The 72,089-nt window shown below is 44.3% G+C and overlaps 1 protein-coding gene across 1 annotated transcript; it reads right to left on the bottom strand.

The window, feature by feature from the left end:
* Positions 1 to 32,366: 32,366 nt before the first annotated feature.
* On the bottom strand, positions 32,367 to 65,679 carry GRP (gastrin releasing peptide). The gene is made up of 3 exons (XM_086962920.1): positions 65,371 to 65,679; positions 60,896 to 61,143; positions 32,367 to 32,685 (listed from the first exon to the last, which is right to left on the bottom strand). The coding sequence occupies exons 1-3, from the start codon at positions 65,525 to 65,527 to the stop codon at positions 32,632 to 32,634; spliced, it is 459 nt and encodes a 152-aa protein (XP_086819046.1). The 5' UTR covers positions 65,528 to 65,679; the 3' UTR covers positions 32,367 to 32,631.
* Between the last annotated feature and the right edge of the window lie 6,410 nt (positions 65,680 to 72,089).

The raw sequence follows: 72,089 nt of genomic DNA, 5'->3' as shown, positions 1-72,089 counted from the left end.
TCGAAACAAATTGTGACAATTATCAGGAAGAATTGGAAATTGTTACAATTAGATCCTGTTACAAGCAAAATAGTGGGCAAGCACCCAGAAATAACATACAGGAGAGCAAGAAACCTCAAAGACAGACTGATACAAAGCCACTATATAGACAACACCAAAAAAAAGAAAGGCATTCAGTGGATGAAAACAAAAGGTTTCATTAAATGTCAACACTGCAAGGTGTGTCAAATAGCGGTGAACAAAAAGGAAGTGACAATGCCGAATAATAAAACATGGAGAATAAAAGAACTAATAAACTGTGTAAGTACCCATGTGGTATACGTGATAGAATACCCGTGTGCACTCAAATATATCGGAAGCACTAAAAAAGAATTAAAAAAAAGAATTCTGGAACATGTGAGAGCGACAGTAAATAAAGACCGCAATAACGCTGTGGCCAAACACATGGAACAATTACATAATGCAGATTGGACACTTCTCAAGTTCTATGCCTTGGAAACAGTCCTCCCACATGACAGAGGGGGGGATCGAGAAAAAACTTTAAGATGCCGCGAGTCACGACAAATTTTAAATTTCAGGACAATGGCTCTGACAGGTCTTAATCAAAGTGAAGAACTTTATGTGCATCTATGAAATTTGTGTCTTCACTAAGAACTATGATCCTTTGTTTCAAATATAGACAGAATGAACAGTGGTATTCAGCAGGTTGTGAAACATAAGTGGGATTGTGATACACGAGACTAAGAGTAAATGTGTTTACGTGAGGGTTACCATGTGCGTCACCGTATTAAATGGCACTAGGAATCATTGCACAATATGCATGTGTGCCCACTGGAGGGCATAAAAAGTCAAAACCACCATATTCGATTTGCCCACCAGAGGGCAGGAATGTTTAATCAAGGCTCACGTTTTAAGCAATATGTAAAACGCTTAAGGGTGGTTAGGAACTAATGACCATGCGCTTTTGAAATAATTGGTTACTTGATGTTAAAAAGTGTGACAACATAACCCACATCCATATGTATAATGTACAGCAATTAAACCATAATAAGTTTAAAATCACAACATGAACTGCAACTACCACATCACCTCCATCACTAACAAGGGAAGTGACGTTTTTGTAAATGGTTTCTGGCAACACCCTATTGATATAGGAGGGGCTCACTAGTGTTTGTTTGTATTGACCGTGAGAAAGCTGTGTGTACACAGCGAAACGCGTCGGTGCTTTTGCTGAAAGACTGAAATGCCATTTGGTAAATAAAATCGGAAGGAAACTACGCTGACTCCGTGAGTGCGTGTTCATTTCTCCTTCTTCGAAGGAGAGTTGGTTACAATATATATATATATATATATATATATATATATATATATATATATATATATATATATATATATATATATATATATATATATATATATATATATATATATATATATATATTACCTACTGGCGGTCGCCAGTAGGTAGTTATAGTTAGGATTTTTTTCAATGTTCAATCTCAAAATTCTATTTGGAATTACTTTGGCACCGGTTGACGAATCTGCCTGAAAATTTCCTGAAAATGGCCTCGTCGAGCTCCGGTCCTTCCTTGAAAGTTTGGGGGGGATACGTCAAGCGGGGGCCGAGATAAAAGGGGGGTCCCAAAACGCGTTTTCCCCATGTTAATTTCCATAGGGCGGTCGATTTCACTTTTAGCCCAAACGGCTGAATGGATTTCCAGCAAACTTGGCAAAATTGAAGGGACTGGTAGCCCGATGTGCCTTTGCTATGTCTCAAGATGTGTGCTGCAGTGGATTTTGAGTAATTTACGTTCAAAAAAATATATATATCTATAGGCGCTCTCCGGTGCTCGCACCGGAGTGCGCTCCTGGCGCAACACGCGACTTGTGCGCAGAAAGCTGATTGGCTCTTGGGTGTCTGTAAACATTCTAAACAGTCTGGAGCGGCCGCCATCTTGTGTCTCGGTAAAATCGAGACACAAGGGGTTTGAAAAAAAAAGGGGCAAATGACCATAAGGGGGAAGAGTAGACCCCCTCTGACCCCCTAGGTTTGATGTGGGGGCTAAAATAGGGTCCTGCGAAGCATTACATTTTTTTTTTTTTTTTCGTTTTGCGCGGGGGAAGCGCATGGTACGCGCACCGGGAAGCGAAGCACGGGGAAAATCCAGGACCATATTTATGAAGGCCTTGCGCTGCCAGTTTTGCGCCGCCTGTGCGTCAATTTTTGTGACGCACCAGCGGTGTAAAAAAATGCGCATTGTTACGCAATATTTAAAAAGTGACGCATCTATCTAGATGCGTCACTTTTTAAATATAGTGCAACGAGGCACATTTTTTTACACTGCTGGTGCGATGCGTCACTTTTCTGTGCGCACTCCTTATGACATTCCAGATGTGTCATATTTAATGTATGACGAAACATGTTGCAAGGAGTTACAGATACATCAGTATTTCTGACATATCTGTAAACATAAAAGTGACGCGAGGCAGGCGCAAGATTTTGACGCAACAGCATCCTAAAAGTGACGCAGAGAAATCTCATAGATTTCAGTACGTCGTTATTACCAAGCTTTTTGCGGGGGAATGCCCCCTCTGCATACATTATACCTGACGCAGATATAATGTGGCGCAGAGTTTTAAAAAGTGACCCATGTACCTAGATGCGTCACTTTTTAAAAATAGCGTCAGGTATAATGCATGCAGAGGGGGTGTTCTCCCGCAAAAAGCTTTGTAATAGCGACGCAGTGAAATCTTTGAGATTTCACTGCGTCACTTTTAGGATGCTGTTGCGTCAAAATCTTGCGCCTGCTTTACAGCAGGTGTTAGACTTACGCAAGACCTTTCACATGGTGCTTTTTCCATGTGAAAGGACACATTACTGGAGTTGCGTCACTTTTGTGACGCACTCCAGCAATGCGTTACTTGGAATGTCATAAGGAGTGCGCACAGAAAAGTGACGCATCGCACCAGTGGTGTAAAAAAATGCGCCTCGTTGCGTTATATTTAAAAAGTGACGTATCTAGGTAGATGGGTCACTTTTTAAAATCAAGCGCCACATTATATCTGCGTGATGTATAATGCATGCAGAGGGGGTGTTCCCCCGCAAAAAGCTTTGTAATAGCGACGCAGTGAAATCTTTGAGATTTCACTGCGTCACTTTTAGGATGCTGTTGCGTCCTTTAAATATAGTGCAACGAGGCACATTTTTTTACACTGCTGGTGCGATGCGTCACTTTTCTGTGCGCACTCCTTATGACATTCCAGATGTGTCATATTTAATGTATGACGAACCATGTTGCAAGGAGTTACAGATACGTCAGTATTTCTGACATATCTGTAAACATGAAAGTGACGCGAGGCAGGCGCAAGATTTTGACGCAACAGCATCCTAAAAGTGACGCAGAGAAATCTCATAGATTTCAGTACGTCGTTATTACCAAGCTTTTTGCGAGGGATTGCCCCCTCTGCATACATTATACCTGATGCAGATATAATGTGGCGCAGAGTTTTAAAAAGTGACCCATGTACCTAGATGCGTCACTTTTTAAAAATAGCGTCAGGTATAATGCATGCAGAGGGGGTGTTCCCCCGCAAAAAGCTTGGAATAACGACGCAGTGCGTCACTTTTAGGATGCGCCTGCTTCACAGCAGACCTTTCACATGGTGCTTTTTCCATGTGAAAGGACACATTACTGGAGTTGCGTCACTTTTGTGACGCACTCCAGCAATGCGTTACTTTTGTGTTTACAGATACGTCAGAAATACTGACATATCTGTAACTCCTTGCGAATTGATTAGTCATATATTAAATATGACATATCTGGAATGTCATAAGGAGTGCGTCCAGAAAAGTGACGCATCGCTGTTTTCACGTAGTGATGCGTCACTTTTCAGAAATGAGGCCTCCAGTTTATTCACTGTGTCATAACTTTCTTTTCTAACACTCACCTTCTTTCATTCCTCCTACTTCACTTCCTTTCACCTCTCATACCTTTCTGTTCTTTCTTACTCATTCTCCTTTAAATTATCAATGCACTATATTTCACTTACTCTTCATTTTTTTAAGAATATAGCTCTTTGATGAGAATTGGAGGTAGTTCTGAAAAGAACTTTTGGTTTTCTTCTTTTAACTGAACAGGAACAAAAACAGGGAATGGAAACTGCTCTACAGGAGCAAAAAGAAAACAAAAAAATTAGGGGTGGGAAGGGCAGCGATGGTTCTCCAATGCTCGAACCATGAGCTGGACACTTTGCTCCCCATAGGTGAGGAGTTGATTGCAGTATCTGCATCTGACGATCCCATGGTTAAATGCAGGATGTATGTTTGGCACCTGCTCCTGCGATTGCTCTCTCCCAGAAGAAGTTGCTCCTCCGGTTGATGTAGAGGCCCCATCTCTGGGAACCTCTTGTGCCAGAGCCCTGACACTTTCCCGGGCAAAATTCTGGGGGTGCCTCCTCTCCACATGTCGGATCATCGTAAAGTTCCCAAAAGAGTACTTTTTTGGGGGGTTACCCCGTGACAGGACCTGTTTGCAGATCCTGCACTCCACTTTTGGTGCATTCACCTTCTTCTGGTCTGCTGGAAACTTAAAAAATTTCCATATGAAATGTTCCTTCACCTTTGGGGTAGGAGGCTCTTCATTGATGAACTCAGGTTCATCCTCACTGCTGGATTCTCTGGCAGCCATGGTAATTCACAAAAGATCCAGGTGCAAAAAACAGGTCTTTCAGTCACAAAAGTGAAAGAAGAAGTGAAGGAAATGGGTGGGGATTTCATTCATTGTAAAAAAAACTGTTAGCAACCAATGAAAAGTGTTATTTTAGGGTCACATGACCCGACGCGTTTACGCTGCGCGCTCCGGAGCACTTCCGGGTGCGTTTACGCAGCGCGATCGTAGGCGCTTCCGGGGCGCAAACGTGGCGCGATCGTAGGCGCTTTTGCGTGCGTTTACGCGGCGCGAACGTAGGCGCTTCCGAGGGCACTTACGTTGCGCGCCGAAGTGACGTCATCAAACTTTTACAGAAATGCATAATCATTTTCCTTATTAAAAAAAACTAATTTTATTTGTATGGTACAAAATGTTTTGCATTATTATTAACTTTTCATTCATATTTTTTTCACGAACGACAGTAGCGCTCTGGGTGCGCTTTCAGGTGAGCTCACGGAAAAGCTTACCGGAGAGCTTAGCTGAAAGCTTCCCGGAGCGCGCACCCAGAGCGCAAAAGAAAAAGATTATATAAAAAAAAATGAATACTTAAAAAAAAACAAATTGTAAAAAAAAAAAAAGGTTAGAAACTCGATATACAAAGGAATTAGCATTTAAAAAACCTATGAAATTCACTGAAAAAACCATAGGTTTCACACCAGTTATAGTTAGGAACTAGCATTTAAAAAAACCTATCAAATTCACTGAAAAAACCATAGGTTTAACACCAGTTATAGTTAGCTGGAAATGTTACTGATATAAAACCATTGAAATTCCCACGTTATAGTTAGTTGGACTCACTATAACTTGCACGTGTATAATATATGGAGTGTACAGTACCTTTAAGAACATATTATAAGCGAGTGATCTCCTGCTTTGCAGAGCGCGCTCATTTGTCAAAAGTAAATGCATTCGAGTTGCTATCTTTCTTTTTAAGTTACTGCTTTATGGCCCATGCTGCTATCCCTCCTCGGTTGCTCAGTCTTCGTGGGTGTCTGATGCATGAGGACAGGCTGTGTGTGGGCTTATTTATTACCTTGTATTTCACGAAATAAACACTGTATTTATCTCCACTTGCCTTCGGAAGTCTCTATGTAAACTGCACCTGCTCGTCTCCGTCAGTGCGTTCATTTTAGGTGTCAGCAATGAGTCAAGCAGTCTGTGCTGAAGCTCTATGATGCCCTCTTCATCTTTCACGGTGCGTTCCACTGGAATTACTCTCCGATGCAAGTCAACTCCTCATGCCCAACTTGATCTTGCACTAACATTCTTGGACACTATCCTGTTATATTAATCTAAACAGCGCATTCGTAGGCTTTCCCATCTGCGCCTATTGTAAGACGTGTAACTGTTATTTGTCACATTGCCTCATTTAATCTATTTCCAAAAAATGCCTGAGTTTTGCTTTCTCTCTAGCCATTTTAGTTGTCATTTTAAAAATGCTATGATCTATCAGCCTGATTCATCAAGCTGATTTGCGCTGGCAAAGGGCCAGATTCTGAGAATCTGGCCCTTTGCGAGTGCGATTTTTGCATTTGGGATTCATTATCCCAAATCATCCATTTTGAAATAGCGAATTCGCAATTTCGGCCCGCTATTTACCGCGAGGTCAAACCTCGTGGTAAATAGCGAAAACTTAGAAAAATTCTTTTAAAAGCATTTTTCTAAGTTGCATGTTGCACACACACATGTCCTTTGGACATGTGTGTGCGTAACACCTGTTTAAATTTGCATTTAAGGGGTGCTACAGGGTGTCCTTTGGACACCCCTGGCACCCTTTAAATCGCTATCTTATTTGCGATTAGCAAATTGCTAATCGCAAATAAGGAATACTCCCCATTCATTCCTATGGGCCTTTTGGCCCGTAGGAATGAATGGGGAGTTATTCCTTATTTGCGATTAGCAATTTTCTAATCGCAAATAAGGAATATGTAGGAATCACATTTTTTTGCGATTCCTACATGAATCCCGTTTTGTGAGCCTGTAATAGCGATTCCTTATGAATAGCTATCATAGACTCGCAAAACGGGTCTTTGATGAATCAGGCTGTATATTACATATTTTACTTCAGAATGTGAAAATTAATTTCCAAGTTGATGCTTTTTTTTTTTTTTGGTCCTCAGAGAGGACGAACACCAATGAAACCAGAAAAATCAAGACATAGCAACAAGTTATAGGTGGAAAATACAGCCATTCAATTCTGGGCTTCCAGCCGGATAGGGGTGAGAGAGCGCAAATTTGAACAAAAATTAGGTATAGGGCATATTCACAAGCACATCGTGTAAATGTAGGAATGAAGTACATATTGTAACGTAAAGTTGACACTTATAGCGTAAAGTTAACCGATGTAGTCAAAAGTAATATAGGAAATGTAACTGTATTCACTTTAGAACATGCATTAGATTTAGAAGGCCGTATATATAATGGGCTAATGTAGAAATGTATGGAAATACGTATGAAATGTATAACGTGCAAAGTAGAATTCATGTACGTGTGTAACTTTTAAACGGAGAAGCAGCGAGAAATGAAACGTGAAGAAATGCATAGAGCATGTATAAAACGATATAGCGAATAAGAATATAAAGTTATACCCTATGTAGTTTGTATACAATGTATAATGTATTCATATATGTGTAACAGACTTTTGCTAAAATACGAGTATATAACTGTGTGTTAAAGGTTATACTGTGTAAAAGGCTTTTTGTAAGAATGTTAGGAAGGTTTAGGTCATTTGTGATTTTAACCTGACTGACCAAGGGTTCACGGGAGTGTAGTCCGATGTATATAATTTAGTGGGCTCACAGGAGTCGTGAATAGCTTTGCTGTGAACGTGAGAGCCAAGAAGTCTAGCACTTACTAGATTTAAGGTGACAATGCCGGACGGGGCTTATTGCCTGAACGTGATGAGAAGCGCTAAGAATTTGAAACTTGTTTTGAGAAGTCCATTCACAGGACCTAGAAGGGTCAACATCACAGTCGTAGTTTAAAGTTCTGTTGACGATGTTGACTTGTGCTCTGAAATGTCAATTATAAATTTGAATGAAGTCACCAATAAGAAGATGAAGATGACATCTAAGGAGAAAGGTCAACTTAATGGACGACGCAAAGAGATGAAGCAATGGAAGAAGCCAGAAGCTGACATCATCGGGGAAAGTCCGTGGTGGGCGTCAAGGGGCGTTCCACCCACACTGGGATTGTGTATTTTAGGGACAGCACCCCGGGGAGGAGGTAGCAATGAGCAATTAGCAATTGGAGATTAGGAACAGCGAGGGAATTGCTCAAGAGAGAAGGGCAAGGGTAGATGACTTGAGCAGATGCGTTAAGAGAGATCAGAGCGCAAGAGAGCAGTAGGCCGAGGACCCTTAAGAAGAGCGGATGGGTAGGCAGCGAGGGTACTGCTTCTTAAACTTAGGTTACCTTTAGAGGCTAAGAGAGTTTGATCTTCTTTCGAAGTCAAACTGCTGACACCTTTTTAGGTTAGGAACTTGCGAAGTAGGGATGTCACTTAGTATAGAGTAGGGACAGATTTAACCTGATGCTTTTATCTTTCTGTAGATGACGTCAAGGAACCACTTCACATCGATGCTTTAAATTGCAGATTCTGGAATTGATTTTGTATTCTTTTGTATACCTATTGAGATTTATCCTGAGAGGATTGTATTCGCATTTAAATTTGACTTTTATATAAAACTTTCAAACTTCATCAGTTGTAAGTGGTTCTTCGGAGTGGCGTCAGTTAATGGGGTTTGTCTAACCTATGCGGGGGTTGTCTTTTACTCAATGACAGATACTAGCGGTCCAAAATAGATGAATGAGATAAGTTATTAAATTGATCATAAATTGATATCAAAATCTCATTCCCCGCAGTTGGTAGCAGAGAAATGATGGTTATCTTCTTGAGGAAGACGACCTAGGCCAGGTTTAGTTTACCCCAAGGTCCCTAGTCATCGACGACCAGAAGAAGAATTGCAGCCGAAGACGGTGCTGACGGTGCGACGAGAGAAAAGCAGCAGAGTCGGTCGAGAGTGAGTATAAGGGTCATGCGTTGTAAGATTGCGGTGTTTTATGTTGTTCCTGTGTTGTAATGTCAAGCGGAGTTGAATGCCTGTAGTGTGATTGAGGGAAGGTTGTGAGCGCGCGCAACCGGATGAAATCTTAAGCTCCAGGGAAGGACTTAAGTGGTTCGGGTGTATCGAACACCTAGAGTAATTTGTCTACCATTGAAAGGGAGTCATGAGGTACCATTGATTGCCCGACAGACCGATGATAGGGGGAGCGTATGAGTGAGTGGATGAGTAACGGACGCTGGTCGTACGTTTACTGTGTGTAAGTAACCTATCAGTTGAGGCGATCATCCGACCGTAAGAGGGAAGACGTTTCGTCAGTTGAGGTGACAATTACAGTTAGACTGTGGCCGTACAGTCAGAGAAAAGTGATCGCTTGGACGGAAGTAGTCATTTTTCAGTGTATGAATGAAAACGCATGTGAAATCGTGAGACGAGTTGAGAACGGAGGAGAACTGCTGCAGAGGGAACGAGTGACGTCAGCATAGAACCACGCTGAGATTGGTTAGTTTGTCAGACGTCAGCAAAGAGTCGCACAGAGATTGGTCGGTCAGCGAAAAGTCGCGCTGAGATAGGCCGATTAGCGAGAGCCGCGTAGTGATTGGTTGGTGGTTGTCATCGGGACGTAAACAAGGAAGAATAAAGGGAAAAATTGTAGGTCATCAAAAATGAAGTGCTTTAAGGGATTAAGAAAAATCTTTAGGAGAAATAGAAGAAACTTATATGCCGGAGAAGAAGCTCCACCAGAAGGCACACCAGCTTATCATATGGCAGTAAATGTAGGCTTGCACTCGATACTATGGATCTCCGAGTGGAATAAGCTAACGGAAGGGAGTAAGGAACTGGCGTTTCCGAGATTCGGAACGTTTAAACTAGATGTGTTGAACGAACTAAAAGCGGTAATGCTTGCAACAAGACCTCTACCGAGGCCAACACAGTTCGAAGCACTTAGTGTGTGGTTTAGAACAGCACACGAAAAGAGCGTAAAGAGGCGCCAAGAAAGAGTGAGAAGATCGGTAAAAGCAGTGCAGGATGCTAAATGGGACGATGAGGCTAAGAAATGGAGGGTGCAGAAGATAGAAGCAGACAAACTGTACCCGATGCTAGAAGTTACGGGAGAAAAGAAACCTCTAGAAGAAGAAGAGGAAAGCGAGACAGAAGAGGATTTGATAGAGAGGCTATTGACAGATAGACCACCTTCGTACAGCGGAGGGGCCGCAAGTCCTATATTACCACAAGAGGACGGAGCTAGATGGGGGGAATACAAATCGATCCCAGTAACAGAGTGGGATGCTAAGAAAGAGGAGGAAGTACCTCAATCTAGTTCCGAACAGAGAGTAGTGGGAAGATTCGTGGTCCAGAAAATGCCAGAAACGCAACATGCAAGGTCTTATCAAATGCCGGATGCCCTACAAGTACCGGTTACCATAGGCCCTATTGTGTCAATCTACAACCCAGAAGGGGTCCAGCAGGAGGAACAGGCACGATGGGACAGGGAAGGGGCAGAGATGGAGAATAGGAATACCATGATGAATTCTCAGAGACAGAGACTAGCACCGATGAGTCGGAGTACCCCCATTAGATGCCGAAGTAGGTCCCTGGGTAGAACAAGGGGGTCAAAGAGGGCCAATGGACTTAAGGGGACCAAAACCGAAGTCCTTTAAGGAATTAAGGGAATACCTGAAAGATTGGGATACTGCCGAGGAGATTAGGAATAAAAGTGTAGAAACAGGAGCTGAATGGAGAGACCAAGATAACAGGATCCTCTCTAATTGTGGAGCTGGCGAAAGCAGCCCGGAGTGGGAGAGAGGGAGTCAGGAAAGCAGAGGAAATAATTGTCCTACTATTGGCGACAATAGGCAAATGTGCGAAGACAGGAGTACAGGGTGTGGCGAAGTGCCTCGCGTCACCTTTAGTGAAGGAGAACGAAGGACGCAGGAGTACCGTAATACTTTCAGATGCACTCACCATACCCCGGGTGAAACAGTGCAACATTGGAATCACGGGAACATGGAGAGTCGCGAAGCGTCTCGCCATGCATCCGGTGATCATGGGCGAAGCCATGAGAATGTAGGGAGTCGCGAAACGTCTCGCCATACTTCTGGTGATCAAGAACGAGATCACGGGAACATGGAAGACCGGCGAGGACCTTTCATTTTGTTGAGCGACACCAGACAGCAAGCGAGTTACAGTGATTTTGAACAGAACGGTGGATCCTATCTCGTATCTGGAGAAACCGAGCCGAAACGACGAAGTGTAGGGATGGGGGATGGAGTAATGTTCCACCACACCCCACGGGAAGATGGAAAGGCTTGGGATCTAGAGAGGTGGGAACAAAGGGATGGAAAGAAAACTCCTCATAACTCACCTGTGTTCAGGCGTAGGGCGCATAGTGGAGGTGAGAGGGGTATGAGCGAACCACCTAGGACTGACATACTGAGAGCTGAAATAAAAGCAAAACGGCTCGATGTAATGAGTTTGAAGTCAGACTTAGATGAAATAATTGATGGCACCGTGACAATAGAGAGATTAGAATTGTACGCACCAGATGAAATATTGTTCTTATCCAAGGACATTACTCGGAGAGCGAGGTCAGCTCATGAAAATTTATCGAATTTGGCAAATAGATATATGATAGACCTGTCACGAACCAAAGCTTTACAGGGTAATCATAGGTTAACTTGCTCGGATCAGGATCTGGATGAGCGTAGAACGATCGCGCTGAAGGTACACATAAGGGAACTGATTCAGAGTATTAGATTATGGAGGAATTTGGATAAATGGGAGGAAAGATGGTCTAAGAAGGGATCCGTAAGAAGGAGTTCACTTACAAGGTCCCCGGATACAGACCTAATGCGAATGGAAGCTTTCCCTTTGCGAGAAATCGCGAACGGAAATTATGTTCATGTACCCTGGAGTAGGGGGGATTTAGCGGCATTTACCAATTCCTTCCCAAAGCTTAGAGAAAATCCCGTTGAGTGGTACAAGCAGGTAGAGAGGTTCGTGAAGATCTCTAAGGTGCTGTGGATCGATTTGAACACATTGTTCGATATCGTAGTACCCGGAGATTTGTGGACGGCATGCAAACTTAGTATTGAATGGCCTACTTGTGAGCCTCCGAGAGATAACCGGACAAATGGTCCATCAGACAGAGTCATGGAGAAATACGAAAGAGTAATAACATGGCTGAAGGAGAAAGTGCCAGTACAAGACATAGACTGGGTTAAGATAGATCGAACAACTCAGGAGCCCAAAGAGACAGTTCACGAGTTCTATGAGAGACTGCTGAAAGCATTTAAACAGTACAGTGGGTTAGACGCAATGGATCCTAAGGACATAGGACAGTTTGTGTCGAAGTTTGTTTTAGGATTAAGACCAGACATAAGCCTGATGATACAACAGCATCTGATTTGTTGGCAGAACAAACCTTTAGACGAAATTCTGAGGTATGCAAGGTACTGTAGCGATGAGATAGATTCGAAAGCGAAGAAACTCAAGGAAAAATTAATGCTGGTACAAATGCAAGCAGCTGGAAAGGGTGGACAGCGACAGCAGGGAACAGGAACGCAAGCAAAGAAACAGAATAATCAGAGCAGAGATGAGGAAGAAAGACCGAGACCGAGAATGGATATTGCGACACTGAAAAGGACAACGAGGTGTCATCAGTGTAACGAAGTGGGACATTGGCGACGCGAGTGTCCTTACAATGTTGAAACAGGGGAATTAGAACAAGAGGAGGAAGAGGTACAGAACAACGTGGTTAAGGGAGCCGCAGCCCCGAAGGGAAAGTTTATCAAAGGGGGGACTCAGACTCCTCGAGCCCCGTTTCCTCAACCACCTCGCATCGCAAATGGAGGGAAAACCTATAGACAAATGCCATTGTTCGTAGGAGGAGAAGAATGCTATTACGTGGATCCTCTTACAGGGCTACGAGTAAACAGGGAGGAAGATTGTACTTTAGGTGCAGCCTGGAAGTAGATCAGAGAGGACCATACGTAGAGGCTGAAGTAGCTGGATGTCCTACAACCTTTTTGGTGGATACGGGGGCCACTCGATCCACGCTGAGATCAGCAGTAGTCCCAGGTTTGCCAATATCGGGAGAGACGATTCAGGTGGTAGGAGTTGCGAACAAGAGGATGACGAATCCTTTGACCGAACCAGTGTCAGTAAAAATAGGGAATTACAGTGACGAACATCAGTTTGTGATCTGTGATTCTAGCCCTGTGTGTTTGCTAGGAAGAGATCTGTTGTGTAAACTGAATTGCACAATACATTGTACACCTGAAGGAGTAGAAGTGCAGACGAATGATGAGGATGCTGATTTTAAGGTTGTAAACTCGCAAGAGTGTGTGGAACTATATCCTACCTTAACAGTGGAGGAACTTCCACAGGATTTGAGGGAGAAAGTGTCAGCTGAGGTGTGGGATTTTACTGGAGAAGAAATAGGACTGATAAAAGGAGTGGAACCAGTAAAAATCTTGGTAAGACCCAATGCTGAGTATCCAAGAACTCCACAATACAAGTTGACACCAGAGACGATTGCAGGAATAAAGCCTGTGATCGAATACATGATTAAACAGGGAATACTGAAGGAGATCGTGGGAAGTCCATGTAACTCCCCGATTATGGGTTTGCAGAAACCTAGTGGAAAATACAGAATAGTGCAGGATCTTCGAAAGATTAATAATATTGTTGTCTCATGTTGTCCAGTGGTACCGAATCCATCAGTGATATTATTTCAGATACCGTTCCAAGCTGAATGGTTTACAGTAATAGATTTGTGCCAGGCTTTCTTTTCGATACCTTTAGACGAAGAGAGTCAGTATCTTTTCGCTTTTAAGCTGGAAGATCGCGTTTTAACATGGTGTCGTATCCCCCAGGGGTATACAGAAAGCCCATCGATTTTTAATCAGCTATTGAAGAAAAATCTTGAGAGTCTAGTACTGCCCAAGAATTCGGTTCTAGTCCAGTACATAGACGACCTCCTAGTTGCGTCAGAAACAGAGGAAGCTTGCAGAGAAGACACCATAACCTTGTTAAATCACTTGGCCGAGAATGGGCACAAGGTGTCTCCAAGTAAATTGCAATATTGTAAGACTGAAGTGCAATACTTGGGCCATAGGATTGAAAAAGGAAAGCGGAAGGTGTCTCCAGACAGAATAGAGGCGATCATGAAGATGAACGCGCCTACATCACAAAGAGAAGTCAGGATGTTTTTAGGCATGGTCGGTTATTGTCGGCAGTGGATAGCCAACTTCTCACTGAAGGCAAAACCGTTATTACAACTGACGCACAAAGGAGTAAGTGATCCGGTACCATGAGACAAAGATTGTTTGATGGCATTTTTGCAGCTGAGGGAGGACTTATGTCGTGCCCCGGCTTTAGGAATGCCTGATTACACAAAACCATTTTTGCTTTACTGCTGCGAAAGAGAGGGATGCGCTTTAGCAGTTTTAGCTCAGATCCACGGAGATGCGCGTAGACCAGTAGCGTATTTCTCGGCTACATTAGATCCAGTAGCCGCAGCGTTGCCCGGATGTCTCAAATCCGTAGCCGCAACGGGTGTCAGCATTGAAAGATCGGAAAGCGTGGTGATGGGACACCAGTTAGTGGTGTATGTGCCGCATTCTGTGGAATTGTTAATGACCAGGACGAAGACTCAGCATCTGACGAATAGCAGGCTCACACGCTACGAGCAAGTCATACTGGCTGCCGAGAATGTGACCCTAAAAAGATGCTCCGTCTTGAATCCTGCAACTTTGATGCCACTTCCGAATGAGGTGGATGATGAAAATTGTACAGATCATGACTGCCTTGATGTGACTGAACTATGCACCAAACCGAGACCCGATATTGTAGATGAGCCGTTGACTGACCCCGATGAAATATTCTTTGTCGATGGTTCATGCGTAAGAGACAATATCGGTCAGCTGAGAGCAGCTTATGCAGTTTGCACAATTACGAGAGTAATAGAAGCCGCTTGCCTGGAAGGAGTACACTCCGCTCAGGTAGCTGAAATTGTTGCTTTGACTCGTGCTTGCTTAGCGGGCGACAAACTTCGAGTCACCATATACACCGATAGCCAGTATGGTTTCGGGGTAGTTCACGATTACGGGCAGTTATGGTCTCAAAGAGGTTACATGACCTCCTCGGGTTCTCCCATTAGGAATGGAGAATTCGTGAGACTTTTGTTAGAAGCATTGCAAGGCCCAACAGCTATTGCAGTGGTCAAATGTGCAGCCCATACGAAGAATGTTGACTTTGTGTCACTAGGTAACCGCTATGCGTATGAAGTAGCGCGTTATTGCGCAGAACAGGGATATTCTCACACTGATGTAAAAGTGAGGGGAGTCCAGGAAAGAACTGAATTGACAATGTTGTTAGATACTGTAGCTACGTGGGATGAATTAAGAAGTGTTCAGGAAAATGCACCAGATGATGAGAAAAAGAGTTGGGAAACAGCGGGTTGTTCCAGGAGTGAGATGAATTTCTGGGTATCGGCCGATGGGAGAGCAGTTTTACCAAATGAACTTATTAGTCCAATGGCAAGGAAATTGCATGGATCAGCACACATAGGAAGAGATGCTATGGTGAGAGTATTCAGACAAACGTGGTTTAATCCCAAATTTAGAGTAGCGGCAGAAGCAGTGTGTCAGCGATGTACGATCTGTCAGCAACTAAATGTGGGCAAGAGAACACCAGTTACATTGAGTCATATTGGGAGGTCTGGGGGGCCTTTCAATAGGATGCAGCTTGATTTCATTGAAATGCCTAAATGCAATAGACTCAGATACGTTTTAGTGATTGTCTGCATATTTTCTAGATGGGTTGAGGCTTACCCTACACGTAGGTGCGATACACTTACAGTAGCAAAATTGTTACTTAGAGAGTTAATACCGAGGTTTGGGGTGCCATCCTCTTTGGAATCGGACAGAGGAACTCATTTTAACAGCGAAATAGTGAAGATGTTATGTTCAGCCTTGAATATCGATCAGAAGTTACACTGCAGCTATCGACCAGAAGCTTCAGGGATTGTAGAGCAAATCAACAGCACGATAAAGTCCAGACTTGCCAAAGTTTGTTCAGCAACATCCCTGGGTTGGCCAGACGCACTTCCAGTGGTTCTTATGAGCATACGTAGCACACCAGATAGAAAAACGGGTCTCTCTCCACACGAAGTGCTAATGGGGAGAGCCATGAGATTGCCATCGGTTCTGACTGCAGCTCTAGTGAACATCACAGACGATTTGATCTTGGACTACTGTAAGGGACTATCTGATGCCGTTAATTCTGTGTCCCTCCAGGTCCAGGCTGCAGAGGTTCCATCAGCACAAGACTTGTGCCATGACCTGAGTCCGGGGGACTGGGTCCTGGTGAAGAAGCATGTCAGGAAGAACTGCTTAGACGTGCGTTGGAGAGGACCGTTTCAAGTTATACTTGTGACAAATACTGCAGTAAAGTGTGGAGGTCTGCCAAACTGGATACATGCCTCACACACCCGAAGAGTGCCAATACCTCCAGAAGAAACAGCTCCTCTCTCGGATGAGAATCCAGCGGAAAGCGGAGAAGCCATAGAGGGGGAAAGCCAAGCTGTGGAGGTGATCGAAGAGGCTGAGACAGGGTTGGAACAGGTTGACGAAGGTCAGGATACCAGTGGGACCGAAGTCGCCTCAGGAGAAGAGAGTAATTGGGAGATAGAATCAGATACGGAACAAGCAGAAAGTGACCAAGAGACAAGTCCAAGAACAAGAAACGGGAGGACAAGGAGTGATGAAGCTAGTTGGCCGGAGAGAAGGAAAAGGCCAAGCTTGAGAGCAGATCAAAGAAAAGCTCTTGTCCCGATTGCTGAAGAATCGGATCAGGAAGAAGAAACGACAGACTCAGGAACTGAAAGTCCAAGAAGATCGAGGAGGGTACGTGTGCCCTGCAGAAGGTACGCCACCCCAGAGTGGACTTATCTAGCAGATGTCTTGGGGACAGAAATCTGGGAGAGTGAAGAGCGTGAAAGTAATCGATCTCGATCCATTTGTGGCAGTGGAGATATGGATGTTGACGCCGGGACTCGAGACTGAGGGGTTACTGACTTTCACACTTCCCATACCCCCTTACTTGAGTCGGATTAAAGATTTGGTGTTGAACAGATTACAATTTCCAACATTTGGTTATCAAATATCAGAGGAAGAAGATAAAGTCATTCGTTTTGAATTGTTGGAACTTGTTGCAAGAGCTGCAGGTGCGAGAATAATTGTGGATGCATAAAAGACTTTTGTATATAAGCTATAAAGAAGAAGATAACCTAGTGCGGAGTGGAAAGAAGAATAAAATTAGGGATTACATTTAGAGGACGGAGAAGGGTTAGGGTTGTCTGTTGCTAAAAGAGAGAAAGACATTGTTGCGAAAAGAGACTTTTTGATAAAGAACACTTTAAAGACTGAGAAAGGAAATAAAGCAAACAAAAGACTGCCGAAGGACAAAACTTTTTCGCAAAAGAAGGAGGGAATTTGTTTTGATAACATGGAGAACGGCAACCCAAACCGAAAAGCTAGATGTATAATAGGTACACTAATAGCAGTAGTAATTTTTCTCATAATTACAGTAGTGACAATATCATACATAATAGGACATGAAAGTGATAAGGAAACAGCAAATGTACAGCCTATAACGACTTTGAGACCTGCTCTTGTTGGGAAAAAGGAGGAGAGCAATGTTATACGTGAAAAGGCGTTATTGGCAGATGAAGCTCGTAGGTTACATGTAGACGAGTCACAGGGAAATTTTAGGTCAAACGCATATGCTAAACTGTTATATGAATATATCGATGCCATGGAGGCCAAAGATTGCTATGTTTGTATGCAATTGCCGGCTTCTGTAGACGAAGGCATTAGATATCATCATCTCCCATTGACTTATGGGATAACATGTAGTTTACTGCTTAGTATATTTTATGGTAGAGAAGGATTTGAGTACTACTTTTCAAATTATGATTCGGTACTGCCTGAAGTTCCGAATTATAAGCAAATGAATAAGTGGGACTATTACAAAAAGGAGGATAGACTAGCCAAATTCTTTCTTCCTTGGGATACATTAGATACATCATATGCACGCAGAAATAATCTAACTTGCAAGGTATCAGAGGTTGAGAAAAAGTTCATAGGACAAGTAGATGATAGATATAGAAGGCAGAAGATTCTAAAAATGTCAGGACAATGGAAGACGGATTGGACAGAAGAAGAGAAGGCACATAAAAAGAAAGGTAGCAATGGTCCAATAGCATTGGATAGGACGCAGAAAGGAAAGTTATGTTTAACTCGAAGCAAGACGTATTACGAGAATGTATTTGTAGGTGAAGTAAATTGCGAACATGCTTTTAGATTGGAGTACTATACGAAAGATTTCATGAAAGGGATGCAAGTTATTCCGAATGTATATTTTGTATGTGGAAGAAATGCCTATGTAAAACTACCTGACAATTGGTATGGTTCGTGTTACTTGGCAATTGTCTTCCCCAAAATATATCATGCAAAGGATGTGGCGATAATAGAAGGAAAGGCTTCGAGGAGAGCGAAAAGGGAAGTAGGAGATGCAGAAGTAGTAGGAGATGTATTTGGAGCAATGTTTCCTATGTTAGGTTTAATACTTAATGATGTTAAGATCAGGAGACTAGCTACAGTTGTAGATAGATTATCTGCAAGTACTACAAGGTCATTAATGTTAGTAGAAGGCGAGATGCAGTCGATTAGAGCAATGGTTCTTCAGAACCGACTTGCTTTAGATGTACTGCTAGCAAAAGAAGGCGGAGTTTGTAAGGCTTTGAAGGTACAGGAATGTTGTACTTATATTCCTGATAATTCAAAACCACTTGAGAAAGTCATACAGAACATTACACAGATTCATAAAGAAATCGAAGATTTATCAAAAATAAACGTTTGGGAAAAAGTCGGTCATGGAGTAGGAAAGGTTGGGAGTTGGTTTACCAATCTTGGGAAAAGCATAGTATGGTACATAATAAAGCCTGTATTGATAGTATTAATTTGTATAATCACATTGTTAGGTTTAGTAAAATTGTATAAATGGTATAGATCGAACCGGTTACAACGAACAATGAGAGAGCAAGAAAGGAGATTAGCTGCTTTACAAGATCAACAGTACAAAAGCTTAAGAGCTCTTGAGACGATGAAAAGAGGGAATATTGTAACTAGTTCTGTGTAGAGATATTGTTCAAATTTCATTTAGTGATGACTCCTAGAAGTCATCAAAGGGGGGACTGAGAGAGCGCAAATTTGAACAAAAATTAGGTATAGGGCATATTCACAAGCACATCGTGTAAATGTAGGAATGAAGTACATATTGTAACGTAAAGTTGACACTTATAGCGTAAAGTTAACCGATGTAGTCAAAAGTAATATAGGAAATGTAACTGTATTCACTTTAGAACATGCATTAGATTTAGAAGGCCGTATATATAATGGGCTAATGTAGAAATGTATGGAAATACGTATGAAATGTATAACGTGCAAAGTAGAATTCATGTACGTGTGTAACTTTTAAACGGAGAAGCAGCGAGAAATGAAACGTGAAGAAATGCATAGAGCATGTATAAAACGATATAGCGAATAAGAATATAAAGTTATACCCTATGTAGTTTGTATACAATGTATAATGTATTCATATATGTGTAACAGACTTTTGCTAAAATACGAGTATATAACTGTGTGTTAAAGGTTATACTGTGTAAAAGGCTTTTTGTAAGAATGTTAGGAAGGTTTAGGTCATTTGTGATTTTAACCTGACTGACCAAGGGTTCACGGGAGTGTAGTCCGATGTATATAATTTAGTGGGCTCACAGGAGTCGTGAATAGCTTTGCTGTGAACGTGAGAGCCAAGAAGTCTAGCACTTACTAGATTTAAGGTGACAATGCCGGACGGGGCTTATTGCCTGAACGTGATGAGAAGCGCTAAGAATTTGAAACTTGTTTTGAGAAGTCCATTCACAGGACCTAGAAGGGTCAACATCACAGTCGTAGTTTAAAGTTCTGTTGACGATGTTGACTTGTGCTCTGAAATGTCAATTATAAATTTGAATGAAGTCACCAATAAGAAGATGAAGATGACATCTAAGGAGAAAGGTCAACTTAATGGACGACGCAAAGAGATGAAGCAATGGAAGAAGCCAGAAGCTGACATCATCGGGGAAAGTCCGTGGTGGGCGTCAAGGGGCGTTCCACCCACACTGGGATTGTGTATTTTAGGGACAGCACCCCGGGGAGGAGGTAGCAATGAGCAATTAGCAATTGGAGATTAGGAACAGCGAGGGAATTGCTCAAGAGAGAAGGGCAAGGGTAGATGACTTGAGCAGATGCGTTAAGAGAGATCAGAGCGCAAGAGAGCAGTAGGCCGAGGACCCTTAAGAAGAGCGGATGGGTAGGCAGCGAGGGTACTGCTTCTTAAACTTAGGTTACCTTTAGAGGCTAAGAGAGTTTGATCTTCTTTCGAAGTCAAACTGCTGACACCTTTTTAGGTTAGGAACTTGCGAAGTAGGGATGTCACTTAGTATAGAGTAGGGACAGATTTAACCTGATGCTTTTATCTTTCTGTAGATGACGTCAAGGAACCACTTCACATCGATGCTTTAAATTGCAGATTCTGGAATTGATTTTGTATTCTTTTGTATACCTATTGAGATTTATCCTGAGAGGATTGTATTCGCATTTAAATTTGACTTTTATATAAAACTTTCAAACTTCATCAGTTGTAAGTGGTTCTTCGGAGTGGCGTCAGTTAATGGGGTTTGTCTAACCTATGCGGGGGTTGTCTTTTACTCAATGACAGATACTAGCGGTCCAAAATAGATGAATGAGATAAGTTATTAAATTGATCATAAATTGATATCAAAATCTCATTCCCCGCAGGGGCTTTATAGATAGAATGAACCACAGCTATGTAATCATCGGACCGGGGAAAAAACAAAAAAAACAACAACAAAAAACCCCGACCAACTCAATGGCCCGCACCAAAAAGTGCCAAAATGCCCTTTTGTCCTGGTTACCAGATCTTAGTAGGTCGAGATTGGAAGCCTGTAGGATTGAGGTCTGCCAATCAGTGAAGGAAGATGGTGTAGAGTCTTTCTACTTTTTGCAAATCTCTCTTCTGGCAAGTAAGATGAAATAAAAAAAAAGTTTTTTTGCCTGATTATGAACCCCGTCCAAAATCCCAAAGATCACGAGTCTTTCCAAGTTGATGCTTATGATTTAATGTGATATTCTTTTTTTGTTTCAGAGTGAATGGGTATACCTACTCTTCTGTATCCATGTACGTTTTGCGGGTTTCGGGGTGGCATTTGTTCTCTGCACCTTTTTCACCTGATCCCGCACTGCTTCTTTGTTCGTTGTTTTGTCTTCCCCTCCCTATTGCTCCACCTCCAGCGTTGGTCTGCGCAGAGGTGTGTTAGCAGCCCTATGATGAAGCATGCCACAGATCTCTGTGGGTGAGGGCAGTTTTAACACCCTTTTGTGTTTTTTCTCCACTAGATCACAGTGAGTTTCTTTGCAAAGCCCCATTTCTACATGTGTGTGTAGGTTATTGTAATAGGCCGCAGTGGGGCATGTTCCTCCTACCCCTTAACTACCGTGTGTGTTGAGTATTGAGTGTGGCCGCTGAGCCACAGAGTTTTTTTCCTTTTAATACCCATCACCTCTGCTTTACTAATTTACTGTACACCCTCGCAACACTGTGTGGTGGGACAATGGCAGAGAAACAGGGTTTGGCGTTTGGAGAGGATGCAGTAGCACAGATCCTCACAGGGCCATTGATGCTGGGCAACACAGCCATTAATCAAGTCATGACCCAGGGAGAAGGGTGTGACACTTTTAATGAACTAAAGCGGTCACACGTAAAGGCAATTCTACATGGGGCGATATTGACAGAATATCTGAGGTGGAATGCCGCCCCTCGAGGTCTGATCATCTCCAGTGAACCCCTTATCTTCTTAGAAGATGCAACATTCCGAAAAGATTGGGCCCTGATAGCTTGGAAATGTACAAGGGACTGGCGTATTTTGATCATAAATACAGCCAAAAGAACAGCAGACACCCTCTAAAAAATCCAGGCTAGTGATCAGGGCCCGAAAGCAAACATTCTTTTGGTTACATACAAAAAGAAATTGGAAGAAGCCAATAACGAGATACGGGAATATAAAGACTATCTCTTACGATCTAAAGTAGACAAACTTCAGAAAGACCTTAAAAATTCTCTAAAGTAAAGGTCTGCCACTACACCACAGAAGAATACATTCAGAAGAAATTGAAGGATGTGATGAAAGGCCCGAACAGGGAAGGCAGGAACTCAGATAGAACGAGCGCAAACAGTGAGAACAGCGACTATGAGAGGAAACCATGCAGAAGGGGACGAGGGAGCAGGTTATTTGGAGGACCACGCCCCTCATTTAACATAATGTACCCCAATTTCTCTGGTCAGAGTTTTGGGTGGCTGTCCATGTATAAACAATTCCCACATATGCAGGGAGGCCAAGCACCACAGTTTCCACAGATGCCAAATCCTTTTTTAGAGAAAGGCAGGGGCAAGCAGAAGGGTACGACAGGAGTACAATGGGAGGACCTGGATCAGAGGGTGACCAGGAGGATGGCGAGGGATCTGTCACCGGGGATAAGCAGGGAGTGACCCTGGTGATGATCCTGACTGATACACCCCTAACAGGCCCCCAGGAAGTACTTCTTAACAAGGGACTTGGGTTTGTCCCCACTAATACCCTAGATGTCTTTAGGATCCTCTAGGAACTGGCAGGATTCGTTTGCAACATTAGACCCAGGTTCTTCTTTGAAGATAAACCAGAGAATACTGAGGGGACAGGGGACACAAATTTTCACCCGAAGTCCAAATTTACAGCTCCCCATTGTGACCCTCCCCATTGAAGTGGAAAAATTCGAACAAGCAGTTATTCACGAAGTGGAAACTGTTGCGAGACAAGAAACACTTCCTTACAAGAATCTGACTAGACAAGAAAAAGAAGCCCCAGAACAACTAAGGAACAATCTGAACATTGTGATAAAACCGGCAAACAAGGGGAGAGCCATTGTGATCCAGAAGAGGGACACCTATGAGGCAGAGTGTTTTAGGCTCCTCTCAGATGAGAGAAGCTACAGCATGCTTTGCGGAGACCCAACCTCGGACATCAAGAAGCAAATAGCCTCTGTGGTTGAGGAAGCGGTGAACAACGAATGGATTACAATGAAAGAAGGGAGATTTTTGTGTCAGGAAGATCCAGTGACACCATATTTTTATACCCTCCTGAAGGTGCATAAACCGATGAGACTATCGCCAGGGAGACCCATCATATCCGGCATAGGTTCAATCCTGGAGCCCCTTTCATTGTGATTTTTTGCTGAAGCCGTTAGTACAGAACAGCACAGCTTACCTGGAGGACACTACGGATGTCCTCAATTTATTGAAGGACCTGAATTTTTGTATCCCAAGAGGGAGTTCCTGGTGGAATTAGATATAGAGTCACTATACACAAACATACCCCAGAGAGAGAGACACTACGAGTGGTGATAGAGATACTCTTTAACCAAGACTGGGACTTCTGCACCCTGAGGCCATTTATTCTGCACCTCACGGAGATAGCACTAAGAACTTTTTTGAGTTTCAAGGCACATACTATCTCCAAACCCATGGTACTTTCATGGGGAGCGTTTTTGCGCCCAGTTTGGCGGGACTTTATGTGGCAGCCTTTGAAAATCAGTACATCTACGCCCCCACTAGTACCTGGAGATGCAACATAAAAGTTTGGAGGCACTACATTGATGACGTGCATCTGATTTGGAAGGGGGATGCCCAGTCCATTAGAGATTTCTTGGATTGGTTGAACAACAGGAACAATCTCTTTCACTTTACATCGACCATTATGATGGAGAGTCTACCCTTCTTGGATCTGGAGAGCTTCTCTAGCGAAGGACGCCTATACACTAGGCTGTTCCATAAACCCACCGATAGGAACAGCCTCCTTCTTTTTGAGAGCCTCCACCCAAAGGGGCAGATTTACAATTACTGGCACATCCCTGCAAATTAGCAGGGATGCACCAGTAATTGTGCGCTGCAGCTCCGCCACCCATGGTGCGCCACATTTACAATGCGGCGCACCATGGGGCAAAAACGGCACAGATGCGTCACGCATCTGTGCCGCAAAGGCGACGGATTGCTGGAGTTGCGTCGCAAGCACGAAGCAGCTCCAGCAATGCTCTGGGGGGTCTTATTCTGCCAATGCTGTGTCAAGCCTTACGCCTGCTTCAAGCAGGCGCAGGGTTTTGACGCAGCATGGTCCCCAAAGTGACTGAGTGAAATCTTGTAGATTTCACTCAGCCACTTTTAGGAAATGTTCCTGCGCCGGAAAGCCCCCTTCTGTGCTGGAACGCCTCATTATGGCGGAGGGTTTTACAACGTGACGCATCTCCCAGAATCGTCATGTTGTAAATACCCCGCACCTTGGCGCATCTTTTGCGCCGCCGCTGCGTCACAAAGGTGACGCAACGCCGGCATAAAAGAGGCGCAAACGGCTTGTAAATCTGCCCCAAAGTCATTAAGGATAAATTCCGGTGGGGAAGTCCTGCGCCTTCGCAGGAACTGTTCCAACACAGAAGACTTCAGAACAGAAGCCGATACCCTGACGGACAAACTACTGAAGAGAAAGTACCCATTCAAGACAGTCAAAAGAGCACGGAAGAGGGTGACCAACTGAAACCGTGAAGCACTTTTGGAAACAGTGGAGAAACAAACTACCAACAAGACAATCTGTGTGACCACTTTTAACACTGCATTGAACAGCATCAAGTGGATCATTCAACGCAACTGGAGAATTCTTAACTCCAATGGTGTACACCTAGAGAAACCCCTTTTCTTATTGAAAAGAAGCCAAAACATAAGGGACCTAGAGGTACAAACCAGACCTAGAAACACATTGACGAGATCCGTCGCCAGGATCGACCAGGAGAACACATGGGGACTCCCTCCAGTCACTGGACTTATGAGATGCGGGGCATGTGGTGTTTGTCATTTGACTGCAAACACGAAAACAGTGGACATCGGTCCGCACCACCCATGGGAACAACGCAGGCATACTAACTGCAACTCGACCAACGTCATCTATATGATCAAATGTCCATGTGGTCTGATCTACATTGGAATGACAACACGCAGAGTGAAAGTAAGGATAATGGAACACAGATCCACCATCAGATGCCAAAGGACAACCACTCACCTGACGACTCATTACAAAGAGAAAAATCACATGGGCAATGATTTATTCTGGAAAGTCCTGAATAAACCTACTATTACTATAACTGCCCGTAACCCAGAAAACACTCTTTTTATAAGGGAGAAAAATGGATATACAGGGTTCATAGCCACATCAGTGACTTGAACGATGATGTACCCTGGAACATACTGAATAACTTGTGAGACATCTTCGGGCCACAGTATGACCTGTTTGGCCACCTCCTTATTGCTAGCATACAGTATCTAAGGCACTCCTATGCAGAGACAATGTATGGACAACACTTCATAACATTGTCCATTCCCCTGCTCCTATGAAGTTGTCCCTACTGAGACCATCTCTGTGTCAGGGCAAGCCAGGTTAAAGGACTATTCACATACCATCACATGCCAAGGGTTACTGTGTATATTAAGGAATGGTCAGTAACCTCTGGCCTCGCTGTGTTACAAGGCTCTTGTCTCCGTTAGCGCCGGGAAACCCTTTTTGGGTAGCTGTCACGCTCTATAAGCTGAAAAAATAAAATAAATAAATATATTTGATTCTCTTCCCCTGGATGCATAAGCAGTGTGGTAGGGTGGCCATTACAACACTGTCACCCGGAACCTGATTTTAAACGATAAGGTGGGTTCGGATCCTAATCATAGGCAAGGGTAGAGCCCACTCCGGGACCGATGCATGCAGTAGATCCACTTATTCATTGCACATGCGCTCCTCTGTTTCCTTTTCCTCCAATATGGAGAAGGAGGTTAGCAATCTAGGCCATTCCTTGCTTAGAACCAATCATCGATCGCATTTATCACTCACGTGATGACACGTATCAGCCGAGTTAGAGGATTTACTGGCTCCAGCCGCGCAGCCCACAGCAGCTGCAGGGAGCGGTGAGAGACAATGAGTCTGCGTTATCTCATCTTGATGAAGTAAGTCCTTTTTTTCCAATCCCACCCTGGGGGTAGAGTGTGCATATTCTGGGCTAAGCACTCAACAGATGGACCAAATCCCCACTATTTCTCGTGGCTATGGTCTTGATGGAGCAGGGATTCGCAGGTAAAGCGACTTGCTCGTACTCATGAACCTCGAATTACCCTAACTATGTAATCAACATGTTTGTCTTACTAATTTGTCCCTTATTCTTTCCCATTTGGGTGTCCGAGTGAAGCTTGCTTATGTGTTTTCTAATCCTAATACACTTGCATATTAAATGGCTGCTGTTATGCGGGAATTTCTACTGCGCATGCGTCTGTCATACCCACGTGACATGACGTACTCACAGTTCTGGAGGGAACCCTTTCGCATCTGCGCACTAGTGCTAAAATGGCTGTTCTATGTTTTCACATGCGAGAAGCTTGCATTGCTGCTTTCGCTAAGCTGTTCGTTCTGCTTAATCCTAATGCTGTCGTTTATATTGAAGTAATGGGTATAGTATAGAAATTCATGGTATACCGTGTAATCATTTATTACTGTGTTCTAAATTGTTTCCTTTTACTTTTCATGTATCGTACTCTTTGGGCCTGGGAGGTGCTTATTACTCCATTTTGGAAGTTCCTTCTACGCATGACAGAAAAGGAGGGAAAATGAACTTCGCAGCATTTGAACCCAGCCAGATGGCAGCAACAGTCAAGATGGGCTTGGGAACCTGACCTGCGACCCAGCTAGAAGAAGCTGAACTGTACTAAAATTGTTACAATTGTATTCAATGTTATATTCACCATTGTTAACCAAAGGCATATGTCATGAGAACCTGGAATTTAAGGGGCGTGAACGGAATCTGAATAAAGAACCTGAGAAAGTCTAGAAAATAGGTGGTGTGATGACCTGTCCTCCTCCTTTGTCCAATCAAAATTGGGGATCCTTACACTTGCAACATTGGGGGGTGGTAAACTGACCTAAAAAACAGTATAATTAGCATAGGTTTAGCTAGAGAAATTGTCCGACTTGTCTGATTAGCTGACCTGTCACTGACCCAACGCACTCAATAGGTGACTGAAAGCAGAGAGCTGCGGAGCACTCTGTTGGGAGGTTCGAGAACCCAATCGGGGTTTTTTTGGGAAGTGAAAGTGCTGGTGATGCCCTTTGCTGATAAAATTTATAACCCAGACGGGGTTTTGGCAGATTCCTTGCAGAGAGGGAGTAGCGCAGGTGTTGTAACCGAAGCTGCGGGTGTTGGTCTTAACCTTTGGTGAACCGGTCCTGATCCAAATCCTGGGGTTATCCTGTCCTGATTGTCCATGAGCTGCACCTGTTCGCCTACTGGCACTGAAGTCCTTGGGGTTCCTCCTGTCTTTTCCAACTGACCCGTGGCCAGGGTTGGTCTTCGCTCTATCCTAGGTAAATATAAGTCTGTGTGGGTGTTTGTAGATAAATTTGCATTCCTCTTCTCTCCATCCTGAATTTGGAAAGCTTGATTGCATATGTTCCTTTTCTTTCCCATCCCTTGGAAAATGGGATATTCATGTATTACTGACTATTAGCATGTTCCACTTTTCAAACCACCTTTAGTCAATGCTAAATCATTTCTTTATAGTGTATGTTCCTTTTCTTTCCCTCCCTTTAGGAAATAAGTTGAATCTATAGAATGTTCCAACTCTCACCTTACCTATAGTTTAATTGTGCTGAAACCGAAATCTCGAATTACATAGTTGCATTTATCCTTTTTAAAACTGTTAGTGTATTGCATAAGTCTTTGGGTTTAGAATGTTCCCTTTCTTTACCCTCCTTTAATCAAGATACGAAAGATTGTTTTTTCTAAAATTAGCATGTTCCTTGTTTACCCTTGCCTTTTATTTTAAGTCTCTAAATGCTTAGCATACTCTATTTTATTCATAGCTATACACTGATTTTAGTTATTGATAGTCTTATCACCTTCAGCTTTTTACTCTTGACATATGATGATGATGATGATTAGATAAAGAGTTTGGACCTACCCTGACTCTGTGGTTATTATAATTGCAAATGTTATGATATTTGAGGGCCTTACTTTTGACTCAACTCCCTGATCCATTGTGTGAAGGTATCTAGTGTCAAAGATTTGTAGGATACTAGTATAGGAATCAGTAATAGAAATCATAATATACTGGTAGTAGAGCGTGAGTTACCCAAACAAAAGTTAAAGCATGTTATTTTGGAATTATGGGCCCTGGTGAGTATCTGTATAAATTCTAGTTGGGTGACCTGCACGCTCTATCAGTCCTATGGAGTATTCAACCTCTATGGTCTCTGCACGTGGGGGTCACGGCTCCAACAGCTACACCATGACAGTTAGTAGTCAATCAAACCCATACCAACCTTATCTGTGAGATCCGCGTTTACAACCTGTTGAACAGTAACTGCTGTATACAACCCTTATCTCTCCTTTTTTATCTCAGTATCTTCACAGCGTGTGACTATAGGGAGCTGTCCTCTCCCTGCCCGTTCAAGCATTGCTTTTACGAAACTGTAAGATTTGCCGAATGAATGCTTGTGTCTCTGGTTAAAGCAATGATGTCCTCTGGGTAAAATACATTTAACGAGCGTGTATAGAGGAGTCTCATGGGACGTTTAGCCTCACAAATTTCAGAGGAGGCTAATTTTAAATTGTTACGCCCACAGGGAATCGTTTGTCTGATTTGGAGGATTAAAACCCCTTTTTCTACCCTCCTGCTCAACCTATTTTTCTCATTGAGGGAACCTCACTGTATATGTTGATGTATGTAATTTTGTTTATTTACTTACAGGTTTCCCTCGAGGAGCAAGTTATTCTTCCCCTATTCTGATCATTCACTCAGATTTGTGTCTACTCTCTACCCCACGAGTGAAGAGGTAGGGATAGTACCTAAGGGATCTTTCTAGTTTTAGTCCTGATGAAAGCCAGGGAAATTGTGTTAGCCGGCTGAAACATGTCGACAGTTTACAGATTGGAGGAGTAGGGGGTTCATTACAGCCCATCATACCACCATCCACTGGTTCTTAAATTACCTTTTTATCTGACCAGGGGATTAATCATTAAAGTATATATTTGGAGTTCCCGTTGTCAGTTTTAATTGTTTCTCTGCACCTTTTTCACTGGATCCTGCACTGTTTCTTTATTCGTTGTTTTGTCTTCCCCTCCCTATTGCTCCACCTCCAGCGTTGGTCTGCGCAGAGGTGTGTTAGCAGCCCTATGATGAAGCATGCCACAGATCTCTGTGGGTGAGGGCAGTATTCAAACCCTTTTGTGTTTTTTCACCTCTAGAGGTGTAACCTGTAGGTTATTGTAGGAGGTCGAAGTGGGGCATTTTGCTCCTACCCCTTAGCTACCATGTGTGTTGAGTGATGGGTCACAAAGCACCCAGATTCATTTTACATTTCGGGATCATATTGCCCATGTTTTATTCATTTATTTATAGTGTTTTATAAAAGGAGAACATGACCATCATGGTATCAGAGCGCTGTACAAAGAGAGAGCTAATGAAAGTTGCATGTATTCGTTTTACTGTTAAAGTTTGTTTTTTCTTCTTGGAGTGTGCCTATTGTGTTTGCAAGAGTGAAGTGTATGACGTGCTAAGGTGTTTTTAGTGTGCCAACAGTATATAGCCTTACTTCACTATGTTCTGTTATGGTTATCATCCCTGTTGTGTTACTTTGTTTTCACAGTGTTGCTTAGGATTGATCCCTGTTTCTGGTAAGGCACATTTTTCTTCTCATTCAGCGGGGACTTTGAACCGTGGATTCGGTTGCGCCCAATAGTTCACAGTGATTTTCCTCATTAGTGAAATGCATCAAAAGCTGTGTCACTGCATTAGCTCACCTTGAAGTGGCAAGGCCAGACTGGCCTTTTATTCCACTGGGCATTTCCCCAGTGGGCGGAAGCCCTGGTAGTCCACCCCTGGTGTCTCAGTCTTCACCATCCCCACCCACTCTCCAGCTCCTGGAGGGTAACTGCAGCAGGCGCAGGGAGGCTTCAAGAGAGAGAGAGGGGGGTAGAGAGAGAGGAGAGAAGGGGAAGGAGAGATGGTGGAAAAAGAGGGAGGGAAAGAGAGGGAGGCAGGGATAGAGAGGAAGGTAGAGAACTGGGAGGAGAGAGGTAGTGAGGGATGAAGAGGGAGAAGTAGAGAGCGAGAGATGGTGAAAAGAGAGATATAGAGAGGCTGGAGGGGGGTAGAAAAAAAAGTTATCAGAAAGGGAGGAGAAAAGGGGAGAAAGAGATTTTGAAAAGAGAGGGAGGAAGAAGTAGAGGTAGTGAGGGAGAAGGGGAGGGAAACAGCAGAGAGAAAGCGATCAGAGAGAGTAGTCAGAGAGGAGAGAAGGAGACAGAGGTGGATGGATGGAATGAAAGAGGTTGCACGAGGAGGCGAAGTGCACAGGGCTGGTTTGAATATTTTTGCCAGGGCTGCTTTTGGTTCCTAGTCCGGCCCAGTTTTACTCCTTCATTGGAGGCATTCCTAGGGTTGTCACCCTATGTTTTGCAGTGATCTCTCATTTGGAGATGCACGTATACATGCATTTGATTCAGTGGGTAGAAAGGGACGGATTAGTTGCACTCTTTGTTTTACGATGGTCAACATTCGTGGCTGACATGTGCCTGATCTGTATTGTCCTCCCCCAGGGATGAGGAGATATTGTTGGGGTCATGTTGCATTGCATCCTAAATAGGAAAACATCCTTCCTCGGTGGTTAAGGAAACGTTCAGTTGCTCTCTGTGATCTCCCCTAATGGTTAGGGTGCATATAGCCTGTATCATCACCCCTCAGGGGTTGAGGAGGTGTTGTTAGTGTCATGTTGTGTTGCACCCTAAAATTGCAAAAGTCCTTCCACAGTGGATATGCTTTGCATGTTGTTGTATTCCATCCTAGATTCTTCCTTCCTTGGTTAAGTAAATGTTGTCAGGGTCATGCTGTGTTGCAAACTGATGTTTTTAGAATCATGTTGTGTTGCACCATGAACTTGTAGTAATCCTTGCTCAGTGGTTAAGGATATGGTGTTCTTGTTGTACTGTAGTCCATCCTAGATTCCTCCCTCACTGAATGAGGAAATCATGTCAGGGTCGTGCTGTGGCGCACCCTATGTTCTAGGAATCGTCCGTCAGCGGATGAGGAAACGTTCTTCCATGTTGTATATTGGCGTGATTGTTAGTCACTCCACAGCCACATTGTTCTTTGTGAACCTTGTTCTTTGTTGTGTGTGTTATGGTGTGATGTAGGCATTTTCATTTGTCTCTTTCTTGGGCTGTTGTGGTGACACTGTCACTCTTAGTGTTCCATCAAGCAAGTCTGGTCAACCTATCTTGGCGTGTGCATTGAGGGTGTTGAGTGATTTATCAATTGCAGAAGTGGGTGTTTATGGGGTTTGGATTGGTTTTCGAGCGTATGTGGTTTGAGTTGTGCATTTCAGCATATTTGCCCTCATACATCTTTAGCGTTATGTTGTTTCCTTTGGTAGCTCATCTTGGTATGGGGTTCCCATTGTTTGTTTGTATGGTTTGTGAAGAAGGGACATGTATGGAGAAGTGTGGCTCACTGGTTAGAGGAGGCAGACCTGGAAGCAGAGGTCAGCCCGGGACCAGGGTTCAATTCCTGGCTAGGCAGGGTCTTGAGTCCTAAAATGTGCTTGCTTAATCTCCACAATGGCCCCTCGCGGCGGGATGCCTGGCTTTCACCTTGCGGATACCCTGCCGGGGTTATCTCACTGGGGAATACCAGGACGGGTTCCCTAAGCAAGCGCTTAGAAACTGGTGGTGATTTGCGCTATATAAATTCATGCACATTTACATTTATGCTCGCCTTCCTAACTTGCTTCCTATGTGTGCTATCTTGCCTTTTCTGTTCCCCATGACATCGTAGAATGTGATATGGTGGAAGATCCGTGACATGAGCGGCCCATGCAGGTAAGAGCTGTGCAGCGGTGAGGCAGTGGGGCCGGGTTGGGGGGGGGGGAGGTTTGACAGACGACCACAAGGGAAAATTAAATAAATAATTAATTTTCCCTCATTGTCGTCTGTCAAAATTCCCTTCCCCCACCTCTCTTACCTGCAAGGGCTGCTGCTGTTCCTAAAAGGTATGCCCAAGGCAGTTAGACCTAGGTTAAACTACTGGTAACATCTGCTCCTGGTGGGGTTTGCTATAGGCACTTGTACCTATGGCTTGTACCTAATCCTCCTGTTACTATCACGCTGTCTGCATGTTGCTGTGCTTCCTATATGCCAATTTACTTCATTACACACTACCTCTGAAAAGAAACTGTTTGAGCCCTGGCTTGTCGCCTTTTGCAGCCTCTGTAGCTCAACAACGTTTACTTTTATTTATTGACTTTAAATCAATAACATTTCGACCTCAAAAGATGAACAGCTCAGACACTGATGTGGTAAAATAAAGCCATGTAATTGAAAGACAATTCCACATTAATTATTTACAGCAAAGCAGTACAAACAAGACTTATCTGCTTGAAACCACACATTTAGTTAATTCTGAACACACAATTGTCATGTATTTTACACAAGATAAAAGCTTGTTTACAGAAAGGAAATAGCATTTGTTATCTGCTACAATCAAATGTTTGCCAGACATGTCTCTTTCGGGTGTCTTTCCCGGCTCCCAAATTCAATGTTGTTCTCAATCAATCATTTTCAGCTCGGAGAATTTTCTTTCATGTTCATAACTTGAACTAGGTAATCCAGCATCTAGGAATGAAAAACAGAGAGGACATTCAACACACAGTATTCAACTGTCACAAACAATGTTGCACTCTTTATTAGGCTTAATTCATATTATACACATCTGCAAATAGACTGCACCTCATTAGGGATCATAAAAGGGAGATCAACAAGCAAGCTGAAAGATGCTACCCCGACAATGCCATTGTTGCTACTGGTCTCGGCTCATAAAAGCAGCAACAGAAAGTAAACAGGGCACTATGGCCATCTCCATCCAGTGGTGGCCTATCAGAGGGCGTTGGGGCTACGCCCCACCCCCTTTCCAGTGCATGATGTCTGTAAGGCTGATGTAGGGTCAGTGTGACACACTCATCATGTTAGCATCATGTAGCCAGGTACCCCCCATGAACTAATGTCTAGGGATCAGACAGACGAGGGTTGCCAGGCTTATGCCCATGGGACAGTGACATCATCAGCCTGGCAAAGCCCTGTGAGGATTCTACCCTGATGACAAAGGGGAGCTTTACTGAGGAAGTCAGCCCAGGGGGTGATTTAGGTTTCAGCCCTGAAGTGCCCAGGGCTGACTGTCAATCAGCAAAGCCTCACACCACCCTTTCCCAACTTGTCACAAAGTAGGGCGAGATCAACAGTCGCACTTATGTGACCCAACCTGGTGTTTACTTTCGGAAAGGTTCTCCATTCATTGGCTGACTCTTGACAAAATCAGCCAATGAGAGGAGGCGGCTGGATATTCCTGCTTCTGATGCCTGAGGCTGCTGAAAGCTTACATCTCCTTGACAGGCCATCATGCTTCTCCCGCCTTTGGCCCGCTGGTCCTGCCTTTGTGCTGTAACCCATCAGGTACTTGTTAAATTGAATGTTTGGATGTTTCTGTACCTATTAATGTATGTATTTTTGTGTGCATGTGCTTGTGGAAGTGTTTGAGTATTTGTCTACATTTATGTGCTTATGAGTGGGGTTGAATATGCCCATGTGTGTGGGCTGGTGAATAGATGGGTGAGAGCATGTCCACGGTGTCTTCTTATCGATGGGTGGAAATGAGTATGTGCGCATGTGCGTCGGCCCCTACAACTTCTACAGTTAAGTAGTCTCCATTGAATGCATCAAAGAACTTTGAACTTGCAAAACCTGTTGTGAGCGAATTTGCAGACTTTGCAAGCGCAAAAACCACAATAGAAATGTACAAAGGAGACGTTGCAAGTTAAATTAATTAACTCAACAGCAATATATATGTGTGTGTGTGTGTGTGTATATATATATATGTATATATATATATCTCCAACACATTCGTTAGCTTCAACGAAAGTAGACGGCACTCGTGAGCTGTGGTTAAAAAGTGATTTTAATGGCAGACCCCCTGGCCCCAAGTCAACAGACGCGTTTCACCAGTAAGGCTTTTTCAGTGTCAACCTGTGAAAACATAAAATGTGTATTCCCTTTTCTTGCAACTCAGTGGGATTTCATTAATGGAGACACAGGAATTTGATTAATGGAGGACGAATGCAGAAACGGTGGTAGACCACTGATACCAAAGCAACTCATTGAAAAGAGGTAGCATTTATTTGCCAAGTGAGAGCTCTCTGTGAACGGCAGCTTCCACTTTGTCTATGTGAAGTACAGGCATCGCACAGAGCATCTAGCAGTCTGTGGGATCACTGCAGCCTCTCCCTGATGTCACTTATTTTACATTATATTTCTTTTTATTGCATCCCCTATCCCTTATGGGGACCGGGACAGAGGCTCCAGTCATGGTATTTTGAAAATGTGAATCAATGGCTGGAGGTTTGCTGTCCCTGGCGGCCAGCCTGCAGGCCTGCATCAGCATCCATTCTCAATCACTCACAACTAGAATCCTGCCTCATTAATGTACATGAGTTAGGAGTTTTGATGGTGGCTAGATGAAAGAGAGATGATGCGATCCGTTATGTGTCCCTCCTAACTTCCAGCCTTCTGATATCTTTGCCCCTTCACTCACCACATCAACATGGCGCTGCGTTTCACATTTTCTCCCTGTTTTCCCGGTTCCAACTGAAGAGTACCTCTGTCAGACTGAGCCACCCTCTTTCGCCTGCTGCTCTTTCAGTGCCGCAAACAGCTATAGACGTAAATTCACCAAAATGCTGGTGGTAGTGGAAGTGGCGCCCTTTGACCTCCACTTTCACTCACACACACATCAACATAAATTCACATATATATACATGTACGCAAAGCAGAAGTAATAGTTCTACAGTTGCAGACAATGAAACCCGACTCATTCTAACATTCAACAATCAACATTTGATCATTAGAAATATTGTCAAACGCAACTGGACACTTATCTCTAGTGACCCAGTACTAAGTGTGCAGATCAAGGGCACACCGAGCATAGCCTATAAAAGAGCTAGAACAATGGGGAACTGTTTAGTATCTAGCAGACCTGAGATCCGGACCACTGGCTCGTGGTTGGACTCAAGCAAAGGTTTCCTCAAGTGCTCCTCCTGCAAAGCGTGCAGAAATGGAGTCAGTAAAAAAGAATATGTAACTCCATTCAGTAATAAACCCACAGTAATCAGGTGCCAACTAACATGCCGCACCGAGTACGCAGTGTATGTGCTTGAATGCCCCTGTGGTCTACGCTACGTCGGTAGTACAAGACCACAGGTGTTCAAACGCATTCTACAGCATCTTAGGGCCATTACCAACGGCGACACTGCGTACCCGGTTGCGAGACACTTTGAAGAGTCACACGGGAAGAATCCGGCAGGATTGAGATATTTTGTCATTGACATGGTACCACCGCCATAGAGGGGTGGGGACCGTGAGCTGCTATTGCGTAGGTTAGAGACCAGGCACATAATTTTATTAGACACCAAGACTCCCAATGGTCTCAACTCAGGGGAGGACTGTCATACATACCTATAAATTTGTTATAATACTGACCAAATGTTCGAATATAATCATACCTGCTGTCTCAATCAATTTTTATCATATATAAGTATTGTTTTTATATCACTTTCACACAATTTTATGTTTCACTAGATAGCACTATTTTGTATCATATATCTTGCCAATATGTATTGCTGTTTTTGCACATAATTCAATCAAGGCTCATCTTTTTGCACAGTTGCTTGCGTAACCCACTATGGTGCGATTTCCAAACTGTTAGCGTTCATTGTGCGCATACAATTGAGAATAAGCTTGTATTTTTGAGACGCTAGCCTTAAGGACGTGTATTTCATGGGACCATGGACCCGTTCTGTAGCTTAATCCACGCATGCATCAAAAAATGTAGATTGAGGTGGATGGTCGACGACCCACCATCACCAGCAACAGGCCGCCCGCAGAAGCTGGAACAAGATCACAGCAGACCAGCTCGCCACCTCCCTGAGCCAGCACCCTCCTGCCAGCTCAGCGAACCCCAGCCAGGCCGCCGACAACCTCACGAAGTGGATCAGCAACTGCGCGGACGAGCTCGCCCCGCTGAGGACCCCGCCCAGCAGACCCGGCAGCAAGAAAGCCCCGTGGTTCACCGACGAACTCAAGAGCTCCAAGAAGAACTGCCGAGCCCTCGAGAAAGTCTGGAGAAGGGAACCCACACCGGACAACAGGACCTCCCTCAAGCTTGCCACCCGGAAGCACCACCAGCTGATCCGCGCCGCCAAGAAAACAGCATTCAAGGACCGACTGGACAACAACGCACACAACTGCAAAGAGCTCTTCAACATCGTGAAAGAGCTCTCCAACCCCAGCGCAGGAAACAACGACATCACCCCATCACAAGACCTCTGCAACTCCCTCGCTTCATACTTCCACAACAAGATCGCGGACATACACAACAGCTTCAACAACCAACCAACGCACACCTTGACCGAACAACCACCCCCCACCACCACCCTCCACGCCTGGACCCCGATCAGCACCGAAGACACCATCCGCACCATGAACTCCATCCACTCCGGATCACCAACCGACCCCTGCCCCCACCACGTCTTCAACAAGGCCGACGCTGTCATCGCACCCCACCTGCGGGACATCATCAACACCTCCTTCGACACCGCCACCTTCCCTGAGAGCTGGAAACACGCCGAACTCAGCGCTCTCCTCAAGAAACCAACAGCGGACCCCACCGAACTCAAGAACTACCGCCCCATCTCGCTCCTCCCGTTTCCAGCCAAAGTCATCGAGAAGACCGTCAACAAGCAGATGGCCGCCTTCCTCGAGACGAACGGATCCCTCGACCCCTCACAGTCCGGCTTCCGAGCCAATCACAGCACCGAGACCGCCCTCATCGCCGCCACCGATGACATCCGAGCCCTGATGGACAATGGAGAAACAGCGGCCCTCATCCTCCTAGACCTCTCCGCGGCATTCAACACTGTCTGCCACCGCACCCTAGTACAGCGCCTCAGCAACGTTGGAATCCAGGACAAGGCGCTGGAATGGATCATCTCCTTCCTCGACGGAAGAACACAGAGAGTCCGCCTACCACCGTACAAGTCAGAGGCCTCCGAAGTCATCTGCGGCGTCCCTCAAGGGTCATCTCTGAGCCCCACCCTCTTCAACGTCTACATGAGCCCCCTCGCGGCCATCGTACGCAAACACAACCTCAGCATAATCTCCTACGCCGACGACACCCAGCTGATCCTCTCCCTGACCAACGACCCCGCCTCCGCCAGAGCCAACCTGCACGAAGGGATGAAAGAGGTAGCCGAGTGGATGACGACCAGCCGCCTGAAACTGAACTCTGACAAGACGGAGGTCCTCATCCTGGGCTCTTCACCCTCCGCCTGGGACGACTCCTGGTGGCCCCCCGCCCTGGGCACCGCACCCAAACCGACACACCATGCACGCAACCTGGGCTTCATCCTGGACTCCTCCCTCTCCATGACCAGGCAAGTCAACAACGTCTCCTCGGCGTGCTTCAACATCCTACGCATGCTACGGAAGATCTTCTGGTGGATCCCCACCGAGACCAGGAAGACCGTCACCCAGGCCCTCGTCACCAGCCGTCTGGACTACGGCAACGCCCTCTACGCCGGTACCACCGCCAAGCTCCAGAAGAGACTCCAGCGGATCCAGAACACCTCAGCCAGACTCATCCTCGACATCCCACGAACCAGCCACATCACCGGACATCTAAGAGACCTTCACTGGCTCCCCGTCAACAAAAGAATCACCTTCCGCCTCCTCACCCACGCACACAAAGCCCTACACGACCAGGGCCCGAGCTACCTCAACAGCCGAATCAACTTCTACGCTCCCAAACGCCACCTCCGATCAGCCAACCACGCCCTCGCCGCCGTCCCCCGCATCCGAAGAGCGACTACGGGAGGAAGGTCCTTCTCCTACCTGGCCGCCAAGACCTGGAACTCCCTCCCAACCGACCTGCGCCTGACCCAAGACCACCTCTCCTTCAGGAAGAAGCTGAAGACCTGGCTGTTCGAGCAGTAGCAGCACCCCCCCCCCCCCCCCCCCCCCCAGCGCCTTGAGACCCTACGGGTAGGTAGCGCGCTATACAAGTGTCACTGATTGATTGATTGATGGTCTCAAATCCTATAGGATGGAATATTATCAATTTTAATTCAACTATACATTAAGTTATTTTATTGTTAATATCGAGTTTTTTGCTGCTATATTTATATCTGTATTTATAACATTCTTTTATATATTTATACATTCATGTATTTATATTTCGGACAGATATACTTCCATCCTGTTGTGAAATTGTATGAGTAGTTACAATACACGATGTGTATTACATAATGTTAATTATGTGCATATCATGCAGTAATTGATTGAGGCATATGTCTTCTATTTCTATGATAGCAATACTTGGCTTTGGGCATTAGCAATGTAAAAGGAGCACATACGCCCCTGCACGTTCTCATGTGATCAAGGGCTTGTTTGGCCCGAAACGCGTAAGGGTGCTGTGGTGGAGAGCTAAATAAAAAAATCAGCACTAGTACCTGGGTTCGTCTCGTCTATGAAAGCTGCATGATTGCTGGAGACGTTTGTATGTCGAATATATATATATATATATATATATATATATATATATATATATGTATATATATATATATATATATATATATATATATATATATATATATTCTGGCAATGTGATCCTTTAAGCTCAATGAGAGCGCTCCGCAGGTGTGCTCAGCCCAGGGGTCGGATCCTGACCCAAAGTAATTACTTTGGACAAAAGAGGCGGCACAACCGTGACCAAAGCCTTGTCTGGCTGAAACGCGTTGGTGGGTGAAGCGTTGAATTAAAGGCTTCCAAAAGTATCCGGTTGTGCCGCCTCCTTTGTCCAAATATATATATATATATATATAAATATATATATATATATATATACACACTCTCTCACACACAAACACACACTCACCGCAAGCATGCACACAACATACATTTAAAAGCATATTTTACTTACCTCAGCTATCATGGAAGGGCATATACCAGCTTATTGTACTACATTTTTATTACACTATTAGTGAATAATATATTTTATTTGTACACTATTAGTGTAATAAAATATTGACAGAAAATAAGGAAAATGGAGCTCCCTGTGTTTTTGGCACTGAATTTGCCACCTCTGAGGCCAGGGGTCGCAAAGGCAGTGCTAGGGGTAGCAAAGGGCAAGCCAGGGGTCGCAGCTACAACTCCTGACGACCTCTAAATGAGGTCCAAGCACACTGATCCAGCTGGTTGATTCCAGACGAAGAGGTTCTTTAATGACGAGTAGCACGTTCCAGTGGTGATAGAATGGGCACCTGCAGTGTTGGCTGTGGGTATTCTCTTCTTCAAAAAAAAATCATTGGGGAGAGCATGAGACCTCAACAAGAACTGCAGCAGTGAGGCTGGCGAGGAACCACAATATGCTACTTAGAGGGCTATAACGGTGAGGTTTCGAGGTGGTAAGTGTAGAACTACTGATCACAGCCATGATTGAGATTGCGAAACATTAGCTGCACCCCCTAAATTAGCGATATATGAACACATTTAATTTTTTTCTCAGTTTTATATAGCAAGAACTCGACCCGTAGTTATTGGAGTGCTTTACGTGAGCACCCGTTACATTATTTATTCATTTTTTGTAGGCACATGGCGATTAGATGATTTGCCCAGAATCACAAGACTTAGGCAGTGATGGATAAATGTATTTTTGAACAATGCATACATTGAGTATCTCTTATTATCACCCAAATAATCCTCCCATTGGCGTAAAGGACATTGACAGGACTTATGATGGCCAAGAATTACATCCTGAGGCATTGGCATTTATCCCATGTGCCTTCGCATCTGAAGTATCTAACTGAGCTATACCGTTTGGCCACTATGAACTGCACATCTACACGCTCCAAGATCAACTGCATCTCTTGATGACACATGGGTCCTTTCTTATGTCTCCAGGAATCATAATTTCCACTTTTACGGTGAATCTCTTGTACCCCCGCTGGCACTGGCCAGTGAGGGGAGGAACTACTGATACTACATGTATACTAGAGGGAGGTGGGGTCACAGGAGGAGCTTGGGGTGGGGAAAAGCCGGAGGGGATATACTTTTTATCCGCGTAGTCATTATAGATGTGCTAAAGTATGCTCAGAAGGAGGACTGAGGAGTAGATACAGGTGTAGTAGGCTTATAAAGGGGTGGTGTAGTATCCTGTATGATGCTCATAGGAATTACTGAAGAAAGGGTGCCTAGTTTTACGATGTATGACTTACTACTGTGTACCTGGTTATGTACTGAGCGTGATGGCTCCCGCTAGTCATCATTATGTTTTTGTTCTCTTTTGTTTTTTTTTTACTTTCCTCCTCTTCTCTTTCATATATTTGCCTTTGTATAGTACTTTACGGGATGTTAACCGGTGATTGTTATTAAAATTCAAAGAAAAAATGTGCGAGAAGAAAAAAAAGTGCTCTTAAACCATAAGACGCCTGGAGCGACATCAATGTACAATTTAAGGCATCAAATAACATATTTCTCCTGTTTTCAGCTCTCAAAAATCAGCAAACATCCGTAGGCAGGGAAAAGAGTATGGTACCAGATACTTTTACATTCTTCCCACCCTCAGAGAAGATGGAGCTATCATCGAAGATAGGCACCTTGACTCCGAAGACCGGGGGTCGCAGTGAACAGCAGTCCACGGCTGACAAATTGGTAAAACAGATCCTAATCTACACAGATCGACCTGTGATTACCACTGAGACCATTCACCCTAAATTTGTTTTGCTACTAGAGAATATCCTGGAGGAGATGAGGTGGCTGAAACAGCTTCAAACAGACAGGCGGCTTTGCTAAGAGGAGTCTAGATAACATGGAGATAAAATGACCCAGTTACTGAGAGGATTGAGGAGACAGAACTGCACATTTCTGAGATTGAAGAACAAGTTCCCACAACGATAGATCGAAACACACAGCTAGAGAAAGAAGTAATCCACTTCTGGAACAAACATGAGGAAATTGGAAAATGCTCTAATCTGCAGGTTACAGGGGTTTATGAAAATACAGTGTGTTCTGCTGGCTCTTTTCCTCTGGTTGAGTGTTGATAAGGACACATGTTCTCCCAGAATATACGCAAGACCTTACAATATTAGGGGAACATATAGTCCCTTCGTAGATACCTTCAAATTCAATGTATCCCGGAACCAATTTACTTAACTTCTGGAATTAGAGGATTCTAGAGTTCATTCTTACAAAAGCAACCAAGTAAAAGGTTTTGGAGTCCAAAAGGAATATCATTCTGGATATTTTCTTCCTTTGTTCAGTAAACTAAATGATGCGTTCTCTATCAGGAGAGGTTTCACTTGTTTACAGGGATGAAAGAATCTCAGAACTTTGTCAAAGCTATTCACCATACTGGTTATGAAATAATCTCGATAGAAGGGAGTAACCGCACATGTCATGGGGCCAAAGCCATCACTAAGAGGTGCTGTTCACATGCTGATAGGCGGGTGACCGTAAAAAACATGCAGGGGGAGAAGCATGAAATTCAAGCATAAAACAAAACATAGATATAGGGAGGTAACTTATGTTTTTATGGCTATTTGTTGGTTATGGAGTGACTGATCAAATCCAGCTGTTTATAACATGCAGTATGTATTTCCTGACCATTTGTTAGGCAATGTGTACCAACAGAAATAGTTTGACATCGAGAGATGATGTATTATGTACATTAAATTGGTGGACTGTATGTGGCGTATTGCAAATGTCATATTTTCTCACGCTGTATTGACAGACAAGTTAAGAATCCTTTCAATGAATGTGAAAGGTCTAAATAACAAGCGAAAATTACAGATTATTTAAACTTGGAGTTTACATTGGGAATAGAAACATATTTTTAAAACTGCTGTTTGATTAAAAAAAAGAACTGAAGTATCTTGTAGCATACTTCTTTGGGAGATTTTGAAAACCTCAAAATGACTGCAATGCTATTATCATCTAAAATCAACACCATAAATTGATTATCTGAGTATTCATGGGCTGAATGCATATTTTCATATCTTGATGCGTTATGTGCACAAGATGCACAGTAGTATATTTTGATATTGGGGAGAGCTAAACCCCCCTCTGCAATGTAACTATAGTCGATATCAGAATTGGGGTCTCCAGTGCTTAATTTGAGGCAGTGGTTGCCATTTGGGAAGACTGGCACTACTTTTTGGGGACTAGCACTTACTTTTTCTCACTGGATATTTCGCAAGAGAGGATAAACGTGCACAGGGGAAAGAAGGAGGAAAAAAATCAGAAAAACTGTTACAAAGGGAGAAAGCAGGAACCTGCAAGAGTGAGATAAAGGGGTGGGAGTGTCTGGTAGCCGATTAAAGAAGTATGAAGTGAATTCCAGACTATGGAGCATTGGTAATTGGTGCGCCCGTGCCGGCGGCGGGCTTGTAAGCATGGTTGAGGGCACTGGCACTTATTCTTCTACAAATTAAGCACTTAGAGCCACCCTACCAAAATTGTCAGGGACAGGAGGATCCATTTCTTTAGCAGAGATTTATCTTTCGAGTGGGAGAGTCTATAATTTAAATCTTACTAGTAGGCTAAATTAGTTACTAAGTTAATCCTGAGATAACGCTTTGCATGACTATTACATGCCTCTCACATAAAACTTCTGTTTTAGATGTAGTCATTTTGTAACTGACGAGTTCTTGAAATTGAAAAACAAATCTTTAAAACTCTCTGATGTACCTCCCTATCCGGCTTCAGAAACATACAGTTTCATATTAGCCATATTCTGAAAATCTGGATCTATCATTCCAAAGAGTGACAGCGAGTGGCTCGATAGAAAGGTAAATAGAATTAAACCTGGCTGGCCCCATGCTTCAATTCAAAAGAGCCAGCATCAAGGGAATTTAAAATCAACCCAGCCTCAGCACACCCCTACGTAGACTGCTTAAAACTCTCCTGGGCTGATTAAGAAAAACAAAGCTTTTCAAAATTCAAAAGAGGATATCCCAAATCACGAGGTCAAAAGCTTTTCCATCATCAAATAAAAGCACCATGTCCAGAATCTGTTTACTATCGAAAACATCTAAAGCTTCTATTAAAAAATGTGTATACAAATGTAGTTGCGAAGAAATCATTTTGCTCCATATGGATCAACCTATTAGCTGTGCTATTTATTCTATTGGCCATTAATGTACCTGTAATTTTATAGTCAGAATTAATTAGTCTAATCGGGTGATCCAAGTTCGTATCTTCAGGGTTCTTGCCTTTAAAAAAAAAAAAGTCTTCCAGTAGAGAGAAATTTCAGCACGTTCCAGGTTATAGTTAGCAAGTTTTAGGATATGAATATTCAAATCATCCCAAAATAGTTTACAAAATTCTGCAGGATACAAGCTTTCCCGTTGGGAAGAGTTGAAATTATGGCATCAAGCACCTCTATAAAAAGGGTTCTGTCAGATTAAGTAAAGCTTCCTGCAAACGCAACGAAATGGGGAGTGCTTTAAGAAACCATTGCAATTTTGTTTGATCAATTTCCTGGCTCTTAGTATACATATTATTGTAGTGCTCTAGATTTCATTTCGTTTCTGTTTGTAATCTAGACTTTTTTTAAACAATATACTGCACTAATAGCTCTTTGCATAGATTTCTCCTGTGCCTGCCATGTCAAAAGTCTCCTGGAATAATCGTTTTTTTATAAACGTTGGTTAACAGGTACTATTTCTCAGAAAAGTCTCTGAATAATAACATTCACGGATATCTCATTTCTAACACTTTAGGCCTGCTCTGTTCGAATCAGATTTATGCATTATATACTTTTCATATGTTTTCTTAAACTGCGTTTGCAAATTTTTTATGACTTCAGATTTACTCCTCTAGGCTATATCCTTTGCTAGTATTTAAACTCACATAGTTGCTTTGAAAAAACACTAGCAGTTCCTTCGTTTTGTAAAAAAAAAATCCAATATTACAATATATTATATTTCTTAAAGCCTGATATACTGCGCTCGACCTCGGACCTGGGGATCTGGGTTCGAGTCTCGGTAACGACGCCAAAACCTCCTGTGATTCTGGGCAAATCACGTAATCGCCCCGTGCCTAAAATATATGTGTGTCCTCATGTAACGTAACTGGTGATATGTGAAGTAGTGTGGCTCACTGGTTAGAGGCGGCAGACCCGAGAGCAGAGGACGGCCCGGGACCAGGGTTCGATTCCCGGCGCGGCAGGTTTCTGGACCAGGATCAGCGGACTCGATAATTCTCTCGCCTCGGTGCCCACTCTGATCAGCGATCACACTCGGCAACTCTGGGCATTAGCTTGCCTCATCTTCACTAATGGCCCCACCAGACCGCCGGGGATGCCTGGTCTCACCCTGGAGATACCCATTAAGGGACCATCTCTCAGGGAAGCCAGGAAGGGTTTCGCAGCAGTCGAAGCGCCTTGGGACCCTACGGGTAAGTAGTGCGCTATATAAATGCCTATACATTTACATTTACATATGTAAAGCGCTCTGATACCTGATTCGGTTCGGGTCTAGTTCGCGCTATATAAAACTCTGCAAAAAAAAAAAAAACTAGCACAAAGTGATCAGAAAAAAAATTTGAAAAACCACAAAACTGCCCGAACCCAAACACAGAGAAAATGAAGAAAAATCTGTGAGGCCTCAATGTATGTTCTTTTTTTCTGACAAGAGACCAAACCCCTTGCTGCTTTAGGCTTTTCTGCCTATGATTAAGGCTTTGATGAATGTAATGCTTGCAGCTGATGAAAATTAAAATCCTCTCACATATATTCATACATTTGAATGGTAACTGGTTGAAAAGACCTAATAAAGGGTCTGCATTATCCTCAGGTGGGGCATACAACTCATTAGGGTCACTGGTTCATAAAACATTAAACAGCTTACCCAAACCCAGAGACCTTACTTGTCATTTTGCCGGTTGTGCATTTCAGTGTTTAAACCCTTATAAATAAAAATAGCAACCCCCTAAGGGCAGCAGTTGTAGAAGAAGAAGGGGTAAATTCCGCTCAATTCATACATGGTGAAATTTGAGAGTCTATGGGTGTGGGTTTCCTTCAAAAGGATAGCAGATGGATTGTAAGTGAGAATCCTGGCTTCAAACAGCTGTAAAGTTTCTCCTGTTATTCAGACCATTGCTCTTTCTCTACCCCTTGCATTTCGATGATTCTGTGTCGGCGAATCGTAAGCTGTAATTTCAAGTTTGGTGGTGCCCAGCCTTGTACAGCCTACAGACGGCCAATGTGTAGGCCACACAACCACCACCTTCAAGATGACACCCGTCTGATGAATAGTGATGCTGAAAGTGTCAGTTGGCTTGTGTACTGAGTCTTTATCCACGTCATCCTACTCCATTTGTAAGATTTCCACTCTGTCTGGGAGGCCTGTAAGGGCAGCGGGCAAGCCCCCATGGCCCAAGAGCTAAAGAGAAGAGGGTTCCACAGAAACAACACTAGACAAAGCCTTCCTTGTGGCTTCAACTTCTAACCCCCTATTTCTCTTGCAGCCTAGATCATGGCTAGTCATTAGTCATGGTATTACAATGTTATATGATGGTAACTTCTATACTAAAGCGTTTTCCAATCTAATTTTCCTTCTCTTTTGATCAAGTTCCCCATCCACTTTATGCTTCAATCCTATGTCTCCCTTCCCATTTCCCTTGTTTATTTTTTTAAGTCATTTTGTTCGCATTTACTGATAACACAAATCCGTTTTCATCAAAATCTGAACAGAACTAGTACAGAAAATAACAGAATCCACAGCATGGCCGTGACATCCCTAAACAAACCAAACGGGGCATTCCGAGTACAATTACAATGACCGGTTAACACACTACACACACTCCCACCTCCAGCCACCACCTACCTTTCGCTGTTCCTACACCTCTTCAATAACCAGAGGCACCGATCTCAGAGTGCCAAAGTGCTTCCACTACACACCCCAAACCTTGCGATGTTTCTGTGGGTAACCCCTTGGCTCATACACTGACTCCTCAGTGAGGGTGCAATGGCCGATGCTGCGTTACACATTCAGAGATGCTATTCCCTTGTTAACTTCTTCATGTGATGTGTATCTCCAACGTGTTCTCTGCAAAGTGCTTGACTGTTCTAGCGTCTAGGTCCGCCAACAGAACTTTGACTACACCAAAAGGATGTACTGAGAGTCAAGCCCCAGCGTTGGGGTCACAGGCCACAAAGATCACGGTGTAAACTGGGTGAGGTGAAGGATTCGTAGCCTTTTTTGGAATCCTTAGAGATCATAGGTTTACCCTTCCAGTACAAAATACTATGCTCAGACGTATGTTAAAACCTTCCCCACTGTGTGAGTGTGTTTTGTACTGTGCAGCACAGATGCAACGTTTCAAAAGCTTGGAGAAAAAAGTTTCTCTTAGTTTGCGCTTGCCTCAAGGAGGTGCACGTTTTAGGTGGTAGCGTGGGAATGCCCATGTAACACCAATGGTTGCCGATTTGACACAAAGTAGCGCAAAGCACTATTTTCATCACCTTTGCACAGGTAGAGCAAATAATGTTTACCACTGGAAAGTAAATAGTTTCTCAAGACTTTGTGTTAGTTTACGGGTAAGATCACAAACTAATTGGGCTGTGGCTATTTCATGTCCTTGATAGAAAGTTAAGGCATTGCTTGGTGAAAACTCCTTTTACTACCATATTTCTATAGGTAGTACTGTGGGGTAATAATGTTTGTAGTGTGGCATTTTGATGTGGTGGTGATATTATTTAGTTTTTTGTGTTTCTGTGCTGCATTATTGAAGTGTGATGTTGTGATGTACTGTGGTTATTGCATTGCTTTCTGTTTCAGCTGTTTTATTGTGTTATGCCCAGTTATGCTTTGTGTTATGTTGCTTTGTATATGTTATTGTGCTGTGTTCTGTTCTTTAGTATGGAGATGTAAACAAATGCTACTCCATTTCAAGCCAAAAGTTATTTTGGCTAGAAACCATTCACCACTGCCTAAGATGGTAAAATAGCGCTGCTCGAGCCTTTCAATTATTTAAGACACCAACCAACCCAAACAGTGGCAGAAATTAAATTAGCACTTGCGGTGCTCACGTTATGTGAAATGAACAGCTGACACATGTTTCGCCTTTTGTCATTGTAACCTTATTATGGTTCATTGAACTGCAGCATGACTGGTAGCTTAATTCCTGGCCCCCTGCCTGTCTTCAATGATAGTACCACTGAACACCCACTGGCAGAACTCCCATCACTTGTTTGTTGTCTGCTTTTTTCACTTAAAGATGGGCCTCAGCCTATTGTGTGAATGTGTCCGTTTTGAGGGGCTATTAGGTGTCCAGATCAATTGGGGTAAATTCCAACTGTTCCCCCTTACAACGGTACGCCCCAGATTTTCTTCTACAGTGGTGTGAGTCAGAGCTGTGGTATTTGGGCGTACAGGTGTCCAGAGAAAGAGATGTTATAATATGGGAAAAATATGAGGTTGCCTTGATCAAAATTACAGACAGCATAACACACTGGATTCGCTGTCTTTATCATTGGCAGTGTGCATCTCGTTTATGAAAATGATCATCCGACCCAAATTTTTATATTTGTTTCTAAATTGTCCCTATCAGCCTGCTTGCCACTTATTTCTAGCACTTAAAGCACAACTGATCTATTTGGCATGACCGGGTAAGCAGCCCCGCCTGCCATTCAGTGGGATGCCCTTACTAGACCATTTCCAAAAGGGGTCTTTCAAGCCCTGGATCTGGAACTATACTATTTATGTGCTCAGGTGTATTTTGACTTTCATTGGTAAAAACCCACCCCATACCTATCACATTCCAGCAAATGAACAAGGATATATGGTTCCTATACCCCCTTTTTCATACTTGGGTCAATGATGACCCATTTCAATACAGCATACGATATAGTCGTGTGTGCATCCTAGGCATGGGGCAAAATTGCCAAAAAGTTATAGAAACCACAGCTTTACACTCCACTCATGCCATTGCCATACCACCCATTATTCCCAGTCACACATGAAGCAACATGCAGACAGATGCTACAGAAATATAGGATCAGCAAATGGGGTGACCTCTATCGAGAAGGTACCTTTGTTACCCGGGACTCTTTTATCGATTGGAAGGACCCGATTCCTTTAGATACATTTCTATACACATGCTTTAGAGATAATGTAAAAGCTGCGACACAGGTCTTCCCACAAGAACCCCCGTCCATAGATCCATTACACATTTTACTTAAAGCAGTCAGTCCCAAACACCTAGTATCTATATTATACCACGCTGCACAGCAATAGACTCCAGCCGAAGGAGCGAGTGCAAAGCCACAGGGAGCAGGAGCTGGGAACCCCCATTACGGATAAAAAAAAATGGCACTATTGTTGCACACAGATGGGATGAATTGCCCGTAGTAGCAAACTATGTATAATCCATTACAAAATTGTACATAGACTGTACTATACACCTGTCAAATTATACCATTTTCATCTACGTGCCGATAATTGCGCGTGATGTGAGATGTTGGGAGTTGACTTCCTTTATCTGGCGTGGACCTGTGCCCCAGTACAAGCCTACTGGAAAGAGATAGAAATGGCTCTCACTGCAGTGATACTCAAATTAAGACCCCAGGGCTGCATTCGGCCCTTCTGACCTTTACATGTGGCCCCCTGGTCACGAGCAGCAAAGGGCTAATGTTTACATGACTCAACACTAACATAAAAAATATGTTAAATAAACCGGCAAGCATTTCTTTAAAGGTTAATGGAAATTAAAGAAGGGAAGTAATTAGGGTGTTCTAAACTACTTAATGTTAGGAATACCTTCATTTATAAAGACATCTTGCAGTAAAAGTATGATAAAGTCTGTTAATAATTTATTAACTTGCAGAAATGTTTCGCCTTAGTACTTCAGATTATCAGTGCATTGAGAAGTATATTTTTTAAGTGATAGTTTTCAAACCTGAATTGAAAAACATTCATTCTTCCCTACACCCTGGTAACAATGCCAATATTGCACGTAGAGGCAAGTCAGTTGTCAAGTCCACTTTTTGGGGCTGGGGTTTCTATTACACATGAATAACATATACTTTCATTCATACATACTACTGCGATTCCGTATTTGGGAGGGACGCCGTAAACACGCTCATTCCAAATACCGAATTGCAAACCCATTTTGCGATTGAGTAACAGGTTACCGAATCGCAAAATAGGGTTTGATACATGTAAAAAGCCACCAATCGTCCCTTTTGTGAAAGCAAAATTGGTTGAGATATGTGGCCCTAGATGTATATGTCTAGGTTCCCTTACAGTCACCCACCTTACCACAAACCCCTCTCCAAATCCATACGGTCACCTTACTGTTATCAATGCTGCGCTCGGTCACATCACAGGCCAAATTTGTGGCCCCTTGGAAAAATTTTGTGAGTACCAATGGTCTACTGAGACATGTTGCAGGGATAGAACAAGGTACGCAAAAATATGTGGCACTGAGTTTGCTATTAGCTAACCGATGTGTCGCATGTTGGTGGGGAAGAGGAAGAGCACCCAAATTCAAACAGTGGCTGAATGGTTTGATCTATTGTCAGGACCAAATGACGACATACGCAGAGATGCTGCCCCCGAGATCTCGCCCCGGGGACATATGGGACCCATTGCTGGCATACCTACAAACTCAAATGTGAGGAATAAGGGATTAGGATGGGATCACATGGTCACAGCGCACTACACCGCCCAATTAGGAGGCTCCATTAATGTGGGCCGCAGGGACTGTCGACAGCGTACATCTCTGATCTTTTTTAGTGGTATGAACAGATGCATTCTAGCATACATATTCTTCTGATTATATATGTTTGGTTTTGCTGATCCTCTATTTTCATTCACTGTCTAAAAATGTGCAATAGGTGTTGGCATACTTCACAGGCATTGGTTACTAACCGGATTGTGCACATGTTGATTGTGCAAGACGTTGTAGAGTGATACATGTATGACATATTATTTGAAAAACTTTAATTAAGAAATGTTCAACAAAAACAAGGATTTGTGTTGCAGATGCTCACTACAATAAGGAGAACCATGAGCAGGAAGTGGTGCTCTGGGTCCCCCTGGCAGGGCGGGACATGGATGCAAGAGGCCCTGTCACAGCTCGCCGTAAATCCCCTCTGCCCCTTATCCCTCCCTGCACTCACAGGCCTGAGAGATTTACTGCCCGGCCCAGTGTGGTGTGTTTATCAACATGTGAGCAAGCCTCGGCCGGGAGCCTGATTTGGACGGCTTGTTAGGCCGGCGCCCGGGCGCGCCAGCTGCGGCTGCAGATGGCTCCAGCCGCGATGCGGCCGATAGCCCCTTTGTTTCTTTCACAATCTGCGGCCCACCTCGCCTCCCTTTCTCAATTCCCTCCGTGTGCTGCTGTGACGCACACAGGGCACTCTGCCCTTTACTATGGGTTGTAACCTTAGCTATTGAGATCATATATCCGTGCTGGCCAACTCCCTTATCGACCACAGTCTCTCATTTGCTCTCTCTTGCAACACAATCGAGTGATGACTCGTGCATTTAACACTTTTACAACAGAAATCTAGAAAAAGATGCCACAGCACTCAGAGGAAATTCTCTAGCCATGTGCTCACATTAGCCTATCTTAACCCTAGTCTTAACCTTCTCACCCCTCTTCCTCCATCCCTCACCCTTCTTCAAGTGCCACAAAATAATGTCTCACCCACACTCCTCTTCGGTATTTCTGTGACAATTATTGGACCATGTTCTGTAGTTTCTGGTGCTTGTGGTTCCTGGGTTTTAGAGCACACAGTACTTCTCTGGAGATTACTTCAAGTATTTATAATATACTAAGCGCTGACAGAAACGAGGGATTCAACTGAGCTGAGCCAGGCCGAGTTTGTTTCCAGTTATAATATAGTTACAATTGGAACCGAAACAGTAACAGAAGTTGCAATCTACAAACTGCTGAAATTCAGATTTTGTCTACATGGTATTTCAAATTCTTGTTTCTCCAGGAGGAAAATTGACCATTAGATAGCATATTCTAAGGGCAAACAAGTGGAAACACGTAAAGATGCAAAACGAGAACAAGCTGCTCCATATACATATTAACAATATAACTCCACTGTACGGATTTTATTGACCTAAGAAGGAGAAAAGGCTAAATAGAAAATAGACGTTTTTTTACTTAAATGCAGCCCGTCTTCTTTAATGAAAAAGAGTATGCATTTAAAAACAAAATCCTTTAAAAAAAAGGGGTTGTACAAAAGTTGCGACTGGTCTCCTAGACCACTAACTGCTCCCCAAAATCTTTTTTCCCCAATTCACAGATTGGTAGGGGTCCCAACGCAATTCCTTTTCCTTTGCTTTACCATCTCTGCGAAACTGCAGTCGCAACCCATTGATACATAGCATTCTGAATTGCAATTTGGAAGGAACACGCTAAACACGCCCCTTCCAAACTAAATTTCTAAGCCTAATCTGCAAAATATACTAAAGACATTTAGTAGTCCCAAACCCTGTGATTTAGCAAATTGCGGACTTTCAATCCACTGAATGTCTTCGTGTAACAAGCCCAATAATATTTACCCGAAAACCAATGGCAACACCATGTTGATGTGATACCTTCTCAAGAGTTTATATTTTACATATAAAAAACGCAATGTAGAAATAAGTTAGAGGATGCCTCCAAGACTGAAACCCTTTGTGTGTTGGAAATATCACCACAAATTGAAGGTTTTTTACTGAGAAGACATAGCCTTGAAAAATTTGCGGGATAACCTCGCTGTATGCGGTGCAACACATGTCTGCTGTTGGAGGTTGGTTGAAGATCTACGAAAGTAAAAAAACTGAGAAAAAAAGAATCTTGATTTTTTCTCATGAATTGTGCTAATAGGATGCACTGTTAATTGAAAAGTTTCACTTTAACTCGACGTGTGCTGGGGAGTGTTTTTGTATTCTGTTGGGCCAGGCCTGATTTTGGGGAGGCTGGTGGTTCTCCTCACCTTGCTGCACCGTCATTAGAATAAGTCACGTCATGTTATTTTGCTGTGTTATTCTCCTTAGCGGCGCCATTTACCTATTCAGAATACCACTGTTCGAAATTTTTACATCCATGGTGTAAGCCACAGCTGTACAGGGTAAGAGGATTCGGCAGCATGTACAAGATTAAAGTGTAGAAGGCTAGCTGTCAACCACGTGGAGCTTTTCACCTCAGGGTTCCAAGTAATACATTCTTTCCCACCTGGCAAAGAAGTAAAAATCACTGGATTCCACCTGTAACCCTAATTTCTCCTTCAAAGAACGCATCACCAATAAAACCACGACGGCCGGGCACCAGCTCTCCTTCCTGAAGGAAGTAAAGTCTTTCCTCAAGGAAACAGACTTCAGACAGTGGACCAAGCTTCTGTCCTCTCATTTTCAGACTGTAGCAATGGTCCAGCTCTATCGTCTCCCTGACATCACATTTATGGTCTGAGATCACATCCTACATATGGCAGAACCACACTGGGTCTCCTCCCTAGCCTGCACCGGGTGCATCATTTACCATGTTGCCAGAACTAACACCACTGGACACCTGCCTAAGAAAGTAGCATTCTCAGCTTAACAAGGTCATTTCACAATCGAGGAGATTGCCAGGCTGGAAGCAATAAGTTGGTAAAAGGAGAAAATCATAAGACAATCTTTCTCCATCTTGACTTCCAGGTTCTGGAACAACATGCCAATCCACATCAGATCTACCCCAAACCTTCTGCAATTCAGAAATGAACTGTGAACCCACCACTTAAGAGTGTACTATGTCACTTCATGTTTCACCTCACCACCCACAATTTAATCCCTTGACTGTAAGCGATCATGTATCGTTTCATCCACAATCATCCTGCTTCATTGTACATGACCCTGTATTGTACCCCAGGTCTCCCACTTTTGTATAATCCTCCATTGCTCTCTAGCCGAATGGGAGCACTGGTGATTGCTGTCCTCCAGTGATGCTCCTTGCCGATATGAGTCTTTATGCTCTGCCTTTTAATGCAAGAGGAGACGTAGAAGACAGCTCAGACAAACCCAAAGCAGAGGAGACAGTAAGCCTAATGGTGGGTTGAGCCCCTGAAGGTGCTGGGTAGTGTTGCCGCGAGATATATATTTTAGCAATTAACAATTCTGTGAGGCAAGGCACATTCCTGTTTCAATGCCATGTTTTGCCCAGTTGTTTCATCGCAAACGTACTACTTTTGTGGGAGTATCATAACTCTTTGCACAATAAGCAGCCGTGTTGTGTACAACCTGTTGTCTGTCCTATATAATTTCCAGCTGTTTTATGGAGTTTTCAGTAGCTTTTTCTTTTTAATTGTTTTCATGGCATACCTTTGAATGGTTTTGTTGGTTATACTATTACATTACATAGCGATATGCGAAACGTGTAACCTGAAACTCAAATAAACCTTATTCTTCTCACTTTTTTGTGTGATTAAGTGTATTTTTTATTTTGTAAATCACACATTTGAATGTGGAGGTCTTCTTTCGGGTATCTTTCTTTCGCTGCCCTGGAAACATAGCCTTTGTGTAAAGTGATGTTTTTGTCATAAGAAGTGGAAGTGGGCTGACTCCAAGCTTGAGCACCCACAATATGGGCACACTGACATGTGAGACCTTCCTGAAGCAGAAATCAAGGATAGACAAAGACGGGAGGTGTGGCCTAAGAACTTCCTCTTCTTGAAGAAAAGAAACTCGATCCCCACCCCGCACACCTGCCCTCCACCAAATGACGGTGCTCAGGAAGACTAATCTGCATCTCCTTGTTAAACAAAATTCTCTTCAAATTTCTTAAGGCAGCTTGATTTAACAATTCTCACTTCAGTGTCAAGGACTCCTTCCTCCACCTGAAACTGCACTTCAACTGCCTGAGAAGCCATCCTCAAAACATCCGGTGCCATGCTTAACCAGGGGCATCCAGATGATAATTATTACAGTGAGGTAAACATCAGAAGACTTCCTCCAGCCTTTGACGAATCTCCTTTTCAATGTTTGCATTAGATATGTGCATTATTTACCCTGTATATTCTCTCACAATGCCTTTATCCTGAGGTTACTGTTTTATTCAAGCGCAGCCTGAAGCTCTCAATTTTTCCCCATATATGTGCCCAACTCAAACTTTATTTTTTCAACCCTTGAGCTGATTAGCTGTCTTTTATAAAGTGGTGGTCTAGCAGTAACAGTGGACAAAGAACTTTTCACCTGATTTTAGAGCCTATTACAAAGTACCTAATATCACGCGAACATATAAATAATGTTGTTTCTTTGTATAGTTTTGAATCCTCAGAATGCAAACTGTTGCAAAAGTCTACGCTACTTTACTGAAACTCTTCATGGAAATTTTGACCTTGACTTAAAACTTCCCATTCTCCCCGTCTAAGTATAACCTTCTCTGAGTCACATGCATATTTTCATTAATCTCTATTATTGTTCTTCCCCAAATTGTCCACAGCTCTTTCAAAGATCACACCTGTCTTCCTTTGAAAATCATACCCTGCAGCCTAGCAGCACCTGGTCTTCTCAAGCTCAAGTACTAATCCATCCAACCATCTGCATGAACTAACATATCCCTCCCCACAAATTAACAATCCCACCTCTTCTTAATTTAATCCACCACAAAGACACTGGAGTAAATAAATAGAATTATGCTTTAGAGCACAAAACTAATCCCAACCACCCAAAATTACCAGGCCTGCTGCCTGGAATAAAGCACATCAATGCCTCATTAGGGTTAGGAAGCTCTATGTAAATAAAATTACAATACAATACAATATAAATAGGCAACTCTAGCCTCACTCACATTCACTTTTCCATTTAACATGCTATTGTAGCCCCCAAAGCGATCTGTAGCAGCAATTAAATTCTATTTTCAAGAGTAGCAGGTTCCAGGAGTGGATATTGACTTGCATAGACCTCAGTGATCAGTCTGGAATGTAGGTGGAGACAGAGGAGACACAATGGAATGCTGGGCCGAGAGGATCTGTACTCACTATTAGAAGCTCACTGCGAATCCACTGTTTTCAAAGACGACTGACTATTTAGAGAGGCAACTACATTTCTTTTATGCTATAATAGTCTGGAAATACTGTACTTCACTATTATATATTGATTCAATTCTAAAACAGACATATATTTTTTTCATCTATGCGATGATATATTTAGTAGAGGATTGGTAAATGTGAGCTTTAATCTCATGTAAGCTTTAATCTCCACAGAACAGGAAATTCCTTGTGGAACTTTATCCAAAACAAAAAACTGGCCCAAACTGTTACTTCCCATTCTAAGGGAGTTACTTTAGGATATGTGGATTTAGGTGTGGGGGTGCCAGCCAGAATCATAAATTTCACCCATCCAGTATCTCTTTTCTCTAAATTTGCCCAATTGGTAATCGGGGGTCATAATGACTTTGAGTCAGAAAACGTCAGCTACTAAATGAAAGATAAATATGAGCTTGTGAATCCCACATTTGGATCAAAATAAACAGGATCTTTAGATTCTTTCAACCCCAAATTAAAATTACCATTACGAAAAAATCCACATATGGAGGAGATTAGAGGACTGTCTGGGATGGCAATACAAAATACTTGAAGCATCTGCAAATTTAAAAAAATTTATGCCATTATGACCACGGAGACAGAAGTAAATTACTCCTAAAACAGGATGTTTTACAGGGGCAAAAATGGCTTAGAGCTCAACCGTTTTTTAAAGGTTGTAAAGAGAGATTTTCTCTATTTTTCAGGTAGAGATAAAATAAAAAGTTGCATATTCTGATTCAGATGGCACCGCCATTAATTTAATAGTGGATTATCCACTGTGCTCTGAAAACAATGGGAAAGTATGGTGGAAGAGGAGTATGCATAAAAAAAATGTGCACACTTGTGTTTTTTTGTGAATCTTCTTAGTCTACACAAATTGAAGGAGGAAGGCAACAGTGAGATTGTATAGCAATCTATTTATCTGGAGGTGTACTGAATCTCAAGCCAAGAATATTGACTTACAAGAATATTGCGGAAAGAACATTAAGAGACAAGATATTAAAAGATAAGTGTGAAGAGGAAAGTGTAGATTTACTATTTTTCACATCATATGTACGTACTGTGAAAATATATATCACCAAGGTACATATCTGTGGAGGTAGGCATAGAAAATCTATACTTACTTACCTTTTGATGTTTTGGATTCAATTCTTTAACCCTCGATATTTGGATGCCTTGATATTTTGGGTTCTATATTCAGGCTTCATACAATCAGCTGATTCTGATTTAAATTCATATGCACTGTACTGCCTCCAACATTTAACTGATAGGATGCTGCTTCCCCCATCCAAAGGATGCAAACTCGTCTTTTCACTTGGTCTTGTTTTGAAGGTTTCCTGCTCTTTGCTCATGGAGCAATGCTACCTAACATCCTCCCAATGGACCTATGTCTAGAAATCCTGTTATTTGAAATTTAGGAGTGGTATTCGATATTCCCTAATAGCCTAAATTCCACCCCAATCCACCAAGGAGCTCTTCCTTGAAGTGCATCTAGACACTTGACCACATATATTATACTAAATGCCATTAACTCAACCCAACCCTAGATGTATTATATTTTATACATTCTTTGAAAATCTGTCACAAACTCCTAACAGAATCCAGAAAATATTGATGGTCATGTAGATTTTAAAGACATGTCCTATCATATTCTAATTTGCAATCTTATTTATAACACATTAACAAATGATAAATGTCTTTCTATTGTGCTGACTTTAATATATTTTTTAAGTGGTTTTGAAAATACAATGTAAATAACGTTATACTACATGTTGTCAATATAATGCCATGCATATTATTTTGAAATCCACCAATAAAGTCAAGGTCATAAGAACAAAGCAGTAAATGTAAATGTAAATGTACAGGAATTTATATAGCGCAAATCACCGAGCGGTTTCTAAGCACTTGCTTAGGGAACTCATCCTGGTATTCCCCTGTGAGATAACCCCGGCAGGGTATCCGCAAGGTAAAAGCTAGGCATCCCGCCGCGAGGGGCCGTTGTGGAGATTAAGCAAGCTATTGCCCAGAGTCGCAGAGTGTGAACCCGTGAATCGAGTAGGCACCGGAGCGAGAATTGTCGAGTCCATGGACATTTTAGGACTCAAGACCCCGCCGAGCCAGGAATTGAACCCTGGTCCCAGGCTGACCTCTGCTTCCAGGTCTGCCTCTTCTAACCAGTGAGCCACACTTCTCCACGCAGTATGATAATAAAATATTTTCCAGCAACATGCTATGAAAGTGAACGACTGAAACTAGTGTCTATTGTTTTTCAGAGAGCGATTTTTAATTCAAGTCTAGATGTAATGTATGAATGAATTTTTGTGGCACTTTTTTTTTATTTTTGAAATAAGCATATACTAAATTAGTTGGCAACACCAGGGAGTTAAGTGGGCTGTGCCCGTCCGGGTCTCATACCCCAGTAGTAGTTAAAAACCGACATTGACACGGGTCCCTATTGCGTTCTGTATTCATGTCCTGAACTGTACAGGCAAAAATACTGAGAGATTTCTGAATAATGAATGAGAAAAACATGAAGGTGATCTGTATTAGGGATTTAATTCTTGTTTATGTGTCACGTTTTACTTCATCTTAACCTTAGTCTTGCATGCCCTCCGAGTGCTTACTCCTTCCCGGGTGGTATACTTCTGTATTTATTTTCATGTAGCCTATTACTCTTGTGTAGCGCATGCTCTGAACTAAATCACCTCCAGGTATTTACCACGGGCCACAGATGAGAGCTCTAGACTTGAGGCTGAAGGAAGTGAGTGTTTCTCACAGTGCCTGTCAGTGGGTCAATGTTAATTCTGTGCAAGTGTGTGAATGAGGTACACAGTCAGGCCCGGACTGGCCATAGCGGGCACCGGGCAATCCCCCGGTGCGCCGCACGGGTGGGGGCCGGTTTTGGGCCCCTGGGGTCGTTTTTGTTACAGGGCCATTTTTGCAGCATAGCTGCAAAATTGGCCCTGTAACAAAATCGGCCGAAAACCGGCCCTGGCAAAGTGCTCGCCTCCCCCCCATTCACCCCCCAGTGGGATGGGGGGGCCGGCCGAGCACTTTGCCAGGGCCGGTTGTGGTTCCCAGTCAGGCCCTGTACACAGTTGTCAAAACATTGACACGGCGAAAATAAAATAAAAAGCAGTGGGTGTGCTGTGTGTGGGGATGGTGATGTGAGGAGATAAGAGGAATTGCTTTTAGGAAGGAGTGAAAAGCAGGCTGCTGAAGAGGAAAGAGATGAGGTGTAACATATGGACGGGGATATGGAGAGAAAAGAGGCATACATGTTTAGGAATGAGAGAACATTATGGGCGTGAGTGAGACACTCTGAAGACCCTTTCCACAGGCCTCAATAATTTTTCATTCACAGTCTCATAATTAAAACATTTTCAATATTGTTTACAACAAAATTATTGGCAAAGCCAATAGTCCTGGTTGGTTTTAGGTGTATGTCAGTTGCGTTATACATTTGGATGCAATAGTAGAAAGTTTAGAAAGGCACCAAAATACTGCTCAGGTGGTGCATCATGCAAATCACAGAAATATTGTTTATGTGTTTAAATCGTGCCCTAAATTATATGAATATGGTGTATTAAATATTTGTGGTCCTCAGTGGAGAACCAAATCAAATAAAATAAATAAACTTGAAACTTGAAACTCGTGCCCTAAATTACATAGGCCACACCCCTTTTAGAGACCCCAACTTTTTTTTATCCCACTTAAAGCTCTGGGCAACACTGACTGTGTCACAAACAGGAACAAGAATCGATAAAGGCAATAGGCCTCACCTTTTGGACCTATAGGAATTGCTAATGTTTGTTTTGCCGAGGCTGTGCAGAATTGGGGAAAATAAACGGGGCAATGATGTGTATGGGTGCAATTACATGTATCCAGCATGATGCAATGGCAGGCCAGCGAGTTGAAGTATGCATGGGCATGCGTCAGCATTTATGCGTGCACATTTGCCATGAGGCCACCATTTTTTTTTTAATTTACCGATCCAAGATGTTATCCATCACTCGGAGTGGTAAATTAACAAAAATACTTTAATTGTATGCAAAAGTGCATTCAGAAAATGGAGTGACTCAGCAGCAAATGGCAGGTGTGGGCCCTCCCAAAAAGTGTTTTAAAATATATATATATTTTTTTTTTGTAGAGTGCTACAGAAGAAGGAGAGGGACAGAGAAGTGGGTGGGGAAGAATGCAACACAGGAGGCAAATGTAGGATCTTGAGGCAAGGTGGAGTAAATAAATAATAAAAAATAAAAGAGGCTGTGGTGGCCAGGTGGTAGGGTGTGGTAGAAGGGAGCAACATGGAGCATGTGGGATTGGGGGAGTTATTTAAGGTGGGCAGCAAAATATGAGGGAGAGAGCATGAAAACAGATGTGTATACTCATGAAGTGCTAAAGAATAATGAAAAAAGTTGTTTACTGAATGTGAGCAATCTAAGGATATAAGTCATGCACTCAAAAGGATGATAAAGACACTATTCTCCAGAGGCGGGACAAACAGAAGAAGAGGAAGACAAGCGAAGGAGAGTGACAAGAAAGCTAACCATTGGCAGTCTAATATATGTCTTTCGCAGAAGTACAGCTAAAAGCTGCATGTAGGCGAGATGTATAAAGTAAGTGTGACCCCCTTCCAGGGTCAGCTCCTTCATTGGAGCAGAGAAGTGTTGCCCCACTTACATGCCCCCCCAAAACTCCAGAGATATAGAATTAAATGGTAATTGATTACCATTTTATTTGTTATCGTCCAGTCCTGAATGGAGCATCTGGACGTGGTGGGCCTGCTGAGTGAACAGTGAGGAGTGGTGGGCATAGGGCTGCCTTTGCACTTGTTTAAAGTGCGAATGTGTCTTTACCGGCTGTCTTGAGATGGCCAACCATGCATGCGCACTTTGTATCTCTCAAGACAGCTGGATTGAGAGCAAGTGCAGGCCCCCACTACTGTCAGGAGCGCCAAGAAAGGCCACTCCCACCAATCAGGGCACTGCTCACCTGCTGGTTAACAGGCCTCTATTGGTCGAGGGAGTTTTCTGGGGCCCGACTGCAGTCCCTGCAGATGTAGTCGGAGTAAGGAGGATGTCGTCAGGATCCGAAAAGTGCTTTTCCTTTTTCTTTATTTTGTTTACCTGTCCTCCCACCCTTTAGTAGATGCCACCCGCCACTGCCCCCTTCATATGTTATAACGTGTTGTTGAAGCTTTCAGGTTCATAGCACTGTAAGTAAAATATATTACTATTTTCCAATACAGTGATACTCAATTTTAACAATCTCGTGTTGAGTCACCCCACCAACCAAAATTCACAACCTTGAGAAGTCTAATTATGTGTGTGTCTGTGTGTGTTTCAATCCATCAAGCTATTTTAACCCTTCGATAAGAATTTCACTGAATGACCGCGTTCCGGAGCCAGGGCTTGATAAACAGAGCATATCACATGAGTAAATTCACATGAACAATGTATCTAACCCTCGTAACAGATGTATGTATAGCAGAACATAATTTATGTCATACAGTGGTATTTTGTTCTTTTGATCAGCTTTCTTTTCTTGTAAATGCTCGGATACCCGAAAGGGTCTTGTTCGGACTATATAAAACCTTCAAAATAAAATAAAAATTAAAATATCACAATTACAAGATGACCATGGTGTGTTACAGGATGCAACCGTTCATTTAAAAAAACATGCAATACATTTCCCTCATCCCTGCCCTCTTCGCTGTACCTCTTTGATGCTGCCGTCTTCCAAATCCCAGGACTTCCGGCTGTTGACAGGAAGTTCCTCCCTCCAGGGCTGCCCGGCTCTGTTCTCGCTCACTTCCAATAACCGCTGCAGGTTCTTTAGGGTCTCCTCCCACTGTAGGTACCTTTCCAGCTGCTTGTGACTTTCTGGGAAGTCCAAGAAGGGGGTCTTCTCTCCCCCCTCGTAGCCATAGGGAAACTCTCCGGCGCTTTTTTTACCCATTAAGTGCCCTAGAAGGAAAGTTAAAGAGAGGTGAAAAGACAAAAATGTGGGACCTCAGTGCTTTGAAAAAGAAGTATACCTGCAGGAAAGTAACCAAGTTGATTTTTATAACTAACATGTTAGAACAGGCAATTGACCCCTTTCAACTGCCTTCTACTGGACCCAGTGATACTTATGGGCTGTTGACCACTGGGTTCTTTGGAGAAAACCAAGTGGGATTCTGCTAGCAAAATAAAAAAGACCAACTAAACTCGACAGACATCAGTAGATGGAATGTAGCGCACTGAAGTATCATAAAATAACATTTACCGCAATGCGAAACTCGCAAATAGTTTTAATAGACCTCTGGGGTGAACTAAAAAGGTCCTGAATGGCATTTAAGAAGAGGTCTATAAATGTACATGTAAGCAACTGAATGTGGTAGAAACAATGTGTAACTGGTTAGCTGGAATACATGAAACTCAGGAGTGTGGTGAGTGGTAAAAATGGGAGAATCTTCACTAAAATGTTGTGCCAAAGCTACCCCCATCCGATAAAGCCACAAATCTCATGCAAGCACTGAAAGTGGGGTTCCTGCCAGGGCCGGCTTGAACAATGGTGGCGCCATGTGCGACAATGTTTGTTGGTGCCCCCCCCCCCCCCCCAAACTTACCACCTCTGCCAAGGATTCCCTCACCAGCACCCTTCAACAGTGCGTCTCAAGTTATCATAACCACCGTCTCTCAGATTCGTTTAGCTTTAAAGCACCACTCAGACCAGTTACATCAGACAGGACTGCAAGGTGTAGTGTAGGAGCGACAAATTCACGATACTGGTAGGCAATATAGTTTGAGTCCTTATTCTGGAAAAGCCCAAATCAGGATATAAAACATGACACCATTGTCAGTGGTTCTTTCTTCAATAATGAGAATAGTTTTCTACCCAAATGAACCTTTTTGGCGAGATTAGGATAGTGAAAGAATTAGAAAAAAACATGTAGCTCTAACACATGCAGATTGAATGCAGCTATTGGATGACAGTTAATAGCTCAATATTCTATATAAGGATTTAGACTTATAAACTGTAGTAACAAAAGGATCTCTCTTGCAGAAGCAGTAACTCGCTGACCTATTTACATTATGTGCACTTTGTGATCTGCATGGTACACGTTCTTAGCAGCAGGCGGTTTAACCCTCTGAGCTACCTTAAAATGAGTCAAACTTCCACTAGACAAACCTCTGTCCCCTTTCAAGGAAAAGGATTAATCACCGGAGTTATCTTGACATTTTAATTGATGCCAGGAACTCGGCAGCAGGAACGCCGCAGCAGGTGTTTTAAAAATGATAATATGCTCGCAAAAGATGACGCCCCAAGTCAGCGCCTGGTGCAGTAGTACCGATCTCACCGCCCTAGAGCCGGCCCTGGTTCCTGCTTTCTGTTGCACCCTGTTGGCTCAGCCTGCAGAGAGGCGTAGGGTGGGGGTATTCACGCAGTCGGGTCACACTCTATACACGGACATAGCGCTGCTGCATCACGTCGGTGCTGTGTTTCAGCACCATGGACAGAAGCTTTTTCACTGCGAGGAGTTTCCCTGTGGCAGTGCTCGCAGTGTTGCTGAGACGGTTTCATGGGCAGCGGCAGACGAGAGTGGTAACCACAAATGACCTGTTTCAATCGCAGCCAGTGCATAGTACCTAAGCCAAACAGCTGCTAAGCAGAATCACCAAGACCCAGAAGAGGTATATTTAGTAGTCCCCACCCCCCCCCCCCCCCGCCCCTCCGCCTGCATTATCCTCCCTGTGAAGGACTAGCCGGTTTGTGTGCAGATGGGTGATGTGCTAAGGGCGTTCGGCGCTCCAGGTAGTGTTTTTTTCAGCTGGAGCACTACCCATTCATCCAGATCCCGGCCGTTTTTTCTGGGCTCTTCTTGTTTCTTGGCGCCTTCTGGTGCTGGGGCCCCAAGGCCAGAAAAACTGAAGCCAACCTATGACGCGGGCATGGTGATGCTTTACCTGGTATCCAGTGGGTTTCTGTGATGCCCGTGTTGTATGTTTGCCCTCCTTTTCCCTCAGTTGGCTCTTTCGGGTCCGACGCAGCCGCCCCTTGCACCCCTGTGAATGAAGGCCCTGTCTCCACCTGTCGCAGTCCACTTGCCTTTTTCACTACTGATTATCCCTATAGCATCTCAGTGGGTTGAGCTGGGGTATGCGGAGATCTGGTGGTCACGAGCGCACATCCCTACGAAGTCGACTTGTCCTACCATCCTTGCGAGGTCACTAAATTGAAAACACTGACGTTGGGGATAGAATCACATGTTCTTTCGAGCTCTCAGAAGTTGCAGGGGAGTTTCACGAAGGGCTAGGCATAGAACCATCCATTATTAATTTAAAGACTGGGATATCGGGAAGTTGGTGGTACCATTTACCGCCAAAAAGAGCTGCTCCGCGTTTGAAAGTTGCTTCTCAGATATCAGCGAGGACATTATTCCCTGACTTACCGGAGCGACCTAGGAAATGATGTCACATATCCTTAGCTGTGGTCCATCAACCGAAGGGACGTTCTAAAGACTTTGGTTTGGGCGATGTTGGATTGGGCAACGATAACAAGATTTGTTGTTGTTGCCTCTGGATGGCTGTTTGAAATATATGGGAAAGAGCACCTTTCAGCTGCAGTACCCCGTCTACTTCTAGTTATGTAGCTATGTAAGAATTCAATAAAACATAATAACTCTGTCTGATGAGATAGCACACATCGCAAACGAAAGGTTAGCTACAAAAACTTCGAATGTGACTACTATACGCTAGAGGCAAAACAAGGTCCATTCTGTGAGCCTCGCGTGGATGAAAGGCTTATTTGGGCTTCACGTGATTTCAATAATGTGCAGTTGTGTTGGTACGGACAGAGCCCACTGGGCTATCTTGCCGTATAATTTATCCACATTGAGCGCTTGTAGTTACCAAGAAAAAAATAGGCCGTTTGCGAAAAAAACGCATACACTAAACATCGCCATAGCTGAAAAATACTGGAAGGCGCACACGTTTCCTGGAAGATTCCGATACAGTTGTGTCACACCCACTAAATTAATATGTAAATATAAATGGAGACTCCATAGAAATTATACTTTCTCACGTTTGAGGTGAAAGATTTTCTAAACCATTGCGGACCCCGATAAACTGCTGTAATAAATATTCGTTTAAGTTCCGAATGAGCATCAACTTGTGGATGGGAAAAGAGGTATTCCCTCTGGAGGCAAACGCCGCAGAAAAGTATACGTATTGCCCTTATTTGAATGTAAACTACATGGCAATGTATCTGCAGACCGGTAGTTCCAGGATCAGATTGCCCGCATTGCAAACGAATTAAGAATTGTGAACCAGCAACTTTTTACCCCACAATAAAAACACACCAACTAGTGCAACATGCCTATATTAGGTTATGCTAATAGCAATTGTGCATTGGAGGAGGGTGAGTGCAAATGGCATTTTGTAGTAGTTGGTGCAAAATTGCTCGGTCGCCAGCCCATGCACATGACCTGACTTTAATGTTTTATTTACCCCAAAGGTTGTTGTTCTTGCAGCTCTGTCATGCACACCACTGCCACAAATCCTTTAGCCGCTGCCCTCTTCATAACTCACTTTCATTCGTTTTGTTCCATCCTGCAAACGGGGCAGGATAAATACGTTTTATCATGGCTATCGAATGTGCGCTGTTCACTGGACATTTTTGCATTAGTAGTTGCATTGAAAGACCGCCAAAAACGAAATTTAGATTAAGGGAAACATCATCTCCATTGGGTCAGCCAACGAACATGTAATTTAAAATTTTTCGTTTAGAGCAAAATGATAGTGCGAAATTATCCGGCCACCAACACAAAGCTGATCAGTTACAAGGGCAAAGTGCGTGACCTGTTAATTGACGGAATGGGCCGCTTGTAGTTAGACGAAAAACAATTTAAAATGCGAGCAAACTTTTTTCACATCTAGCAAAAATAAAGTGTGGAGTGTTAGAGGTGTATGCGGTGAGGCATTCGCACACAAAAAACCGAACAAAACACAGCCAATTGCAGAGTAAACACAAGACAAAAAGGAGTAATGTATGTATTAGGAGTTAAACAACTGGATATAATGCACAAAAGACGAAATCTGAAAAAAACAATTTGCTTTAGTTTGAAAAGATGAAGGATGCGAGGTAGCCAGGCGGAGGAGTGATGGGCAAGGGATGAGAGTGAGATGAAGGGGTTGCAGCCTGCCACTTACCCACCGCCCAGTGGCTGCCCCTGGGGTAGATCTTGGACAGGGCGGCCCCCTCCTGGGGCTGCGGCGCGGGCGCCGCCCTGCTGCAGGGCACGCGGCAGAGGAGCAGCGCGAGGAGGAGCGCGGAGAGCAGAGTGCGCGAGAGCTGCGCGCGTGTCATGGCCTGGGCCGGCTCCGGAGCGGGGCGCGAGGAGGCTGAGGAGAAGTGGGGCTGGGGCTCCCCCTCTCAGACGGAGCTCCGCGGGAGGGTGCAACAGGATGGCTCAGGGAGCAGCTCGGCTCTTCTCTCGCTCAGCGGCTGCTTCTCAACTCTTCCGCTCCTCTGGCGGAGGAGCCTTTATACAGGCGCTGGGCTGCGCGCGGGTCCCGCCCGATGACAGGCTGCATCCGCCTGACGTCTCTACACACAGGGTGCGCGTGCCAGGCCTGGCCGGGAGATGTGACCTGGCACCCAGGGGTGACACCCCCCCCCCCACCCCCACTTCCTGCTGTGAAGAGATGCCAGATAACGTCCCCCCCCCCATCTTCACCCCCGCGCCTCCACACACATCACACGTGACGCAGTCAGATGCAAGATAAGCCTATATTCACCAAGCTTTCAGCAGCTGCTCGTTAAAGTGCACGCCAGCCTCGTCACTGTTTGCCAGGCTCGTCGCAGAGCTGTATTCAGGTAATTTGTCAATAGACAAGAGTATTGTCAGGTGATAACGATAGGGTTCCATTGACTTCCCTATTAGCATAAACGGGCCATTCCTATTCGTCTAAAAGTAAGACGAATGTTTCCAAATAAAAATGACTTCATAAGGGCTCGAGTGCGTTCATTGTACATATGCTCTGTACAGTGTACCCCGATATTTAATTGTGACTGGAGAGTTGGCTCTGAGGTGGAGGGGTGCCCATAGTGCACAACTCTTTAAGAAATGGCTTCTACCCTCCCTGCCTCGCTTTGTTCGGCTGCTGCTGGTGGCAGCATGGTATTAGCAGAAGGGTCAGGCCTTTACCTATCTCTTTTAGGTGGAAATACCTGCCTGCCTCCCCTGTTTAAATAGTTATGCCGGTCCCTCTTAAATGAGTTATTTCACGTGCACATGTGGGAAAGGTATAGGTGAGCAGTACCCACCGAACAGGGTGAACAGGTAGCCTGTGTGCTTCTTTTGTTGCATGCACCACGGAGTCCATCTTGGCTGTGGTTTGTGTATCTATGCCATAAAAAACGGCCGAAGGCCTCGCGCAAGAAATCATTGTCCACACCTCTTTAGGAGCAAGAAAGGCCACTTTATTTTAGGACAGGTGCATCATAAATTTCATGAACACATTCATTATTTATTTATTTACATAATTCAACTCTACAGTGAGCCTACGAAACCTAAATCCCAAAACCCCGAACAAACTCCTGCCTACTACCCCTAGACCTACCCAACGAGCTACCCTTCAAGATGGCCAACCCGCTCCAGGCTGCCCACCCCCACTAGCAAAAACCCGCCTCCAAAAAGAACAAAGGCACCCGTCCTAACAGTGGCAAACCTACAAAACGAAGCAGCGCCTAGAGCACCGCAAAATAAAAAACCCACAAAATAAATAAAAAAAAGAGGGAGGGTGGGTGGGGCAAAACAAACCTCCCTTCTAGCCTCCCGCCACGCAGTTCCCAACCGCCAGCCTGTCTCCCTTATATCCCCTCCGCTAATCAGCCCCCACCTGATTCCTGATTCTCGCGCGAACATACCCAGGAAGAGACCGGCTCGCGCCTGGCTCTCCCTGGGTCCCCCCTTGCGCAAGAAATCATTGTCCACACCTCTTTAGGAGCAAGAAAGGCCACTTTATTTTAGGACAGGTGCATCATAAATTTCATGAACACATTCATTATTTATTTATTTACATAATTCAACTCTACAGTGAGCCTACGAAACCTAAATCCCAAAACCCCGAACAAACTCCTGTCTACTACCCCTAGACCTACCCAACGAGCTACCCTTCAGGATGGCCAACCCGCTCCAGGCTGCCCACCCCCACTAGCAAAAACCCGCCACCCAGGAAAACCTTTAGCGTTTTCCTGCCCCACCTAAAATTGGAAAGGAAGGAGCACACCACAACTGCACCTGAAGAACTTTGCTAATCAAATCCCTGAGTTCCAGAAGGTAAAAAGAGATGCCCAAAGCAGATAGATGCACACCGTCCTCACAAAATAAATGATGTTCAGAGACTTTTAAACGGTAATGATCCAAACTGTATATACCCAAATGGTGACAAAACAGTCGCATTGTTCTATTAACTTTCCTTCGAGCCTTTTCCAGGGCGGAATGGTTCCTCGCCCCACGCCATTGCAAACGAGGCACAAACTCAGTCCATATCAGCATGGTGCTCACCCATGTGGTTTTGATGATTTCCAGGTCTTGCTTCATCAATTTTAACAAAGTCAAACCAGAGAGAGAAACTAAGTCATTCTCGCCCAAATGCAGTACCAGGAGATCCGGAGGGCCCCCCAAACACTGTGAAACCAAAGCAGCCAAGGCGGGAAAAAGCCCACCCCAGCGCATGCCCCCTGTTCCATGCCAGGAGACTTCGTGTGTCATGCTGTTTAGACCAAGTGATCTCCCACAAAGCTGACTGGCAGCGGCTAAAGCTGCCCGTTTAACAAAAGAGTGCCCCAGTATCCACACCCTCCGTTTGGATCCGGCGACTGGTGGCCAAGGACCTAGGAGAAAAAGAAATGTTAGACAAGCAAAAATGTACTATTTTCTCACATATTTTTCACAGCACTTGGAACGCCAACGACCAATGCGACGAATCTGTGACCAGTCCCACCCCAACCGAGCGGCCTCCGTCGCCGCACCAATTCTGAATGAATGGGTACCAAATTGAACAGGATCCTTCCCCAGGCGCAACAAAACCTTGCGTAATACAGCCAACAATTGAGATGCAACTATGGGACTACCATCAGCATGACAAAAAATGGGCCCCTGGAGAAAATGTTGGGAGGACACAAACACTTCCCATTCCCCAACCGGGCAACATGCAGAGACACCACTCCTGCCAAGGAACACCCACTTACCCCTCCGCATCTGGTCGGTTTTGGATGCCCGCAGCCACAGCCTCACTCTGTCACTTTCCAACACCACCTCACTGCTGGTCATACCTACCCTGCCCCGCAACCCCAGCAACTCTGATGCCCGAAATGCCCCAAAGAACAACCAGACAAAACACAAACGAAATTTGGCACACTCAAAAGCATCATGGCAACACACCTCCAATTCCGGCAACAGCAACTGGAGCAACTCAAAAGTCACTGGCTGCCGGAGCTGCTGACCACCAGCCCGAAGCCTAGCCAAACCTTTCAACACTTTTTGAACCAACACCCCCCCAACAGGATCCCTCCCCCACCAAAGCTGCCCATAAAAAGAAACCCCGGCCAACTTGCCAGAAATGGTAGTGGGCGATAGGCCCTTGTCCGCCAAATGTAAAACAAACTGCAAGATGCATTGTTCATCTGACAAACCGGCCCTGATCGGCCCCGTCAAATCCTTACCAAACTGCAGAAACTCATTCCAGGCCTTCACATAACCCCGCCTTGTGGAGTCAGCCACTGAATTTTCGACCAATTGGTGTACCCTCAATCCCCCAGGTCCCATACGTACTGTGGGATCGCTGTTGGTTCCAGGTCCGCCCCAGGAGCTAACTTGCGGAATTCGGACCACTGAAAGCAAGACAAAGAGTCAGCGATGCAATTAGAAGTACCAGGAACATGCCGTGCTTTAAAGACAATATTTAATTGCAGACACCGCAGCATGAATGCGCGCAGGAGCCGCAAAACACGCAAGTCGCGAGCCTTTTGGTGATTGACAAGGTGTACTACTGCCAAATTGTCCACATGGAACAAGACGGAGCGATTCTGAAACTCCTCCCCCCATAGATACAAAGCAACCAGCAGCGGGAAGAGCTCCAGAAACGCTATGCTGCGACCCTGTTCCTTCCAGTGTGCCGGCCAGCCGGCCGCGCACCATCGACCTTCCCAAAATACGCCGAAGCCGTGAGCCCCCGACGCATCCGTGAACAACTGGACTTGCCACACCATGTCCTCATCCGCAAAAAACAAGGACACGCCATTGAACTCCTGCAGGAAACGAAGCCAGACAGTCAAATCGGCACGCACAGCGGTGGTAATACGCACCCGATGATGGGGAAGGCTTGCGCCGGACATGGAAAGACCCAGACGTCTACAGAACGTCCTGCCCGCCCGAACAACCCGGCAAGCAAAATTGAGGTACCCCAAAAGCTTCTGGACGGTCCTCAAAACAACTTTCCGCTCCCCCAACACCAGATGTATGAAGGCAGACATTTCCCTCACTTTAGCCTCAGGCAATCTCGCCACCATGGACAAAGTGTCAATTTCAATCCCCAAGAAAGTCAGGGACGTACAGGGACCTTCTGTCTTATCCGGCGCCAATGGAACGCCCAATTCCTCCGCCATAGCCTGAAAGATGGTCAAAGCCGACTGACACTGCCCAGAGTGACCCTCCCCAATGAAAAGAAAATCATCAAGGTAATGACAGACCAGGAAGTGGCCACTAACCGCAGTGAAGCGCCACTGCAGAAATGTACTGAATGTCTCAAAAAGGGAGCATGACACTGAACAGCCCATGGGCAACACCCTATCCACGTAGAAACTACCATCAAAATGCATCCCCAACAGACTGAAATCCCAAGGATAGATGGGCAATAGCCGGAAAGCCGACTGAATGTCGCTCTTCGCCAGCAAAGCCCCAACACCAGCCGTGCGCACGAGCCGTAAGGCATCGTCCACTGAAGCATAATTGACAGTTGAGTCAGCTGGATCAATAAAATCATTAATGGATGCACCTTCGGGCCAGAACAGGTGATGGATAAGACGAAACTCCCCTTCCGCCTTCTTGGGTACCACACCCAGGGGTGATACAATCAAGTCAGGCAGAGGACAAGTCAAAAAAGGACCAGCAACCCTACCCGCTGCAAGCTCGGCATCCAGCTTTTTCCGCACAACATGTGGACTCTCCTTCGCAGACTTCAAATTGTCCGACCACCTGCCCACCCTGGGTCCCTGATACCCAATCCGAAACCCAAGTCTGAAACCCCAAGACAAAATCTTAGCAGCCTCAAAATGAGGACACTCCACCAGCCAGAGATCGAGAACATCTTGCCTAATAGGAGTAGGAGCCCTTGTAAACAGACTGCTGCGGCTGTCCCCTACCCCCTGAACCCCGTCCTTGATCACCCTATCGCTGTCCAGGAAAACACTGGGTGAGCGCATGCTTCCCCCCACACTGTGAACACTCATGCTTGTACCTGCAAGCCGGTCTGTTACAAGAACCCCTGTTAAAATGCCAGCATGTGCCCCAAACCCCCGCCCCAGACTGAGCGGGGCGAGCTGAAAAGGGCCGATAATACACCGGCTGCCCGCTAGCCGTGTGGGTCGTAGCAGGCGGATTCGCCGATGCCATCCATTGCAGCCATAATTCGGAATCAACCTCACCCCACGAACGCTCAGGAAAAGCGCTCATGCGCGCCCTGAACTCGTCATCATAGGACAACCAGGCAAAGCCGCCAAAGTAACTGTGAGCCTTGCGTATGACATCTGCATATTTAAACATGTCTATTGCCTTCTCTGGATGACGTTGGCAATAAACGCTGGCATAAATAAGAAAGGCCGAAGTCCAATTCTCTATTGACTTCGGAACACGAGGCCTCCGAGCCAATTCTAATTCCTCCTCTTTTGACCCTTCTTTAGCCTGGACATCCCTATGTAGAAGCCGAAAAACATCCACAAATGCACCAGACCATATGAGATTCTTAGTTTTTTCAGACAAATGGGACCCCAAAGGCATCCCCACCCCAGAATAAGGCAATTTTTTCGGTAGGATACTATCCTCCGTGACCCGTGTGGCAGCCACCCCGCCATCCCCTGCTGTAGAAACCTCCTTTGCAACTTGCACAGTAGAAACATTCGAAATTACAGGCCGCTCAAGCCTCGGTGCCAGAGCGACTCGCTCAACCACAACCCCATCACCCGTACCAATAGATCTTGTACTCTTAACAGGGAGACTCTCCCTAGGTTGCCACACAGACCACCACCCATCCTTACCTCTCGGCAACTGCTCCGACTGTTGTTGAATAGCCCCACGATCCCTTTGAGAAGGTCCAGACCTCACTGCCCCTCGTACAGCTGCATGGTCCGCACGAGACTCCTGCAAAACACGAGAAACAGTGGGTTGCCCCAACCCACCCCCTTGGGCCCGTGCTGCCAAAAGCCCAACATCCTTGTCTCTCAATTCCCCTTCTTCCAAATAATCATCATGAAAACTCCCACAGAAAGCTTCATCAGAAAATGCAACTTGATCACTGCCACTGAGCATAGCCCCATCACCAATACCCCCATCATAAAACTGCCAGTCAATGTTCTGAAAGCTGTGTGCACCGAAAGCTGTAGAAGAGCTATCCGCTCCAGACAGCCCCCCTGTAAGCCCACCACTGGAAACAGCCGTGTGGACAGTTCCCGGGCCCGTAGAAACAGCCAACAGCCGCCCAGCCGAAGGCGCAGATTGAAAACTGCGGCCGCTCGAGCCAGACAAGGAAGAGGTCCCAAAAACATTCTCCCCTAAAGCGGAACCGCAATCACCCCCCAATGGACGACCCACCGACGCCAGACCATGGACACCCCCCGACCCAGTCTCAGGACCACCCAGAAGGCCACC

Source organism: Lissotriton vulgaris, chromosome 3_1, assembly GCF_964263255.1.
Source record: "Lissotriton vulgaris chromosome 3_1, aLisVul1.2, whole genome shotgun sequence".
Lineage (NCBI taxonomy): Eukaryota > Metazoa > Chordata > Amphibia > Caudata > Salamandridae > Lissotriton > Lissotriton vulgaris.
This window is presented reverse-complemented; position numbering and strand designations above follow the sequence as displayed.

Bases quoted from the DNA above. Each gene is read 5' to 3' on its own strand.
- GRP (XM_086962920.1), bottom strand. From the start codon at position 65,527: ATGACACGCGCGCAGCTCTCGCGCACTCTGCTCTCCGCGCTCCTCCTC. The intron at 61,144-65,370 runs GTAAGTGGCAGG...CTTTCCTTCTAG, and splicing joins GGGCAGCCACTGGGCGGTGG to GGCACTTAATGGGTAAAAAA. The intron at 32,686-60,895 runs GTACAGCGAAGA...TTTCATTCCTAG, and splicing joins AAGACGGCAGCATCAAAGAG to ATGCTGGATTACCTAGTTCA.